The sequence below is a fragment of the Narcine bancroftii genome, chromosome 3, assembly GCF_036971445.1.
Source record: "Narcine bancroftii isolate sNarBan1 chromosome 3, sNarBan1.hap1, whole genome shotgun sequence".
Taxonomy (NCBI): Eukaryota; Metazoa; Chordata; class Chondrichthyes; order Torpediniformes; family Narcinidae; genus Narcine; species Narcine bancroftii.
Window position 1 is genome coordinate 266,935,648 of NC_091471.1, and position 67,599 is coordinate 267,003,246.

Genomic DNA, 67,599 nt, shown 5'->3' on the forward strand with positions numbered 1-67,599 from the left:
TAGCCACACCTACTGGCAGGACTTAAAGGATTTCTCCTAGCCAGACCAGTTCATTCTGGACTGGTCGACCTACTTGTGATATGCTCCAGTCTTTTAGTTAATAAAAGCCTTGGTTTGGATCAACAAGTCTTTGGTTCTTTTGACGCGTATTACAGGGGGTCAGAATGATTATGAAAAAAAAGACCAAAATGTAAGACATCGTATATTCACTGGCCAAAAATAAAATCTAAAGTTAGACTGAGCCATACCACCATCTCTCTTAGATCTCTGTAAAATAACTTTATTAAGGCGAGGATGCTTACCCTTCCATATGTAAGACGATACAGCTGATTCAAGAAAGTCAGAAAACAATTCAGGAACAAAAATTGGAACGGATTGGAAAAGATATAAAAATTTAGATAAAATATTCATTTCAATGGAATTTATACAGTCAACTCGAGTTGACCATTGAGTCAGGGAATACTTGTTTGAGCACAGCAAGATCATTCTCCTTCAAAAGATGTTTATGATACTTTTTAATTGTAATACTCAGGTAGATAAATTGATTTTTAACCATCTTAGAAGGAAAGTCATCATACAGGAGAAATCAAGAAAAGAAGTTCACTTTTACTCATTTGACTAAATTGTGAAAGTAATGATGTTATATAGGAAGGGAGGGACAGGAGTGTTCTGATAAAAAAAGTTCAGTGAGCAAGACCTCAAAGGGTTCTCATTAACACAAGAATGTACATCACATAAACACGTTGCACAACAGTCAGATATTTATCTGGAGAGATTTGGTGAGTTACCTCTCCAGCCCCATCATGGCAGAAATTGCTTCAATCTTAATGATAGTGAGTTTATTGTCATACACATTGTACAATGTAGATATGTTCAAAATTCTTACTTGCTGCAGCCATTCAGGTACTTCTGAAGAAAACTGATAATAGTAAATTAATTGAATTACATTAAAAGAGACAATAAATACAAATAGAAGTGTTCTGATTAAAAAAAACAGGAAGTTCAGTGAGCATGACCTCTAAAAACACCTTGTGTGATTATTTCATAGTGTCCACATAAAACATTTCTTTTTGCTTTAGCATCATAAGGAGTTCACAATGCTCTCAAAAAAGTAATTTGAATGTCATTCTTAATGGTATCAAAACTTCCTTGTGCTCAAAGTAATGTTGTTTGTTACTGACCTTGAAGAAATTACATGGTTGAGTCAGGAGATGAAGGGATGGCTTTCCCTTCCATATCTCTTCATCCAGACACAGTCCATCCTTAGAATCTTTAGAATTCTCCACCCAAGACGTCTGTGAAGCCTCTTATTCCGAGTCTTCAAGACAGAGACCGATCAAATTTTAAATATTAAGGGAATCGATGGGTATTGGACAAGCACAGGAAAGAAATGCTAAGCCCACAATTTTATTGGTAGGGTAGATATGAGCAGCTCTGCTTGTAATTCTTATGTACAAGCAATATTGCAACGCAAAACTGGCTGTACCCCCTCCTGCCTCCGAACCCCACCCTAACTGCCTCTTCCTGTGGTGGGTGGCTGTGGTTTCTCACAGTGACCTTTTAATAGCACACAAAGAATGTAACTTCTATTAGTCCTATTTTGAGAATCATACTCAGACTAACTAAATTAAATAACAAAAACCTCCTCTTCATGGAATAATCAATGGAGCTTGGCATGTTGAAGGCAAAAAGTCACGCGATATATTATTTCCTTATTCTGATTCAGTACCTTGAGTTCAAGAATGATTTGGTCTTTGCAGTGAACTGGAATTCACTGTCTGTGTGTAGAGTAGATGACCGACCCCTCCTCTTGGCTCTGCCTCCCCTGTCGGTCCCAATATAAACCCTGTTTTCCCGCCTTACCCCAGATTCACCTGAAGTCCTCCGTAACTTCTGGCCGTTAGTTGTGTTGATAAAAGTGTGTTTGCGCACCTCACGAGTCTCCGAGTACTATCAATCACATTACAATCTTACTCCGTTACATCATTCCGGAGGGGAGTTCTCAACTGTCAGTACCTTTAATTTCCCCAATATTAATTATTTACTAATCTTGATTACTTTGAGCTCCTCACTCACTCAGGACCTGTATTATTTCTGAAATCTTCTTTTATGTGTCTTTTGTTAAGAAGACAGACGTAAAGTACTTGTTAAATTTCTCTGCCCTAAACTAATTTCTCTTGTATCAGCTGAGAGGTGATGTATATTAACTTTAGTTTATGTCTTTTTACACATCAGGGAAATCTTTTGGAGCTTGTTTTCATCTTCTAAGAAACTAGTATCATTTTTTTTCCTTCGCTTTCCTAGGTTTCTTTTGTTAATTTTCCAACACATTTACTCAGATGGAAATTGAAAATTCTGAAAATAATCAGCAGGTCGGGCAGCATCAGTGGTGAGAGAAACAGTTAATGTTTCGTGTCGGACACCTTTCTCAAAACTGGCACCAGCACTCATCAGACTGACCAATGTATTATGCCTATTATATAAAATCTGTCTTTTAATGATATAATGGAACCATAGAACACTACAGCACAAAAAAAACAGGCCCTTTGGCCCTTCCAGTCTGAGCCAAACTATTTCTCAGGCGAGTCTCACTGACCTGCAGCTGGACTGTAGCCCTCTATACCCCTCCCGTCCATGGACCTGTCCTAATTTTTCATAAATGTCAAAACTGAGCCTGCATTCACCACTTCAGCCGTCAGCATGTTAAAAGCTAACTGAAATGGCTTGCACACATTAAAGATGTAAAGCAAAAAAAATTTAAGAATTAACATCTTTCCCTTTTCACCCTTCCCTTTCCCACCCTCTATCAATGCATAGATATACAAGGTCATGAGAGGAGTAGATTGAACCCTTTGCCCAGAGTAGGGAATCAGTAATGAGAGGGCATAGATTTAAGTTGAAGAGGGGAGAGATTTAACAGGAACTTGAGGTGTAACTTCTTTTATGCGTAGAAGGTGGTGGGTGGACAGGACAGGCTGCCAGAGAAGGTGGTTGGGCAGGTATTTTTACAACATCTAAGAAACATTTGGACAGATACTGGCATAGGATGGGTTTGGATGGATATGGGCCAATATGTAGGGAGGTGGGCCTAGAGTGGGTGGGACATTTTGAGTGGTGTGGGCTAGTTTACATGTTGTCTGAACCTTTGGGTCTAATGTCCCCTTTTCCCCTGTCACCTTTGGCCCTTGTGTAGAGCTCGTCGAAAGAACCAAAGACTTGTTGATCCAAACCAAGGCTTTTATTAGCAAAAGACAGGAGCTCTTCACAGGTGACCGACCAGTCCGGAATGATCCGACCTGGCTAGGGACACAACCCTTTAAGGCCCAGACAGTAGGCGTGGCTAAGCTCTCAGCCAATCGCTGTAAGCACAGTCTAGATACTGTAACTATATACACTATGTACATTGGTGATAGATCTGTACTATCACAACTTGTCCTCTATTTTTATCTTATCTAACCTCAGTGGAACAAATTTTCAACTTCTCTTGATAGTCACAGTTGGACCATTTTTTCTGTTGGGTTTCTTTTTCCTCAAGAGGGTATTATGTTTAAGGGTGGCAATTGCCAGGGGTGCAGTGCTCCCGGAGCTCATCGGAGTGTTGCTCCAGGCACCTCAAGGGGCAGCTCCAGGCACTTCATGGAGCTGTTCTGGCACCTCAGGGGGCCGGACCGGTCACCTCATGGGGCCACTCCATGATTTTGCGGAGGTTTGGTACGTCATCGGAAACCTTGATAAACCTACAGATGTGCAGTAGAAAACGTGCTGACCGGCTGATACAGGGGCTCCAAAACCTCTGAGCAGAAGTCCCTGCAGAAGGTAATGTACTCAGCCCAGTACATCACAGGCAAAACTCTCCCTACCATCGAGAATATCTACCTGAAATGTTGCCATTGGAGAGCACCAGCAACCATCAAGGACCCACAGCACCCAAGACGTGCTCTGTTGCCATCAGGAAGGACCTTCAGATGCCACAGGACTCATACCACCAGATTCAGGAACAGTTGGTACCCCTCAACCATCAGATTCCTTAATGAGAAACTCAGATTTATTGTCAGAGTACATACCTGACATCACCCTGAAATTCTTTTTCTTGCGGGCAAGGCAGAACTACCACTTATTGGTCGTTCAAAAAAGAATCTGTACATGTAAACAAATAAATAAATGTAAACAACTGACTGTCCAATACAGAGAGGGGGAAAAAATCAATAAAGTGCCCAAGTACAAGTCCTTGAATGAGTCCCTGATTGAGTTTGATGTTGAGGAGTCTGATGGTGGAGGGGGAGCAGCTGTTCCTGAACCTGGTGGTGTGAGTCTTGTGGCACCTGTGCCTCTTTCCTGATGGTAGCTGCGAGAACAGAGGGTGTGCTAGGTGGTGTGGATCCTTGATGCTCTCTAGTGTTCTCTGTAGATGTTCTCGATGGTGGCGGTGGGGGTGGGGGGGTGCAGGGTACTTAATGTATTGTTTATTAATTAAATATTTATGTATCAGTTTGTTTGCATTTCCTTCTTTTTGTAGTTAATGGTAATAGAAATTCTGTCTGGCCTGCAGAAAAACGAATCTCGGTTGTATATGATGTCACATAAGTTCTCTGACAATAAAACTGAACTTTGAGGGTGTGTTTCAGGTTGAAAATCCTTCATTAGCAGGCACATGAGATAGTTGATCAGCTACTGATGCTGAATAAGTAAAACTAATGGCGTAACAGCAGTACTGATTGTCTGAATGATCCTGGATTAATTCTACTGCCTAGTTCTCATTTCCGCAACCTGTTGTCCTCTGCTTTGGCCGGCTTATTACCCATGACCTTCATTGTTAGAAAAGAGGAAATACCAGTTTATCACAAAACTGTAATAGAGCTGTACATGAAAAGCTCACTTTCCTTGTTCTTAAAATTTTAATTCGACAGCAGGAAACATTTGACCACATCAAGATTAAGTCCTCGAAACAATTAGTGAAAAGTGGGTGACTCTAAGAAAAGTGAATAAGGCAATTTTGCACATGTTTTGCACCAAAACATCATCTGCTCGACATACCGTCTCGACTTTTCAGTTCTAATCCTCTAAAAATCCCAATTTTGCAAAGTGATCCACAGACTTAGAATCTAAGCTACACAAAGATATCGGGGCAGTACACACCGAGATGCTAAACAACAAAAGAAGAACCTCAGAAGCATACCAATTTAATATTTGGAAATATGGCTCACAATGTGAGACAGCAAGACCCCATAAATAGCTCCTTCATCCGATTTTAAAGTAGTGGTTTAGGGAGAGATCCCAGAGAATGTTGTCCTGGGGGTGTGTCATGTCAGGTTCAATGGGTTTACAGAGAGATGAGCCTGGACACAAGTATTACAATCACACATAATTTTAATTAGTACACAGTAGCACACAGGGAGAACATCAAATGGTACTCAATTACTATATTACTTAAACAACGATATAGACATTCACATTGGACTGATACTAGTGGCCGCCTATACCCTACCCGCTCACACACTTGAATACACACTCTACAGACAAGGACTTCACACACGCACCCGGTTCCCTGTACCATCGAGGGTGCAGTTCTCTTCAAACACTTATCCATCGCAGAGCTACAGCTCAGCTTCAGTGTAGTGCACACCTTACCCATGACATTTCCGGCAATGTCCACGGTAGTGACCTGGCATGGAGTGATGTCTGGGGCTTGGACCACGAGGCAGAGAGAAAGAAATGTGCTACGCATTGATATTTTATACAGTTTTGATCTTTTACCTGTGGTTTCACTGCAAAATAATTAATTGTATGGAATCTTCTACATTCATCTGAGGAGTTGCCTCATCAGAAAGGCAGTATAGTAGGTCACACAGAATTTATTAAGAGAGTGCTTCATTCTCTAGGGATAGGGCTTAAATCCAACTCACATGAGTTGGGAGAAAATGTTACCAATTGGGAACAAAGCATTTAAAAATCCACTCAAAAATTCTGTGGAACTCTGCAACCCAGGTACATAGGCTTGAGGTGAGGAGCGGATGGTAAACAGGGACTAGCAGAGTTCTGTCAGTGACCAGTGGAGTTCTGCAGGGATCTGTTCTGGGATCTCTGCTCTTTGTGATTTTTATAAATGACCTAAATGAAGAAACAGAAGAATGGGTCATAAGTTGCAGATGATATGAAGGTTGGTGGTGTTCTGGATAGTGTTGAAGACTGTCATAGGTTACAACAGAGTATGGACAGGATGCAGAGTTGGGCAGAAAAGAGGCAGATAAAGTTCGATCTGGAAAAGTGGGGGGTGATGCATTTTGCTAGGTCAGTCGAAGGTAGAGTACAAGGTTAATGATAGGATACTTAACAGGGTTTAAAAAACAGAAGTCCATGCATCTCTTACTGCACAGATTGATAGGACAGTTAAGAAGGCCAATGGTCTGCTGGGCTTCATAAATTGGGGGATTGATTTCAATATTTTAGCTCTATAAAACTCTGGTGACACCACACTTAGAATATTGTTTAAGTTCTGGTCACCTCATTACAGGAAGGATGTGGAAACAGATAACAAATGTAAACAAACTGACTGTGCAATACAGAGAGAAATTTAAAAAAATGAATGAAGTGCATAAGTAAGTCTTTAAGTGAGTCCCTGATTGACTTTGATGTTGAGGAGTCTGATGGTGGAGGGGGAGCAGCTGTTCCTGAACCGGGTGGTGAGAGTCTTGTGGCACCTAGACCTCTTTCCTGAACAGAGCGTGTGCTGGGTGGTGTGGATCCTTGATGATTGCCGCTGCTCATTATAGGAAGGATGTGGAAGCTACGGAGAAGGTGCAGATGAGATTTACCAGGATGTTGCTTGGATTTGAAAATATGTCTTATGATGCAAGGTTAGCAAAGCTGTAGCTTGGAGTGAAGGATGAGAGGTGACTTAATAGAGGTCTACAAGATTGTGCTGGATAGCCAGCACCTTTTTCAAGTCAAGTTTATTGACATCTGATTGCACAAGTACAACCCAACAAAACAGAGATCTCCAGTCCTTGGTGCAAAACACGTAGACACACAACCAGACATAACACACATATAGAAAAGCAATACATATGCAAGACAAGTATTTAATATATATCAATAAATATATAAATATTGTTTCATCAATGTGACAGTCTCGGATGGTTCGCGTGAGCCGTTTCTTTGGTCTATTTACATTCTCACACCTGTGGGAAGAAGCTTTTCCTCAGCCTGGTGGTGCTGGCCCTGATCCTTCTGTATCTCCCCCCTGATGGGAGCAGCTGAAAGATGCTGTGTGCTGGGTGGAAGAGGTCCTCAAAGATTTTGGATGCCTTCTTCAGACAATGATCCCAGTTGATCTCGTCGATGGTAAACTCTAGTGATCCTCTCTGCCACACTTATGGTGCTGTGGATTGGCCTCTGATCCATTTCTCTGCAGCAACCGTACTTCACTGTGATGCAGACGGCCAAGATAGAGCTCCTATAGAAGGTTGACATGATGATGGCCGGTAGCCTTGCCCACTTCTGTCTTCTTAGGAAGTGCAGTCTCTGTTGTGCCTTCCGGACAAGTGAGGAGATGTTGAGTGTCCACGATAGGTCACTAGTTAAGTGAACTCCAAGGAATTTGGTGCTCTCCACTCTCACTACTATCGAGTTGTTGCTATGTAGTGGAGGGTGGTCATTCCCAGTCCTCCTGAAGTCCACAATGATCTCCTTCGTCTTGACCACATCGAGATTCAGGTTGTTCCTCTCGCACCGTTTCATGAGATTTTCCACCTCTGCCCTGTACTGCGACTCATCGTTGTCTCTGACGAGGCCAACGACGGTCGTGTCATCTGAAAACTTGATGACACTACTGGAGCTGGATCTGGCGCTGCAGTCATGGGTCAGCAGCGTGAACAGGAGTGGGCTGAACACACAGCCCTGAGGTTCGCCAGTGCTCAGCGTGACGGTGCTCGACGTTCTGCTACTGACCCAGACAGACTGTGATCTTTCTAAGGGTGGGAGTAGCAAACTCCAGAGGCCAACTAAATAAGGTGAAGGGAGGAAAGTTTAGGGGAGCCAGCAGGGTACGTTTATTACACAGCTAGTTGTGGGTGCCTGGAATGCATTGCTAGGGTGGTGGTAGAGGCTAGAACAATAAGGGCATTTAAGAGACTCTTAGGGAAGCACGTGGATGAAAGAAAAGTATGCTATGAGGTAGGGAGGGTTTTTATTTTGGTAAGTATGCATGGGTTGGCACATGTATTCTATGTTTTATTTTCTGTCATCTTTTCCCCCCACCCACTAAATGCAACACATTGCAGTGCAGATAACCAATGGCAACCCTTGGAACCTTGTCCAGAAGAAATCAATTGTTTCATTGACAATCCAGATAAATAAATGCTTGCAGGAAGACGGTACGTTGTTGCACTATTTACTTGGAACACTGGGTGCAATCTGTTAAAGGGAAATTTATGTTGAAATGTTTGACCCAAGTCAGTAATACTGTTTGCTAACGAAAGGTACAATTTCACCGATGCAGCTATTGCGAAAAGTGGAACATGACTTTTTCATTGCATCTCATTAGTATTGTTGTTGCTCTTCCAATGTTAGTTCCTCTCCAATGTGGATGAGCTGTTCACCACAAAGCAACATTTCCTCCACATTATCGGTAATTAACAGAATGAGGACAAGCACGTGAACAATTGTTGTCAATTGGTTCACTGACGGCCCTCTTTTCTATTGAGATTTGTAGAAACTGAATAAGAAAGCGACACTTGGAATGATATACCATCCAAAAGAAAAAAACCCCTAAAATTAAAACTAATCTAACCCCTCCCTCTAATCAAGAATACAAGAAAAATACAAGATGGATCACGTTGCGATCTCTAGAAGACGGACAGATCAGCACCCAAATCTTCTAAAACTGGCAATTATGATAATATTCTATAAATGGGCCCCATACCTTGTCAAACTGAAACTTTTTATCTTTAATATTATACTTAACTTTCTCTAACTTAAAAATGACATTACACTGTGCATGAGTTCATCTTTCCATTTCATTAAAACTGCTCGTCTGGCTATCAACGTGCTAAAAGCGAAAACTTTCTCTTGAAGTGCGGATAAAAGTTTATCTAGTTTCAAGCAGGGCAGTTAAAGGGCAAGAATCTAATTTAATCTTAAAAATCATTGATAAAGAATGAAAAATATTCTGCCAATAACTTCATAATTTACGACATTCCCAAAACATATGAATCAGTGAGGCTTCAGTTGTGTAATTTTCAAAGTTTTGAAGGGAGGGAAAGAAATTATAATCAAGCTGGCATAGTGTTTGTATCTGAGAAGTGAATTACACTAAAAGAAAGTGTAAATACATTAAAAAGAGTTGTTTTTTTTCACATGTGATACTATGTTTTTGGAAAAATTGAAAAATAATTTTCAAAAAGTAAGTGGAAATTTGTTGGTTTAATTATAATTATCCTGTATAATATCCCCCTTTTTTTTTTTAGCTCTTATTAAACTATATTGTGATTTGTTGTAATAGTAATTAATTGACTGCCAAAATGTTTGGCCTGGAAGTCAGCCTGAAGAAAACTGAGGTCCTCCATCAGCCAGCTCCCCACCATGACTACCATCCCTCCCCACATCTCCATCGGGCACACAAAACTCAAAACGGTCAACCAGTTTACCTATCTCGGCTGCAACATTTCATCGGATGCAAGGATCGACAACGAGATAGACAACAGACTCGCCAAGGCAAATAGAGCCTTTGGAAGACTACAGAAAAGAGTCTGGAAAAACAACCAACTGAAAAACCTCACAAAATTGATTGTGTAATTACTTTAACAGATAATCGCAATCAATATTAAGGGATGGAATTTAAAATATGGCACACTGTGCATTTACTTAATTTTTTATTTTACCATGCTTTTTAATATTTTGTATCTGGATGATGGTTATGTTAAACTCAATAAAGATATTTTAAAAAGTAAAAGAAAGGAATGATGTACCACTATGAACCTCAAAGATTGTTCCTAAAATAACTTTTGAAGTGAGCAATTTCTTGCCAGCCCCAGAGTGAGACGATAAGAACTAGGAACATGAATAGAACAGTCAGTGCTCCCCTTCCCCTAAGCCTGCACACTATTTTCATGAGGCCCCTATCCCTTGAATCCCTTATTGATTAAAAATTGGCTTTCACTATGTTCAAAACTTCAATTTCCCAAAGCGTGAAAGGCTTGAGGCAAGGTTAGATCATGGAGTTTGGATGTGCATTTGTCAGCGATCCCAAGAGTTAGATGGCATGGAGAGGTACCTGAGTGATTTGTTGAAAAGTGAATTTTAAAAACACCTCTTCAAATAATTTGTAGATTCTCTTCTGCAAACGGCCACTGATGTTTTGTTTATTGTTGCTCTTTAAATCTAAGGGTTGTAAAGGTTTTGTTAATATACAGTGAAGGGAAGTATCGTGAGTTAGATTGGAGATTACTGAAATGGTGCCATGAGTCTGCTCAGTAATTAACGTGCTATTAATTAATGTTATAGGTGAATTGGCTAATTTACCCAGACAACAGGGGCGGGGAAGAGGGCAGAGTTCATCAGGAGGATGTGCTGATCTCTGTCAACTGGGCCTTCAAGGATTGGCTTCACTAGCCTGGGGTTATAAAGGAGAAGAAAGAGAATTAGCTGTAGGATGGCAGTTAGGTTCAACCATGTTGCCACTTTTTTAACAGTGACTATCAAACCTCACACGTATAAAAAGAGTGGATGACGACCAACACATTCAGGCATTGGAGGCATTCAACCCCTTAAGTCATTCTCCCATTCAAATAACATAGATACAGGAAGAGACCATTTAACCATCCACATCCTTTCTATAATGAGGTAACCAGAATCAGTACTCTAAGTGTGATCTCACCAGAGATTTGTAGAGTTGTAGCATGACCTCTCTTGAATTCAATCCCCATTAATAAAGCCCAGCATCCCATGGGCCTTCTTAACTATCCTATCAACCTGTGTGGCTTTAGTAAAATGTATGTTTGGTAGAGATATTATTTTACCTAAAATGACTAAATTTGAGACTTTTCTTATGAAGGTACCAGAGAAGGGTTATATTTCATCTATGTATCAAATATTACAGGATGGTATAGATAAAAAGGGTTGGGATAGAACTAAAATTAAATGGAAGTCGATATTGGTTTTATTTTTTCTGAAGAAGATTGGTTAGATATCTGTTATGATAGTGTAACTAGATTGATAAATGCACGTTATGCAATGATTAATTACAATTTTTTACATCAATTATATTTGACACCTGAAAAATTAAAAAAATATGGTTTTAATGAATCAGATTTGTGTTTTAGATGTGGTGATACGGTTGGAACTTTTTTTCATGCTGTTTGGTCATGTATACATATACAATCTTTTTGGAAGAAAATCCAATCGTTTTTAGAATATCTGTATAAGATTAAAATAGTTTTCGATCCAACAGTATTTTTATTGGGTAGTTTGCAACCTCTGAAAGGCTTGGGATTAGATAAGTTTCAGCTTGCTTTTGTATATTTAGCTTTATCCGTAGTGAAAAAGTGTATTGCTAATACGTGAAAAGATACAAATATGATTGATATTAATAGATGGCATAATGAGATGAAATATTGTTTAATAATGGAAAATATTACATATGTTTTGTATGATAATTATAATTTTTTTTATTAATAAGTGGTTGTTATATTTCAATTTATATTGATTAGATTTTAATATGTAGATTTAACTTTTTCTTTAATATTCTTTCTTTTTTCTTTTTTATGACTCTTCTTAGGAGAGTTGGCTGAAAGGGGGGGGAATTCTTTTCTTTTCTTTTTTTTTCTATATATATAAAAAAGTGTTCATGTTTATGTTTAATTGCTGCATATGTCATATATTATTTTTCTTTTGAAATAATAAATAAAGTTTAAAAAAAAACCTGTGCGGCGACCTTGAGGGATGTATGGATTTGGATCCCAAGGACCACATTCAGGCATTTTTCCTCTCACTGGAAAACAGCCGGATAGTTCTCTGTTTTTTATCCTCCTTTCTTAAATGGTGGGCTATAATTTATTGACCAGGAGTAATTCTAGAATCTATAAAACTTTGATGATGATAACAGAATTATTTCTAATGCCATCTCTTTCAAAACTCTTGGACATAAATTAGGGTCTGTGGGATTTATCAGCTTTTAAATTCGGTAACTTGTCTCACACTATTTTTTGACTAATACTTGAATGATGTGGAATTATATAATCCATCCCTTCTCTAGCTGGGAATAGGAACATTATTTGCATCCTTAAACTTATTAAACATGCTAACATCCGCTGTTTGTGGCACAGATATACGAATATTTTCTTGCTTCTAATGTTTTCTGAAGAGTTTTGACTGGGGTGGAGATGCAGAGGAAGGGTGAAAACAGCCTGCAAAATCAGACGTAAATATCCTGCCCCTTATCATAGAGAAGTTATGAAGGGAGTAAACAGGAAGGTCTCAGCTCAGTTTTTCATACAATTGTTCTTCTTGCACAAGAGGACTGGCTCTGAGAGTTGGTGCAAGAAGAGTTCTTTGCTAGAAGCAGTCTCAGAAAGACAGCAGATCCTCACATTCATGACTCAATAGTTTTTTTTTGTATATATATTTTAAAAAGTCTCTGTTTTCTTGGTTTCCCCCTCTTAGTTAAATTCTTCTGGATAAGATGAAAGTTGAGCATTTGTCAGATTAAAATTTGTCTCAAACTCTCTGATAAAATAAAAAATCAGCCTGGCTGATAATGCAATGGAGCCTTCTTTCTCTGTAGCCCCTTCCCCAACTTCAGGTCCCAAACAGCTTTATTGACCATGAAGTACTTCAAAACTGTATCATGAGTGTGCATTTAGAACATAGAAATCTGCAGCACAGTGCAGGCCCTTCAGCCCTTGATGTTGTGCCGACCTATATATTCCTTTAAAAAAAGTACTAAACCATCCCTACCCTGTAACACTCTATTTTCCTTCCATCCATGTGCCTGTCTGAGAATCTCTTAAATACCCCTAATGTTTCAGCCTCCACCATCATCCCTGGCAAGGCATTCCTGGCACCCACAACTCTCTACATAAAAAACTTACCCCTGAGGTCTCCCCTAAACTTCCCTCCCTTCACTTTGTTCCTATGACCTCTGGTGTTTGCTATTCCTGCCCTGGGAAACAGGCATTGCCTGTCCACCTTATCTATGCCTCTTATAATCTTGTAGCCCTCTATCAAGTCTCCTCTCATTCTTCTATGGTCCAAATAGAAAAGTCCCAGCTCTGCAAACCTTGCCTCATGTCTTGTTTCCCAATCCAGGCAACATCCTGGTAAATCTCGTCTGCACCTTTTCCGTAGCTTCCACATCCTTCCTATAATGAGCAGCGGCAATCATCAAGGATCCACACCACCCAGCACACGCTCTGTTCAGGAAAGAGGTCTAGGTGGCACAAGACTTGCACCACCCGGTTCAGGAACAGCAGCTCACCCTCCACCATCAGACTCCTCAACATCAAAGTCAATCAGGGACTCACTTAAAGACTTACTTATGCACTTCATTGAATTTTTAAAATTCTCTCTGTATTGCACAGTCAGTTTGTTTACATTTGTTATCTGTTTACAGTTCTTTATTTGTTTACTGTGGTATAGTTTTTTTGTGCCCTACCTATAAATGGTAATTCTGCCTCACCCACAGAAAAAAGAATGTCATGTCATATGACTCTAACGATACATTTGAAATCTGAGGTGTGGTCTCACCAGAGATTTATAGAGTTGGAGCATGACCTCTCTACTCTTGAACTTATCACCCAATTAATGAAGCCCAGCATCCCATAGGCTTTCTTAACTATCCTATCAACCTGTGCAGTGACCTTGAGGAATGTATGGATTTAGACCCCAAGGTCCCACTGTTCATCCACACTTTTAAGTCACCATTAACCTTGTCTTCAGCTTTCTGGTTTGTCCTTCCAAAATGGATCACCTCACACTTATCCAGATTGAACTCCATCTGCCACTTCTCCACCAAACTCTGCATCCTGTCTATATCCACTTGCAACTTTCGACAATCTTCAGCTCCATCCACAACTCCTCCAACCTTCGTATCATTCGCAAATCCAGTTGGTATCCTAGCATAGGAACCACAGATACCAATACCTGCACAGCAAGAACCCACATCCAGCTTTGTGATTATGTCTGGATAAACTACTTCTGTGATTAAGGAATACATTTTGATCAGGTCATCTATAATCATTTTCTAAATAGTTGACTATGATCATTTACAGCCATTGAGAGAACTGATATTGATCTAAAAAACTGCACTGCTGCTCTACTCACTCCACACCTATGAATGTGTGGCCACAATTCAAATGCTCTCTACAAATTTACTGATAACACCATGGTTGTCAGCAGAATTACAAATGGTAATGAGGAAGCCTACAGAAGAGGGATAGATCAGGTTGTTGAATGGTGTCACAACAACAACCTTGCACTCTATGTTAGCAAAACCAATGAGATGATTGTGGACTTCAGGAGAACTTGAACCAGTCCTCATCGAGGGGTCGGTCAGCAATGGAGAGGGTCAAGAACTCCAAAATCCTGAGGGCTAACATCTCCAAAGATCTGTCCTGGATCCTCAAAGTCGATGCCATCATGAAAAAGGTTAACCAGCAGCTATACTTTGTGAGGAGTTTGAGGAGATCAGTGTGTTACCGACGAGTCTTTAAAACTTCTACAGGTCTACACGGTCTGGTACGGAGGTGTTAAAAACTCGGCCTGTGACATCACGGGCACCTGACTTCTCTCTATCAAGGACATCTACAAGAGGTGGTGTCCTAAGAAAGCAGCAAGGACCCCCCCCCCCAACCACCCAGCCCATTTCCTCTTCACTCTACTACCATCGAGGAAAAGGTACAAGGAGCCTGAAGACGAGCACTCAGGGGCACAAGGACAGCTTCTTCCCCACTGCCATCAGATTCCTGAATGAACAATGAACCACAGACATGGCCTCACTTTGACTTTTTATTTTTCTTGGTCTATTTTAATTTATTTTGTAAGGTGGTTTGCTCTGTGACGCTGCCGCAAATCAATGAATTTTGTGACATGTTCATGACAATAAATTCTGATTCTGACTCTAATCTAGCACCTGCCAGCTTTTGAGCTCATCTTTGGAGTGGGACTTGAATTAATTCTGACATAGAGTGGAGAGTGCTGTCATTGAGACCCATAGTTCACATGGTATATCTCCAATGCATTGATTCACCACATTTTGTTTCACCATCACACCGGCAAAACCTATGACCAAACTAAGGAATCAGTCTGCAAACAATGGGGTTGAGTGCAATATGCTGGGATTCTGTTCATCCCAAGGCAACTGGATCCTTGACTCTTCATCAGCTGATCACAAACAGTGCAGACTGGCAACATTATTTCCTCCTCACTAACCATCAATACAGGGACACCCCAAGGCTTTGTGCTTAGCCCCTGCTGTACTCCTGATTCACTCATAACTGTGTGGCCAAGTTTAACTCTTATGCCATCTATATATTTGCTACCAACATTTTGCACTGTGGGCCAAATAACTGGAAATGATGAGTCAGGATACAGGACGGAGATAATCTAGTTGGGTGGTGCCAAAGAAACAATCTTGCTCTCAACATCATCAAGACCAAGGATCATATTGTTGATTTTAGGAAGGGAAGAGGTTGAGGGACACTTTGTCCACATTGAGTGTATCTTCAAGATCCACTTATCTGATGACTTCTCTTGGAGTCAGAGTATCAAGGCCACCGTGAAAAATGCACACCAATGCTTCTACTTTCAAAGAAGTCTGAGGAGATCTGGCATGTCATCAGACACTCTTTTAAACTGGATTGGTTGCAGCCTGTAGATTTAGATTTCAGATTTATTGTCAGAGTACATACATGATATCACATACAACCCTGAGATTCTTTTTCCGACGAGCAAGCAAGAATTACCACTTATTGGTTGTGCAAAAAATAAACTGTACTCATGGTAAACATGTAAACAAGTAAAGAAATGCAAACAAACTGACTGTGCAATTCAGAGAGAAAAAAATCAATAAAGTGCACAGGTAAGAGTCCTTAAATGAGTCCCTGATTGAGTTTGTTGCTGAGGAGACTGATGGTGGAGGGGGAGCAGCTGTTCCTGAACCTGGTGGTGTGAGCCTTGTGGCACCTGTACTTCCTTCCTGATGGCAGCAGTCAGAACAGACCGTGTAGTGGGTGGTGTGGGTCCTTGATGATTGCTGCTGCTCTCAAACAGCAACGTTCCCTGCAGATCTTATTGATGGTGCTAAATCAAGTGCCCAAGAATGCAGAAGGCCAGGTCCATCACAGGTCCTAACCCGCGACCCACTGAAGACATCTAGATGGGGTACGGCCTCAAAAAAAACAGCCACCATCATAAAGGACCCCCTTCACCCTGGTCTCAATTTCTTCTCATTGCTACCTTCAGGCCTGAAGACTAACATTTCTAGATTCAAGAACCGTTTCTTTGCAAAACTATCAGGCTTTTCCCTTCTCACACCATAAAAAGTCTGTCTACACTTTTGTGACACTACTTTTTGTTCCTTGCACTATGGTGAATATGTGAATATTTATTATCCACTTCTGCATTTATTGTCTTTTTTTAAACTCTAGTGTATATTATTGTAGTTGTTTTTTAAATGAAACACCTGTTCAGCTACAGCAAGTATGAAGGTTGGTGCATATATACATGGTACAATGTGTGACAATAAACTCATTATCATTTTATTTAACGGCATTTTGGAGAAATCCTTGCTAGAAATATCAAGTGCCGCCAGCTAACACGTTAAGATATTGTGAGCTGGACAGGAGTTGTTTCCAGCTCTGAGATCTACAGCTGCATGGAGTTTACACGCAGGGATCTGAGAATCTTATCAGTCCTTTCAGTCTGTCTTGTCATCATGGGTGGAGCAGAACTGATCACAAGAAGTCTACTCGCAACTTCTGTAATTTGTAGAGACCATGTGTGCAGTCAGGGCAGCTGGAGCAAGCAGTAGCTTCTGAAATATCGGCATGGGGCATAGCAGCAGCCCAACTGATGAAGGGACAAGTGACTAACATTGCCATGGTAAGTTCAACATTCTGTATCACCACATTAAAAATAACAGAGTTGCTGTCGTAACTTTACAGCATTTCATGAGGAAGGAGAATTTTATTGAAGTTGGATCCAGTGTGTTATCACTGGATCCAACAGTTGTCTTTGATGGGATTAGTGACATTGTAATTAAGCCTGTATCCAACACTGAATGAAAAGTAATTTAATGTTTCATAGATGCTATCAATGTGTGTCTCTGAAAAAATTGCACATTACCATCATGATTGCAGAAGTTTTGAATATATTTTAGAAAGACTGTGTGCAAATAAATTAGAAGGGAGAAACCGTGTCAGAAAGGATGGGGCGCAGTTTGAGACCATCTTTTTCAGAAAGACACTTCAAAGCACTTTACAGTCAGTGAGGTACCTCGATGAGTGCACCCACTGTTGGAAGCACACTGAGCATAACCAAGCTCCCGTGAACTGCAAATGATAATGGCCTAAATACTCTGTCTGGGAGATTCGATTGAATCGAATTGTCCAGGGCCCCAGGGATAATTTCCCTGCTCTACTTTCAAAGTACCACCACGGGTCTTTTACATCCATCTGAGAATGCGGGCAGAGTCTTAGTTTAGCTCCATCCAAAAAGCAACTCCTGCAACTAATGCTAGAATTTTTGGTGTTGGATTGAAGCACTCAGGTGGGTTAATGGGTTTAAGATGCTACAGTGGGATTTACACATGCGACAATGTAACTCAAAGCTAAAGACAGCTTCTCAGTGAACCAGCACTGTCAATCATCTACCTCACCCAGCATCTTTGTCCTCTGTCTCCTTTACTTTTCACTCTCTGTATTCATCTTTCCTTGATTCCTACCTCACCTCCTCCTTCCTCTCTTTCTTTCCTACTTTATGTGCCTCTCCTTCCTTTGCTCAGCTATCCCAGCCCTTTCTTTTCTCCTGTCCATCTCCCCGAGCTTTCTTGTTTCTCTGATTTATCTCTTTCCTCTCTTCTATCAATTGCAACACACATGCATTTTCCCATTCCATGTGCGATGGCTGAGTGTTACAGGGCTCTGAGATATTTCATTTTATTGGAGGATTTGAAGAGTTTAGCGCAAGAGAGTAGGAGAGAAGTTGAGGTTTGTCAACAAGGAGAGGTGATAGGTGAAGGGGTTAAGCGAGTGTGTCAGAGAGGAATGTAAAGAAATTCACTCCCCAGGAGTATAAGCAGTCAGAAAAAGATCAATCTAGTCTAATCCCTCTGCTGTCCCTCTTTGGACCTTGTGCCCATCCAACTCTTCTAAAATGTGAGAAATTCTGCTTCCGGCATTGAATTCAAATCCCGCCATCTCCTGGAAGAAAACTATTTTTCCTCAGCTACTCTCTAATTCTCTCAATAGTCCCTTTCCCACTGGCATCCCAGTTAATTGGCCGTGGAGTGTCCTGGGAAAGGAAGCCCTTTATGCTGTTTCCACTTGGCCACCCTTAACTGGGACACTAATTGCTTTTCCACTGAACACAACCCATCCCTATGGATCAGAGTGTTCTGCCTTCAATTGGAAACGGATGACTTTTCCACCGGTTTTATCAGCACGTTACCATCAGAAAATGCCATGGATATGAGTAGGGGTAGAGGCGGTTAATCCCCGGCGAGAAATGATGTCATTTGACTCCGGCATTCAGACAACATTCCCTTTTCACTGGACCCTGTCCCAGTAAATGCCCAATTAATTCCTGGGGCAGAGTGTCAAGGAAGAAGGGGCTACTGATTAATGTCAATGTGTTGTTATTGAAACCAGCCAGATCAATTTCTGCCTCACTAAATGTGGGGAGCTGGCTTATCCGTCCATTCTACTTTGTGGAGTTTGCTATGCCAGTTTTCCCTCTGGTACAACATCTCAAAAAAGCAAGTACTACATCAGCTGTGAGTGCTTGGAAATGTGTCATGGCGATAAAATGTGCTGTGTTAATGCAAGCGCGAGCAGCTGGACAATAGAAACACTTGAAAGAGCGAAAGTATGGGGAGCAGAGAGGGGTCCTCCCTTCCCATGTCTGCTTACCGTAGGATGCATAGATGGGAGAAGCAGCACTTTGAGGTCAAATGTCTCTATCCTGATATCTGTTGCTCTGACACTGGGCCCACAGTATAAACTCTCATGCAAGAAGTGTAACGTGCACAAGTCCAGTAATGCTAGCAAGTTACAAATATTGTCAAAGAGGAAGTCGAATTGTGCAATGAAACCTTGACTGATTGTATTTCCAATCTGACAGTCATGACGGCAATAAATAAAATGTAACACAGTCACTTGTTTTTGAGAGAGCTTATTGGTGAATAAGAGCAGAAGTAATGCTTTTAAAACACCACTAGACCATAATCCAGTCATTGCAACATTCTTTCAAATGGTACAATATCAGATATCAATATTCTACCATGATGTGCAGCTACTGGTGGCAATTGTGCATCAGTGGGCTACTGAATCCTTCTGATCCAGAGGAGGTCATTCAAACTCAGCTCTAGAGGCCCAAGATTAAGAGTGCAGGAGAGAGCTGTAGCTTTCAGTGTTGTTTCTATTCAAGGCTGAGACTGATCACATTTAGCGCACAGAAAGAATTGAGAGATAGAGGGGTCAGGAAGAAGTGTTATCTCGGTCAAAAAGTCAGCCAGAATTAAATGGAATTGAGGGATGGGTGGAGAAAAAGTGTCTCCTATTTCAGTGGAATGGCTGAAAAATGTCTTAGACTCAACCCTGGGGAAGGTTAAGTATAAATTTAAACAAATTCTTATATCCACATCTGTCACGTATTTTATTGTTTTAAACTTTTTCACTTTTTTTTAAAAAAGGCCATGATTATTTCCTCAAGTTCCAGGCATAATTCTAAATTTACTGATGGATCTGTTTCTTCATTTTCTGGTTGTTTTTGTGGCTTCATTCGAGCAGTGGTAATTGCAGATACATTCAGTGTTGTTACAACAAGACTGCGCATAAATATTGTCGATATCTATCAACCAAAAACATAGCAGAAAATGATAGGTGTAGACCCCAAACATAATAAGGTCAACCCAGTCACGGAGAAAAGGCAGCACTGAGGAACAAATGCTGCTTGCTAACATAGGAAGTGTTCTACTTTTCTGCAGCTCCTTTTACAATAGCAAGTTGTCGGCAGCGATGTACAGTTGAATCACTGCTACTGCAACGCAGGAAGCCTGGCAGGCATTTGGTTCATAGCAAGTTCTCACAAACAACATCATGATAATGACCAGATCATTGGTGAGAGACTGATTAGCATTGGCCAGGGCACTGGGAGAAACTCCTTGAGCACTTCTTAGAAAATTATGCCATGGGCCTTTTAATGCTCGTCAAGGAGGTCAGAAAGGCTGTAGATCAGGATTTCATGCAAACAGTAGCAATTCTGGCAATGCAGCAGTCTCACAACACTGTTCTGGAGTATCATCCCAGCTGTTTTGTGCTCAGCAGGTCAGCCAGCTATTTAATGTTCCACTTCAATGAAATTATACTAGGAATGGAATAAGGATTAGCTGTTTTATGACAAGTGCAGAGCCAGGGAAAGGTGGAGTGAAAGTCAGTGAAGTGACTCTGCTTCATTAGTCAGGAAATTGACTTCAGGAGTCACGAAGTAATGTTGCTGCTCTATATACCTCTGGTGAGATGACACCTAGAGTATTGTGTTCAGTTCTGGTCACCTCATTACAGGAAGGATGTGGAGGCTATGGAGAGGGTGCAGAGGAGATATATCAGGATGTTGCCTGGATTGGAAAATAGGTCTTACGAGGCAAGGTTAGCAGAGCTGGGACTTTGGGGCAAGGATGAGGGGTGACTTAATCGAGGTCCACAAGATCATGAGAAACATGGACAGAGGAAATCAGTCAGCACCTTTTTCCCCAGGGCAGGAGTAGCAAGACACCAGAGAACATCTGTACAAAGTGAAGGGAAGAAAGTTTAGGGGAGATATCAGGGGTAAGCATTTTTTTAAAATATACACAGAGTTGTGGGTGTCTGTAATGTATTGCCAGGAGTAGTGGTGGAGGTTAGAACAATAAGCAGAAGGAGGGGGGGGGGGGGTAGTTTAAAAGAGTTTTAGACCAGCATATGGATGAAAGTAAAATAGAGGGTTGAGGTAGGGAGTGATCATTTTTTTTGGTCAGCATAACATTGTAGGCCGAAGGGCCAGTACTGTGCTATAATGTTCTGACAGGGAATGGCAGGACCAATCAAATGTTAGGAGGGAAGACATGAAATATTTTCCTTTAATATCTGAGTTTCATAACTTATTTCTCTTTTTCAATATTTTTATTGGATTTTATAGAAATAATAAATAAGTAAAAGCCAATAATCAAACGTAAAATATATATTTTCCATATATTCTTTTTCATAAGAAAATAAAGCATATACAAACTTAATATCGTAAATCAAACAGAAAAAAGTAGCAAACATTAAACAATTACAACACACGGCTAAATTAAAAAGATTTTAAAAAAGTAACTATTATACTATAAATTCTAACCCCCTTCTCTTCTGAAGTTAACTGGTAAGCACATATAATTTCACAACCATTTAAAAGAAATCACAAACTCACAAAGTAAAATCCAAGTGATCTTATAAATTGCAAAAATAATCAATAAAAGGACCCCATAAACTTAGAAAATTTAAATCCGTTACAGTAGAGGAACATCTGATTTTAAAAAAAATATACACACATTAGGCATGTCATGTAGGAGGGACAGCTTCTTTCCATCTCATCAATATTGAACATCTAACAATAAGGGAGGCAAAATAGATGACATGGGATTGAGACAAAGTCAAATTCAAACCAATTGTCTTAGTTGACCCAAAAAGGGTAATTATAGGATTAGGGATCAGATTCACATTGAGAACTAAAGATAGGATACGAAAAATATCTTCCCAAAAATTGGAAAGAGAAACAATTTATTTATTAACACTCGTGAGGTGAATGGCATCCTGGATAAAGAAGGCTGAATGATTGGAGAAAGCTGTTCTCTCCAACACCTGCACATCACGACTGCCGTACGTGAATGCACACCAGTCACTGGTCATGGCTACTCTCCAAATTTGTGATGCCTGCCACCAAGGACTCAGGGAAGCAGTACAAGGAAACATCCTGGAGTATTGTGTGCAGTTTTGGTCACCTTATCGAAGGAAGGATGTTCTTGCAATGGAGGGAGTGCAGAGGCGATTCACCAGGCTGATACCTGGAATGGCAGGAATGGCTTATGAGGAAAGATTGCGCAAATTGGGATTGTACTCGCTGGAGTTTAGAAGATTGAGAAGGGATCTCATAGAGACATATAAAATTCTGGCAGGACTGGACAGAATGGATGCAGATGGGATGTTTCCAAGGATGGGAAAATCCAGAACCCGGGGCCATGGTTTGAGGATAATAGGCAAACCATTTAGGACCGAGATGAGGAGGAATTTCTTGACCCAGAGGGTGGTAAATCATTGCCACAGAGGGCAGTAGAGGCAGGTTCATTAAATCTATTTAAGAGGGAATTAGATCTATTTCTTCAGTATAAGGGTATTAAAGGTTACGGAGAGAAGGCGGGGACGGGATACTGAACTTTAAGATCAGCCGTGATCTCGTTGAATGGCGGAGCAGGCTCGAAGGGTCGAATGACCTACTCCTGCTCCTATCTTCTATGTTTCTATGTATCATCTGCTGGTATTCCCTTCCAGGTCATAGACTGAAACCTACTGCCAGTGCTTCATCGTCATTGGGTTGGAATCCTGGAACCCCCTACCGACTGATATGTGGGAGGTCATTCACCAGAAGAATTGCGACAGTTCAAGATATTGGCTCACTACCACCTTCTCAAGGGAAATACAAGCTGCTCTTGCCAGCAATGCCCATATCCCCAAAATGTAAAAAAAAGGCAAAACGTGTCTGTTTCAAAATCCACGTAATTGGGAGTCCCTCCATGGACTTCCCAATTGACCCCACTCTATCTCAGAGCCTCCTCCAAACATCTTTCAATCTCTTGACATCCTTACAATTCTGGCCACTGCTGCTCCCCCAAATTGATTTGTTCCACTGCTGGCAGTCGTACCCTCATTCCCACTGCCTCAAGCTCTAACATCCTCACCATAAATCTTCCCTTTACTCTTCCTATGAATTTCTTGTAGCTTTGACAAAACTTTTGGCCAAGTGATACCTTCTTATCAGCCTTGATTTTAAAGTTGGGCCCGTGAAACACTGTAAATTGTTTTACAACTTTCAATTCCATTAAAAAAATATCAGGAGTAATACAATCAACATGCCATTAAGAAATTTCGGTCCTACGGCCGAATCATGTGGAGTTTGAAGTCTAGTAACAGAATTGCTAACAATTGCCTTGACTTTATCTGCACACAACAGAGATAAATATTATCATTGAAGCTCAGTGATAATATCCCTCATTTTGCTTTCAGGTTCTTTAAAGTCTGGTGACCACTGGATCAAAGATCACCTTGCTCTATTGCTATCTACGAGCAATCGTTGTTCCTCAACAAAATGATTAACACCAGTGAATGCCTGGATTTGTTAACCAGACAAGATGCAAGAATTATTCTACTGCACTACAACCTCACTGGGAAGCTGGAGAACAGGCGACTGCCTCATGAGGGTATGGGCATCGTCCGAATAATTTTCGTAGTCATCAGTTGCTTTGTTGTCATAGAGAACCTACTGGTCTTCTTTGCTATCCTGAATAACAAGCGCTTCCGGAGCTGGGTTTACTATTGCATTGCCAACATTACCCTCTGTGACCTGTGGAATGGCACTGCCTACATCCTCAATCTGTGCCTCTCAGGGGAAAATACCTTTCACATCACACCCACAGTCTGGTTCCTTAGGGAAGGGGTCCTGTTCTTTGCCCTGGCTGCCTCAACATTTAGTCTGCTCATCACGGCCATGGAGAGGTACGCGACTATGGTCAGACCTGTACCACACACATCAGCAAACAAAACCTACCGGGTCTACTGCTTGATTGGACTCTGCTGGTTGGTGGCTTCCCTTATAGGTCTCCTGCCACTGTTTGGCTGGAACTGCATGTGCAACTTTGAAGATTGTTCCACCTTGCTGCCTCTCTACTCCAAGAGCTACATCCTCTTCTGCGTTGTGGTGTTCAGCGTCATTATTATTGGGATAGTGGCACTCTACAGTGGCATTTACCACCTGGTCCAGAGCAGTGCTAAGTCTGCGTCCAGCAGCAAGAGCAAGCAGAAGTCCATCAGACTGCTAAAGACGGTCTTCATGATTGTTGCTGCTTTTGTGATCTGTTGGAGCCCCCTGTTTGTGTTGCTGCTTATGGATGTCTTCTGTAATTCAGAGCTTTGCATCAGGTTACATACCATGGAGTGGACTATTACCTTGGCTGTGGTCAATTCAGCCATCAATCCTATCATTTACTCCTTTGGAAGCAACGACGTGAGGCGAGCCATCCTCAGGCTTTTGTGCTTCTGCTTCATCAGAGCCGGCACTCCCTTGTCCTTCCTGAGCCGCAGTGAGTCAGCCCTCGGCGCCTCCACCGACAGCTCCTACAGACTGAGGGAGAGCTTCCGAAATTCAAAGCTGTTGAGTCCCAAGAAGACCTTGTCCAAGTCAGATGGGCCATAGCTCTTCATCATAAGATTCAAGTCACTGGAACTTTCCCAGAAGCTTCAACCCTTCTCCTGCCTCAACTCCACCAATGGAATTGCTGAGATCACAGCAGGAAAACACAGGCGAAATTCGGAGCCTTTCCAAGAGCCGCATTTTCCTGGCTCTGCACTGAACCACAAAGTGTTGGGGTTCAACAGCAGCAAAAACATACTTTAGGGAACAAGTCGAAAACCTGATTCTGCTCCCTTTTGGTACCTCAGAATTCATTATCAAAAACAGACAGGATTATTATTTTAATTTGGTTTATTCTCAGATAGATTGCTGAACAGTATTGCTTCCATAAATGGGCACGTCACGCAACTGCACTGGTAGAGATTACACAAGCATTCAAGATTGGTGGGAGAGAGGGAGCCTACCATCTGTTAATTCTTGTTGCAAAACAAAAGCCATATTTATAAAGCATTGTACTTGGAGATAGAGGTGCACAACTGCAAACATTTGCATAATAACAGAACAACAGGTTGAAGTTCTTAATCATCTCTACTAATCTCCAGCCAACCCTTTCCCTGTCTTTGCACCATAACTCTGGATATCAAACCAAAATTAATTAACTGATGACTCTGAAGCTCTGAGCAGCGCCCCCGGACTTTTCATCACAAATGCTGCGAATGTTGCTGCCCTGCTCATTTTGTAATGTGTCCTGACATAAAATGCATTACCGCACCTGGGGTCGGGGCAGAGAGTCAAGAAGCAGTTGCAGAAGGCAATTCGTTGAATTCCAAAAGCAAAGTTGCCTGGACAAAGAGCAGGGGGAATTATTGGAAAGTTTATTCAAAAAACATTTGATACCATGGACTAAGTGGCTTCCTCTGCTTCCAAGGACTGCCCTTTTACCAGATCACCTTTGAAAGGGAACATTATTCTTGGGTCACGATTACGAAGCTGATGGGAAAAAAAAAATCACACCCCACATTGAATCCATAATTGGACGGAACATGTGGGAGGGGAATACTTAAACATAAATGTTGTACTCACCACAAGCCACATCTTTACCATTTGCTTTCAAGGTGGGTTGCTGAAAGGTTGGAGTTCCGCTTTTTAAAATGGGTGGTCTTCACAATAAAATTGGTCAGACCTTGGCATGGGGAGACACCACGAATTTGTGTGAAATGTAAATAATCCCACATCCTCTCAACACATCGGATTAGAGGCTCGAGTTCAATGTTCCCCAGGGCAGAAATATGGAATGTGCTGATCAACTGAGAGAGGAGGGAGATGTGACAAAGAGGGAAAGCCAAGGTGGGGGCAGGGGGTGGATTTGAATGCACCTCAGTGTAGGTCAATTCAGCTAACAGCAAATTCTATGCAATTGTACCTTACATATTCATTTAAAGATCCGGACTGCCATAAATTGACTTTGCTTTAAGATACTGTAGAGCTCGTCGAAAGAACCAAAGACTTGTTGATCCAAACCAAGGCTTTTATTAGCAAAAGACAGGAGCTCTTCACAGGTGGCCGACCAGTCCGGAATGATCCGACCTGGCTAGGGACACAACCCTTTAAGGCCCAGACAGTAGGCGTGGCTAAGCTCTCAGCCAATCGCTGTAAGCACAGTCTAGATACAGTAACTATATACATTGGTGATAGATCTGTACTATTCACAGATACCCAATAGTCATTTTCCTAATATAGGCAAGTCTGTTTATATACAAGTGGTGTAGATATTAAAATAATTTCCATGGATTTGACACTCATGTGTCACTAGAAATGTTGCCAAGGCATATCACGCATCATTTCAAAGTTCACCACCTTCTTGTCAAAGTTGGCAACTGTGGATGGATTCTCAATGTCAGTTTTCTGCATCTAGAGAGTGAATCGTTTTTAAAAAGTCACTCATGTAAGATTTCACAATTTCTAAATTAACCATTTCTCATTGGATATACCAATATATTTGTGCACATAGAAGCAATAGTCAAGTGCTTTTCAAGGGATTATCATATTTATTGAATCGGAACACAATTTATTACAATTCTATATTGAAGTGCAAACATTTCCCAATTCAAGAGTTTCTTTCAAGTGCTAGATATCAATAGGATGAACAAATTGTTGTGGCTTACATGTGCACACTGAAATAGTGGAGGTGTAGATCAAAGTATGAAAGGATTACAACAAAGCATTTCTGGAATAGGTTTTCTCCAGCACATGAAATAATTACACAAAGTTGTTTTAAAGCATATTGCAACCTCCACCACAATTGATATCTAGCTTGTAAAATGTGAATATTATTAAAAAGAAATCACGATGGAGTATTTGACCTTGCCTTGCGTGAGTCACTGCAGACAGGCTATGTATAATTCTAGGGGTTGATTGACATTTTCAGGTGATCAGATTATGTCGAAGTTCAGTGGGAAAGGACAGATCAACAACGAGAATGGAGTGCTAGGAAGACACCTTCACTATTCTCACGTCTTACCTGAGAAGGATGCATATTCCAAAGACCAAATCCACACTGGCTCTTGCATCGTAATACAAGAGTACTCCACTTTAGGAGAGCGTTCCAATGAAACCTTTCATAAACCGAAATGGCGTAAAGTGAAGATCCATTCACTGCTATTGAAGGCTATTTTTGTAAAAAGCGTAAACCCATTCAAATTTCTTCCGGCTAGCGAACACAGGTTCCTTCGCAAAAGCGAGTTTGTATAAAGCGAGTATTTGTAAAGCAGGGTTTATCTGTACTGAGAGAGGGATCTGCATATTCGGTGCCATCCTTCAAGAGATGTTAAATTGGAGGATCTTGGGCAGGTATAAATGACTCCAGAGCTCTAGTTCAAGGAGATTGGAGGTGGGGGGGGGGGGAGAAAGAATGATCTCCAGTCCACTAAGCAATAGTCATCTCTGAATACAAACAAATTATGACAGCATCACCTTGCTCTCCGCGGGGACCTTGCTGCATGTACATTGATTGCATTATTTCCAGTATTACCACATCTATCATGCGAAGTACTTTGAAACCACTTCAGCTGCAAAAGACATTCTATTACAGCTATTCTCAAGGGAAACCCTACAATCCCCTTGGGGGCCTCAGCACGTTTAAGTAAAAGCCTCATTTTCTTTTCACCTCACGTAACATAAATATTTTTATGTTTTTAACAGTAGAAGACCAGAAGAAACCAAATCTTAACTGATTCACAGGGAAGGGGGCCCATAAACTTCGAGCAGGCTCCTGGTGGGGGGGGAGGGGTTAAGCTGAAAAATGGTTGAGAATGGCTGCTCTATAGACAAGCATCTTTTCCTCTTTTATGCCTGAGAACGCTCCTTAATTGTCTAGGAGTATTCAGAAACTCATCTCTGGAATCCATTTATGAGGAAAATATTGGATGGGGGGGGGGGGTGGTGGAATTGAAAATAAACCCCATTGATTGGCTGTCAATTATTAAGTATCTGATTGCTTTCCACTTGCTGCTGTGGCGCGTGGGTGGATGTGCCAAGGAACCAATGGCAGAAGAGTGTTGGAAATGGGTGTTCTGATGAAACATCCCTTAATGTCCCCAACTATAGATCACAGGCTCCACAAGACAGTCCATTGAACAGATCATCCTAAACCTTTGAAATTTGCATGTAAACTCTTATGACATCTTTTACAGGTATTTCCATTTTACTAAAAAAAATTACTCCAAGATGTTCTCTTTGGTTCTCTGCAAGGATGACCAGCAGAGAACTACAGCCAATTGTAGCCTGGACATTTATTCAATTTGTTATCTCCTTATTGATATTTTTTAAAAAACAAATTTTTTCTGAAGGTTTCCCTCATGTTGGAGTGGAGTTAGCATTTTACATGATGTTCCTCCATGTACAAGGCTCAACAGAAACATCAACAGTACACCTTAGCTAATTCCTGGCATTTACCATGATCTGCTATCATTCCAGTCCTGTGGGTTCCAAGGAAAACGAAGACAAATTCAGAATGTCAATTGACTGGAACAAGTGTTTTATTGATCATAGGTCATAGAAACTTTTGTTCACTGTGAACCCTCCATGGATATTGTTAGGCCCGACTCCAGTTCCTGCTGAACTGAGCCAGTACTTCACAAATTCACTGTTATCAGCTCAGTAGGCACAGGAGATCATGGTCTGTTTCAATGATACATCTCACTGCCATCATGAGAAGAGTTCATAGCATCAGGCAAGTATCTTTGGAGGCTCCGCAAAAACAGGCTATTTGGCCCTTCTAGTCTAGGCTGTCTTACTTGAAAACATGCATCTACCACCCTCCCAACCATCAATATCCAAACACCCTTTCTCACGAAGTCAGGTGCCTTCATCTGGGTGCAGTCAACCAACATTAATCCCATCTGCTTCTAGGTTTTCTAAAGTGGTTCAAAATAAATTTTAGGAACAGGCGTTTCACTCATCTTGTGATAGTTCCTTGCCATAGCTCCCCATTCTACCCAAGTGATGAATTTTCAGTTCCCAAAGATCTCCAGGGCAACTCTGAAGGATTGGAAACCCCCAAAACATGCATTAAAGCAGATATGGCAACAAGTTGAATATAGACTTTAACATTCCATAAATGTCCAAAGGAGTTTCATAGGGTATTGATCGATGCTCTCCCTTTCCTGGAATATTTGGTTACATCTCAGAAGTAAAATGGTGCAGAATAGTCATTTGCTGGGTTTCTATAGCGCAATTCAGTCATCCAATTCCCCTTTGTCTTTTCCTCATTGCCCTGCATGTATCATTTCCTTGAATGCCCATCCATTTCAGTCTTGAAAGTCCAGCCTATTGTCTCTCACTCTCACAGTCAGTTTTTAAAAAAGTCCCTGCAAAGAACTTTGGGATCTTTTTCGACTTTAAATTGTAGTGTAAATGCATGTGGCTATTTCCTAACTTCTTTAAGTGAATTCTGGCATGGAAACAGCCAATGGGAGAAGAAAAAGGTTTCTTCTTCAGTGGAACTGAACTTAGCCACTGTGAACAGGGTTTTAGACAAGGCTCTGCTCTCCAAATAGCTCAGTTCTGTGCCAGTCTGAAGAGTGCAGTCTCTGGAGATCAGAAGATGGAGGAAGAGAAATAAGTAAGCGAGAACACCTACAGATACTGGGTTCGAGTGCAATACATTTAAAGGGTTGGGGAGACTATGCAGCATCCATAGGAAGTACGTGGCAGTCGACTGCTCGAAAGGCTCAGGCTCAAAACGTTAACCACCTTTTACTTCCTATGGATGCTGCGTGACCTGCTGAGTTTCTCCAGCACTTCTGTGTGCTGTGGGAAAGAAAGACAATCTCTACCTCATAAAGCTGTTGAGGATCACTTACAATTCTATCACCAGAAGAACGTGCACAAAGAAGAGACTCAGATGCTCATTAGCACAGAATTTCATGGGCTGTTCCCATAAAAGCACAACAAGGCCAAATTTCATTGCTGCCCTTCAGAGAAATGGTCCTGTGCTCCAACTGATCCTTAGCTGAGGGCGCCTCGACAACTGCATGTTGTCATCCAGCACGTGGCAAGGCCCACTCAAATTGGGTCCACACTATGCAGGTGGAGGGCCCTCTGCACTTCCTGATTCACTGAGCATTCTCTGCATACTAACTGCCAGAGCTTATGTGGTGGTCTCATAAACCCAACTTCCGAATGTAATCTATAAACATGCCAAACGTAAGTTATATAAAAAAAACAATATTGGCGTGACCTGTGAAATAATCACTGCAGAAAAATGCTCATTTTCTTTAAAAGAAATGGGATGTGGGTCACAACCAGGTTCTGATAGCACGACAGAGACTCAAGTGTAGTACTGAGGAAGTGCTAGATTTTTCAGTGTTATTTTTCCCCAAATGAAAACTGATGTCTTTCCGCCCCCTTCAGTGGACATTAGGAACTAATTCAAAGATAAGCAGGGCTGTTCTCCCAGTGTCCTTGCCAATATTAACATTGCATGCAATACATCAGTGAAAAAAACTAAAATCAAAAGCAAATGTTAGTCATTCGAACAAAAATAGAAAATGCTGGAACATTCAGAAGGCCTGAAAGCATTTATAGAAAATTGTTCATGTTAAAAGCTGAATGTGCTCTGTCAGAAAGAAAAAGAGAACAAGTTTTTTCCACCTCCAGGTGTAGAGGTTGAATTTCACAAAGAGAGTATCTCTGGTAAGGCAAAGGCAGGGTTTCTGCAGGGATAACGTATAAATGGGGTTAGTCAGAAAAAGAACATCAAATTATGACAGAGAGCAGGAACACATACAGCAGAATGAAAAAACTGCCAAGTGCTGTGCTAATGTGGAGATAAAATAATAACCATCGATTGTCTGATAATTTCTAATACAGACTCTAGGTGCTTTCATGCCAAGCCTCCACATGGAGGCCGGCTATAAGTGCGGAGAGAAAAATATAAACTTACCTTTCATGGAGCATCCCTAAAAGGCTTCTCCTGCATCGAATTCACATTGAGCAGCACCTTGTAGCACCCTCTGGGGCCAGGATGACTGGTGCAGTAGCACCGCCCGCTGAGTCAACGCTGTCGGCGTTTTAAAAATCCCGCTCCTGTGTCTCAAGCTGACGACGTCATCAGCCCGCCCCTAGCATCGACATTACATTCATGCTTGGCAGCAGAGTGCAGCTCTGAGAGGGACTGCAGTCGCTGGCCATGGTGCATTCATGGAGGTAGGTCGGGCTTTTTCACTGCACGAAAGGGCTGAATGAAGTAGGATGGTACACTGGGTCCGGGAAGGCTGAAGCATACCTAGACATGGGGTACCACTCCAGCATGTGTTGGGCCTCCTTATAATAATGCAGGAGGCCCCAGATACACATGTCAGAGAGTGGGCTGGAAAATTAAGGTGATAAACGTCAGGAAACTCAGTACTGCCCCCAAGGACTAAACCCAGGTGTTCAATAAAAAGGCTGACTGCTCTGAATTCGGTTTTGCCAGTGGACAGTACACAGTAAACTAGATTGGAAGTGCAAACAAATTACTGTTGGACCCCTGGATGGTGGGAAGAGGAGTTGCATCTCATGATTGCATGGAAAAGTGCCAGAAGGGGGAGAAGTAGAGCAAAGGGAACACGCTCTTCAATCCGTTGGAAGGGGGAGAAGGAGGACAGTGGAATCTCACTGAACTCGCGTGGAAATTATAAAGAATGATCTGTTGGTGGGATGGAAGGTGACAGGAGAGTATGTTGCTCTGTCTGGGCAAGTGGGGAGAACAGTGAGGGGAGTAGAAGAAAAGCATAGTCGGCCAAGGGAAGAAAATGGATCAGACACTTATGTAGCAGGTTGCTGTGGGCCTCTGTGAGAGGTTATTTTAACCGATCATAATTTCTTGTTGGTGGTTTGATGATGTTATCGGGGTGTATTTAGTTATCTGGTCATTTTCACAGTTACTTACAGCTTTTTTCGCATGCAATCCACTGTAGTGTTTCCCACAAAATGACAGTCACGGCATTTCAAAAGTTATTTTCTTGTCTGTGAATCTTTTTGGGAAGCAACAAATGAGCAGTAAAAATGTAAACATTTCTTTCCTCTCTATATTGGCTAGAAATTAACTCCAACCTCAAACAGGTACTGTTCTAGCTTTGTCTGGCATGCAAATGTTCTGCTGAGCACAGATCTTAGCCTAGGTGAGAGCTGGCTTAATGACAATAGAATCTGTTTCTGTTCTGAAGTGATGGACACTTCATGCTCTGGGAAGAGCAATAGTTTGACCCCCATGTTTCAGGAACAATTTAAGCTAAATTCTTTCCAGTTTAGAACTTCCTTCTTCATTGAACCACACTGAAGAGCAATGGGGTAGATCTACAGGGCTGAATGTGATTCCAGCCTAGAGACCATGGACCAGAATTTTGCCTCATTTAATTTAACTTGTCTCTTTTAAATCTTTCCCCTCTCAACGCAAATTTATGCCCTCTCATCTTAAAAGTCGTTGAAAGCAGGGCCAAAACAACAAGTCAATGACCTCGCACCATTTGACTCCCTTAGCGGGAAACCAGTACTCTGTAAGCTTCAAGCTTTTGTTGCTGGGTCTGTTGGTTACAGCTGGCCATTCCTGCAACTGTGTGGTAATCCCTGGCAATGTGATTTCTCATATTTCTTTTATTATTAAATCACGACGCCAGGAACCCCCACAATCACAGCACGAAGAGTGGTCAAACATTCTTCAGGCAGCTGGGAGAGTTCTAAGAAATTTCCATCCAGCGATGATCAAGTGGGCAAAATGAAGAGGAATCAAATCTTAAGGAAGTTGAGAGAGAGAAACACATTAATAGGGATCATCACCAACCGCACGATACAGCATTTGAACTTGTCATGCCACTGTGGATGCCTATATTTACACTTTATGAATGGTTCTGTTGCTGTAGATTTGACCCATCAAATCTTATGAAGGCTGCAAAGATCCTAAATAGAGTGCAGAAAAGGTAGGGTAGTGAGGTCTAAGACTAGTGGGCATAGATTTGAGGTGAGAGAGAGAGCAACGATTTAAAAGGGACCCGAAGACTTTAAGAAAAAACGTTTAGGGGGTGTGCATGCATGGAATGAGCAGCTCAAGGAAGTGGTAGAGACTGGTACAATTACAACAGTAATTGATTGGAGGATTAGGAGAGACCACCCTCCACTACACATCAATAACTGTGCAGTGGAGAGCACCAAGCTCCTCACTTGTCAGGAAGGCTCAACAGTGACTGCACTTCCTGAGAAGACTGAAGCGGGCCAGGCTACCGGCCACCATCATGTCAACCTTCTATAGGTGCAGGGTTGGCGCCAAGGGAGGGCATCTGCGGGCATTGCCCCTCCCAAACAAGATGCTGTGCTTCTCCCCATATGGTCATGGTCATCCCTGGCCATCAGACCCATCTTACTCCCTCCCGCATCATTAGCGACTAAGTTGATGCACAGTACCGACTCTCCATTTGCCCCCAATAAAAAGAGCATCCACGTGCCCCATGTCAGAGGGGCGGATGGCGTTAATGACAGGTAGATTTCACCCAGAACCCCACCAGGTCCCTGCCAGCACCCCTCCCCCACTAAATAAGCCCCCCCTCAAAAATTGCTAATACCCCCCCCTCTAACATGTGTTCTGGTGCCGACCCTGTATAGGAGCTCTACTGAGAAAGTCGTGGCCGGCGGCATCACAGTGTGGTACGGTTGCTGCAGAGAAATGGATCAGAGGTCAATTCACAAGGACCAATAAGAGGGACCTATCAGGATCGTTGTCAGATGAGGGCACACAAAATCATTGAGGATTCCTTCCACTCTGCACACAGCATCTTTCAGCTGTTCCCATCGGGGAAGATACAGGAGGATCAGAGCCAGCACCACCAGGCGGAGGAACAGGTTCTTCCTACGGGCAGTGAGAATGCTGAACGACAAAATGAACTGCTCACACTAACTATCTGAGACTCTCATATTTACGAAACAATATTTACTTATTTCTATACATGAACATTTGTGCATATGTACGTGTGTTATGTCTGGTTATGTGGCTGTATGTGTTGCACCAAGGACCAGGGGACGCTGTTTCATCAGGTTGCACTTGTGCAATCAGGTGACAATAAACTTGAGATTTAAAAGACATTCATATGGGATAGGGGTCAAACACAAGCAAATAGGACTTGGGCAACTCGGTCAGTATGGAAGAATTGGACCAAAGGGCCTCTTTCTATACTGAAAGGCTCTATGATTTTACATTCATGTTAATGAATGACGAATTTCTGATGTAGTAAAGGACTGGAAAAGTGGCACCCACACTTGGAGCAAAGGGGGAGAAAAGATTGGACAGTTTAGTGGTTTAGCTGGGGGACATATAGAGAAATTTACCATTAGTGATAACTGAAGCAGCAGAGAGTTGTGAGGCCACTGAAACCTCACACAAACCCCCTCCCCTCTATCTCTCGACCTGCTAGAAAATACGAAGTTTATATGCAAAGTGTACAGGCAGGAAGCAAAATGAACGCATTTGTGGATCAAATTCAATAATTGGGAAGCCAGTCTGAGCCCTTGGTCGACTTGCTGAGCTACAGTCGCATATTTAATTAGATTTTCTGGCTCAGAGACATCAGTTTATAGGAATGTTGTGAAGACTGCACTGATGGATTGATTGGAAACAAGTCTGGATTGAATTTAGTCCATTTCCTTACACAATAGCAAAACATGGGCGGGGGGGGGGGGGGGGGGGGGGAAACAAACAATAAAAACCAGAGAGTCAGAAGGAATTTCAATGAACTTGTGTACGAAAATCTTACAAAAATAATAGAATAGATTCCATTCCATTCCTTTCTGGCAACTGAAAGTAGTTGAGGTTCTTAGAGGGGCCCGCTCATCATCCAGACATGCTCAGTCTGGACATTTCTCACCTTGTGTTTCCAAGGACAAGTGTAGATTCTATTTCAAGATACTGGAATCATTTTTGTTGATTTTCTTCATTCCATTCCAACATTCCCATTCAGTGGCTATTATGAGAACAGGATGCAATCTTTCCGTGCTGATGCTATTTTATTGGACCGAGGCGGTCATCATTTTAAGACCATCTATCCACTTCAATTTAATCTTCTCTACCACCCATGCAATATCTTGAGATCGTTCACAACTTGTGGATGGTTTAGGATCATGCAGATGAATTCTGCCTGGCAATGGAAATAAAGAATTACTATCATGGATGGACACATCGTGGTCCTGTTTTCATAACAATAGACCCATCTCAGTTTTGAAAATTTCCAATCGATTCCCAGCATCAACAGTTCACGGGGATGTGTGCATTCATGATTTCCCTGTGAAAAAGTGTTCCTGATGTCCACCAAAGAGCCTGTTCTCTGCAATGTCCAGTGAATTGTATGGAATGGAGAACGTGTCTTATGAAGCAAGATGGACTGAGCTATGGCTTTTCTCTTTGGAGCAATTAAGGATGATAGGAGACTTATTGTAGCCATACAAGATTATGGGAGGCATAGTTAAGAATGGGCAGCCAGCACCTTTACCCCCCAGGGAGGCAATAGTAAGTACATGAGGACATCGGTTTAATATGATTGGGGAAAGATTAGGGAAGAGGTCAGAGATAAGATTTTTTTTTAAAGTGGCAAGTGCCTGGGAGGCTGGTACAATCGTGACATTTAAAAGATTCTTAGATTGCACATGGATGTAAGAAGAATAGAGAGTCATGGGTGTGCGGCATGGAAAGGTTGGAGTTTTGGGTAGGTTTGCATAGGTCGGCACATTATTGTGCGCCAAAGGGCCTGTTCTATGCTCCATGCCCCCTTGAACAGATACCCACCATACTCTCCCATCATGGGAAACAACATTTTGATATCTACTCTGTTCACACTCTGTACTCTCTCAATAGCAATAATTCTCTTGATATGGACAATCAGTGGAGGAGAACAATTGAAGGGAAACTAAAAGGAAGGAGGGAATTACACCAATGGAAACTCCATTCATGCTGCAAACCACAGTAAATCTCTTCATGGAACTTCACTCTTTTCAGATAAAACAAAGAGATTGGACTGTATATTCACTCAGGGTTGTGGGTACAAAAGAGTCCCACCAGGCAATAAAGTCTGAAATGTATGCAAGTCTGATGTACTCTTGACTCATAGCAAGAAGCTCATTGGGTCGAGCTTCAGGAGTGAGGAAGCAGCTGACATCCCAATGCAGTGTGAGAGTGTGCAGAGCTTTCTGGCTGGCTGCATTACTGCCTGGCACAGAGATGCCAATGCGTCTGCGACATCATGGGCACCAGATTTCATTCCATTGAGAACATCTACATGAAGTGGTCTCTTAAGAAAGCAGCCTCTAATCTCAAAGATGCCCACCACCAATTCCATGCCCTCTTCACGCCATCGGGGAAAAAAGTACATGAGCCTGAAAATGAGCACTCAGTGGAACAGGGACAGCTTCTGCCCCTCTGTCATCAGATTCCTGAATGAACAATGAACCACAGCCTTAACTTTGACTTTTTCTTGCACTATTTCTTAATTATTTTGTAAGGTGGTTTATATAAATGTTCGCACTGTGATGGCGCTGCAAAAACAATGAATTACGTGACATGTTCATAACAACAAATTCTGATTCTGAGAGGGACATTGAATGGAGGCCCTGCCCTCTCAGGTGAATGAATGCAGAAGATTCCATTGAACGAGCTTTGAAACAAACGGTTCTGTATCCCTGATATACTGCCAATTATTACCTCCCAAGCAACGAGAGGAAAAGACAAGATTATTTGTCACTCTGGAGTTGTGACAGCTTGCTATGCACAAATTGATTGCCAAGTTTTCTACAAGTCAACAATGAATACACTTCTACATTACTTCATTGGCTGTAAAAAGCCTTTAGAATTCAAAGCTGTAGAAACCTAAGCCATTCATCCAGTTTTCAAATCACACCATAATCACCCCATTTTCGAGAGGTTCACACAAAAATAATCCTTGCTGGTTTAAATAATATTCGGCACAAAGACAACACAAGGAAGAGGTGGTTCTTTGAGCTATTTGATTTCCTCTGAAACAATGGTGTTCGCCTGCAGGCATTCTCGCTCTGACACCAGACCAAGTTGCCTTTTACAATCTTCACTCTTTGCAGCCTTTTCTCCCTCAGATGCCACTTTGTGCACTTATTTTTGTCGTGTTGCAATAGCCTCAGTCTCAACACAAAGACTCTCACACATTCCACAGTCAGTCATATCCCTCCATAATAATACCCTCACCAACAGCCCTCCCCCCCCCCCCCCCTCCATCTTTATATTACCTTCCATCCTCGCAAATGGTGCATAATCTGTGCTCCTCCTGATCTGGCCAATTCCACATTGCAAACTTCTAAAGAGCTTTCATATTGTTAGCTGTGCTTTCAGGTGTCTGGGCCTGGAGCTCTAGAATTTCTATCCTCTTTTTAAAAAACAAACTTCGAAACCTACCTTTTAGAATACATTTTTGATTTCCCATACATGTGATAGCTACAACACAAGGTTTGTATTGTTATCATGCTTTTATCCCGTACAGAACATGCCAAATATATTACAAAGTAACATTGGTTGTAAAGGAGGCAATATGCAGCCTTCCCCCCCCCCCCCCCCCCCCCCCCACATTGCAAGATCCCATAAATTTCACTGTAAATATTAACCACACAGCTTTAGAATCACTGAAGCTCTCTGATCAGCTGAGTCCTTCCAGCCTTTCCTGCTATATTAGGGATTATAGGTATTGTAAGTGTTTTATTTCAGTAGAAACTTAAAAGGTTCAACAAATGATCCAGGGTCAGGTGCTCAAATCAGAAATAAAAAATGATGTCCACAAACCATTGAATCGAGTCGATTCATATTTTTCAGTGAGGGGAGTCTGCCGTCCTTATCTGGCCGATGGGATACAGGAGACAAGTTTGCTCAGTAGCACGGAAATGTTGATATCTATTATCAAGGCAGTGGAAGGAAAATAATAACATGGATTTATCGAGAGGGAAATTGGGGATAATGTAATGGTTTGACATAACAGTTAAGGGGTTTTTTTTGGAGATGGTAATGAGCAGAAGGTGAATTCACAGAGGCTTTTAATTCATTCCACCAAGAGTTATTAAGCATAGGTGGAGTGCAAAGACTGAATAGAACTGTAGAATGCTACAGCATAGAAAACAGGCCATTGGCCCTTCTAATCTGTGCTGACCATTAGTCCTAGTGACCTGATCCAAATCCATAACCCTCCACCCCTCTCCCATCCAGGTACCTATCCAATTTCTTAAAACTCAAGATTGAGCCCGCATTCACACCAGATGGCAGCCCCATTCCACACTCTCTTAATGAAGAACTTTCTCCTAATGTTCCCCCTAAATCTCTCCCCTTTCATCTTAAAACCATGACCTCTCGTATTAATGGATAGAAAGCAAAAAAAAAAGTGCAATTTCACCACAAACAATATACGCTCAATTAATTTGGCTTGATGTTTTGGGAATAGTTCAATGGGGTGGACACCTGAATGCACCAAACCCTTTCTACCCGAAGACTAATCTAAGAGCTCACCCTCTGCCACAATGCGGTACACCCTTCACTGGCCTAGATTTAGGGTGGTATAGAAGCACAACCTGTAGAGCCTCAGCCACAAAGCATCTCTGGTGCTGTCTGTGCAGAGTTTGCACATTCTCCCTGAAACCACATACTCTGGTTTCCTTTGACATGAGACGATTGCAGGGCATTTATTGATCATTATGCTGTGCCCTTCAGTTGTGGATGAGTATGGCAGCCTGGGAGAGGGGGAGTTGATGGGAATGTGGGGAGACTTAAATAGAATTAATGTAAATAGGTGCTCAATAATCAGTGCAGATTTGATGAGCTGAAGAAGCAGTTTCTGTCCTGTCTGATTATTACAATCTGAAATTCCAGAACTGGATTGATTTCTATGATTCGGTGGCAGCAGGAAAAAGCCCACGTTAGATGACCTGCCAGTTACAGCCACGTGCAAAAAAAAAATTAGATAGATGGTGGAAATGACGAACATTAAGATGATCAATTTGTGGATCGAGGGATATGCAGAATGGACAAGAACGTGCGAAGTACAACTTCAGCCGATGCTGCAAGCTCGAAGAGCTGATTAGCTCAGGCCCAAAACGCCTTACCCACCCCCCCCACCCATGGGTGCTGCGTGATCAGCTGAGATCCTCCAGCATTTCTGTGCATTTTCACTGTATTCTCATTGTCTGCAGACTTTCATGTTTTGCTCTATTCAGTTGCTCCACTACAAAATCTCTTCAAGGGATGCCTGCCCTGAGGAAGTTCTCCTCCTCTCTTCAAAGGTTCCGTGAGTGTCTCTCTCAAAGCTCGCCATCTGCACTCCCTGCAAACTCTATGACCATGTACTCACCTAGACTTGCTTCCACAGCCACGTGTCCTTCCTTAACACCTTTTGGCTGTTGGTCTGGACGCTTCTCGCTCCCATTCTTCCCCTTTTCTTTCTAGTCTTTAAGATGTTTGCCTTTTGCTTGTACCTTGAAGAAGGGTTTAGGCAAAAAAAAACGTTTACCTCCCATGAGTTCCACCAGCATTTCTGCATGTTTTTACTATAATTGCAGCGTCTGCAGACTTTCGTGTTCCACTCTGCTCTCATTTCCTGTCTACTTTGCACCTCATGGCATATAATGGGAGGATATAGAGAGAAAGAAAGTAAATCTATGATGGTTTTCTGCTCATTTAATTATCAAGGAGTCACAGAACAATAAAAATGATATCCTATTAAGAAATTAAAATATCTGCTTATTTTCTATCTGGCAATATAAAAGAAATTTAAAAAGACTCCATTAACAAAATACATTTGTTGGGCCAATTCCACCAAGGCTTTCACTGGTCAGCAAGTTTACTTATTCATATATAATTCATCACTATTAATTGAGAAACTATTTACCAAGCTGTGTGAATAGCACGAGGCCAACAGTCAATGGCTGGCTGCCTAATGCTCATTGCTGAGACACTGATGGAAAAAGCATCTCAATTGCACTTAATGTCTATTGCCTCTTATGGTCAATGTCTGGGCGACTACTGGACTAAAAAAATTAACAAGGATATATGTTACTTCACTAATGCTCTAAAGGTTTTTCAGAAAGAAGTGAGAGACAGTTCCGAGCTGAAAAGACATCTTGAAACAAAAAACTCTGCATGTAAATGGTCGATCATTAAACATCTCATGCACTGGGCCTCAATATCCTGAAGACAGACTCCCTCACGAATATACTTAAAAAGGGTTCAAGTGGAAATGTCCATAGCCTTGCAGATCAAATGTCAGAGAAGGGAAGTTTACTGAAGCGTTCAAACTAATGAGGCAACTCCTTTCATGAGAGTGTGAGCACATATTTCTGCAGATTAGGGAGAGCAGAAGAGTGAAGTTAGAGGCAGACCTTTTAGGAAATAAATTAGAAATTCCTTCCCACACAGACCAAGTCCTAAAAATTTTGGAACTCTGCAACAAAAAGTGTTTGATCAATTGTCAAAATTTGGGATTGATAAACTTTTGTGACCTAAGCTTATAAAGAGGTAAGAGGGGGAGATTTAGACAGGTGCATAAACCATGATATGAAGTGAATAACTCAATGGGGAGAAGCAGAAACAAGCTAGCATGGGCCAGCATGGTACAGAGGGGAGAAAGTGGCTAACACAATCAATACAAATAGGTTATAGTAGAGACATCGATACTGGTAAGAAATTACCATACGAGCAGGATCAAGGAATAAGCAATCTCTTCCTGTTTTTGTATTCCTATGGCTGCTCTGTGTGCTGAGTTGCTTGGATCTGATGATGTTATAGGATAATGAGACTTCTGGATAATGAAACTCCGGTAATTAAATAAAAATCTGTCATTGTCTCTGCACCCAATGTTTCTTCCATCTAACTGATTTGCAACCTCTCATGTTAGAAAATGTGCACACAAATTCTGCATCCACTTCCCTCACAGGCCAACTGCTCCTCCCAGGGAAGTCCTGCATGATTGGTCTCATTGTGCTTGAATACGGGGTTTACAACCCTCGGTTGTTTAGAAGCCCAGTGCTTGACCCTCAACTACTCTTCCTCCTATCTCAGTCTACTCGTTGGCTAATGGACAATCTTTTCAGAATCACTCTTGCTTCAGTACCTATTCTCAGTCTTGGCAAGCACAAGCCCCACTTCAGAGGAAGTTTGCGATCTCAGCCAATATATCTATACCGTATAGGAAGAATTCAGCATTGTGCTTTTAGTGAAACTCTACTGAGGTGGGGAAGTATCAGTAAGATCACACATGATCCTATGCACCAGCCAATTTTCCACCTAACCTCCATTTCTTTGGACTCCCTTACATTCTCATGAAGCTATCATTATTAAAACGTAGTTCTGCTTGGCCATTGTCTATTTTGAGGAAGGTTGCTGTGTGTAAATTAGTTTTGCGTTTCTTACATTTCAAAATGACTTTCAAAAGTGCATTATGAAAGCCCACATAAATTCAGTTCTAATCTATGTAAAGATTGCCTCCACTGCCACTGCCCTCGATGCGTTTTTTTTGTGGAGAACTAATTACAATCAAATCCCATCCAGCAACAAGCAGATTTTGAAAATAATAAAGAGCTACAAAAATTCTGAAGATCTGAGGTATGCCTTTGTTTCTTTAAATATTTTAACAAAAACAAATTCCCTTTTCAACAGCAGATCGAAAGCAGCCAGTGTTTCATAAGAAAACATTCACATTAAGAATCACTATTGTTTTCTGAGCTATGATCCAAGCATGAACGCAAATTCTTGATTCAAAAATCCATTAAGCCTGAACCCCTCCAGGCATTACTCATGAAACATTCCTTCCTGTTCCAGCGAAAACACTTAAATATTGGAAGATATTGTCAAGGATACAAATGGACATCAATTATAATTGGAAAGATAATCAACCTCTCATTGAGTCTTGTTACATCCAGGCTGGGGGGGGGGGGGGGGGGGAACTTCCTCATCAGTGTCCTCCCCCCTCCAGGACTCACTCTGTGAACAATTTTGCAAGCACTGAAAATTGTCAGAGGCGTTGATGAGAAAATCACTGTTTGTATAGCTGGATAGACAGAGCCCTGTGACTTGTGACAACTGCAATAATGTCCAGCTCCAAACAGGTACCCGAGTGAGATATGCAATTATTTTTAAAGGAGAAGGGGAATGTATTGATGGCATCAAATGACGTTCAATGGATGGCAGCTTATTGGGAGCAGACACAACACCTAGATCAGTAGGGCCATATTCTATGAATAAATATTCTTTCTGAACTCTGAAGAAATTAAGCAGGTGGAGAACTGGAAAAGATTTGATGAGTGAAAAGTATTCCTTTCTGTTGTGATAGCAGTGGGGAAGTTGGGGGGGGCGTAGTGGACTGGAGCGTTATAGTTGGGAGGAGAGACTGTTAAGGCTGAGGATGTTTCCTTTGGAACAATGAAGTGGAGATTTAATTGAAGTGTAGAGAATGATGAGAAGTGCAGAGAGGGTAAACAGAGGGGACACATTCCCTTGAGGAGAGGGAGAGGGAGATCAGTTACCAGGGAAAACAGAAGTTTAGAACCGAAGTCGTGGCACCTGAAACTCATAATATTATTGGATGGAGGAGTCAGAAACTTTCACCTCATTTAAAAACAACAAAGAGCAGAAGGATTCACAAATTACCTGACTCAACACCTGAAGAGTCAATCTGGACTGAAGGAAATGGGAAGTGGGGTTAGCCCAAAGCTATTTTAACTGTCTTAGACACTTTTCTGTGGGATAACCTTCCATTATTTCAGCACCGATAATTGTCCAGCATCTTTTCCTAAATGATGAGCTTACACCAAAAAAAAATTTGGTGAATTATTTAACTGTAGAAAGCATCAAAATGTATTCTGTCAACCTGGAAATTAGAATACAGCCTGAGAATACAGCAATGGTACATAGAAATGAATAAATGTATTCAAAAGTCATCCAGGAGTCTACAGACACCGTGATTGAAGTAAAAACAATGTTAGAGAAACTCATCAGGTCAAACCGTGTACTTTATATGGCAAGGATAGATACATAACCAACGTTTCAGGCTTGAGCCCTTCATCAAGGCATGAGCACAATATAGGCATATGCATGAACAGAATGGGGGGGGGGGGGAAGAGAGAGGAGCACAGTCCCACAGTCAAAAAGTAATAGGTGGATAAAGGAGGGAGGGCACCCCAGCAAACAGGGGAAATAGCTCTGTGAATGGAGAGGGAATGGTTGAGAGCTGGAGGAAAGAAGACAGAGGAAGAATGAGGAGTGGTCTAGCAGAAACCAGAGAAGTCACTGTTAATGCCATTGCAGTTGGTGAGCGCCCAGATAGAATATTAGGCGTTGCTCCTCCAATTTAATAGGTGGCCTTGATTTGACAGTGCACGATGTCATGGACAGACAAGTCAGCACAGGAGTGGGGTGCAGAATTGAAATGGTTGGCCACTTTGAGTTTCTTGTCATTGAAGTGGACAGAGTCATCTAATATGGTAATCACTGGATCACGATTGTAAGTAATTTCAGAGATCATCTTTCTCTGTCATGTTTAGATAAAGGAGGATACAGTTTCTGGACATGTGCTCGTCAACGGGGTAATCAATTCACCAAGTGTGATTTTTTTTCCAGAATTATTTTAATTGGTAGAAATTGGAAGATGAGCAAATCTCTCTTAGCATATACAGTATCAATGAAAACCCATTACCTTTCCATCAATAAAACCTCCGAAAATTAAGCTTAATTGTGCAGAATGCAAAACAAGTATCTAATTCTCCTTTTCAACAATTTCATAAGCAAGTAATTACACCAAGAATGCAGAGGACAGGCATGTTGCAGAGGCTGGAAAAAAATGTAATCTTCCTGAAGTTGTGGAGTAATGAATACTCCCTTCGGCACATCTTGTCCATGGTGATCAAGATGCCCATCTCAGGTTGTCATATTTGCCCATGTTTGGCCCATACCCATCTAACCCTTTCCTAGCTTTGTACTTTTTAAAAAAAAATTTAAAATTTTTCACACTATGAACCATACTAACCAAAATACACAAAAACATTTCCCTCTTGAATATACACAGTGTCATTTTCTCCCCTTTTTCCCCCTCCCTTCCCTCCCTCCCCCCCCCTCCCCACCCACTCAACGTTCAACCTATATGACACATTAAACAATGTCATCACACAATGAAAATAAACAAGAAATTTGTGTCTTCTACTTTTACAGTTCATTTCGTCTTCTTCTCCTTCTGTCATTTTAGGGGGTGGAGGTCCGCGGTAGGACTTCTCTGTTGTGTTCCATGTACGTTCCCAAATTTGTTCGAATACTGTGATGTTATTTCTTAAATTATATGTTATTTTTTCCAATGGAATACATTTATTCATTTCTATGTACCATTGCTGTATTCTCAGGCTATATTCTAATTTCCAGGTTGACATAATACATTTTTTTTGCTACAGCTAAGGCTATCATAAAAAATCTTTTTTGTGCTCCATCCAAATCAAGTCCAAGTTCTTTACTTCTTATATTACTTAGAAGAAAGATCTCTGGATTTTTTGGTATGTTGCTTTTTGTGATTTTATTTAATACCTGGTTTAGATCTTCCCAAAACTTTTCCACTTTCTCACATGCCCAAATTGCATGTACTGTTGTCCTGTTTCCTTCTTACAACGAAAACATCTGTCTGATACTGTTGGGTCCCATTTATTTAACTTTTGGGGCGTGGTGTATAGCCTGTGTAACCAATTATATTGTATCATGCGTAACCTCGTGTTTATTGTATTTCTCATAGTTCCGGAGCGTAGCTTTTCCCATGTTTCATTCTTTATCTTTATGTTTAGATCTTGTTCTCATTTTTGTTTGGGTTTACAGCTTGTTTCCTCGTTCTCTTTCTCTTGCAGTTTGATGTACATGTTTGTTATAAATAATTATCATTGTGTCTGTAATCACATATTCAAAATTGCTTCCTTCTGGTAACCTCAGTCTGCTTCCCAATTTGTTCTTCAAGTAGGTTTTCAGTTGGTGGTATGCAAACATTGTACCGTGAGTTATACCATATTTATCCTTCATTTATTCAAAAGATAATAATTTATTTCCCGAAAAACAATTTTCTATTCTTTTGATCCCTTTTCTCTCCCATTCTCTAAAGGAAAGGTTATCTATTGTGAAAGGGATTAGTTGATTTTGCATCAATATTAATTTTGGAAGTTGATAATTTGTTTTTTTCCTTTTTACGTGAATCTTCTTCCAAATGTTCAGCAGATGGTGCAGTACTGGTGAATTCCTATGTTGCACCAGCTTTTCATCCCACTTATATACTATATGTTCAGGTAGCTTCCTAGCTTTGTACTTGAACAAATGTCTTTTAAATGTTATAACTCCCCACCTGCCTCTATTGCATTCCATACACACACCACACTCTGCACAGAAATTGTTACCCTTTTAAATCTTTCCCCTCATGAACCTATGCCCCCTAGTTTTAGATTCCACTCCCCTGGGAAAAATAGGGTGATTATTCACCTTCTTTATGCCTCTCGCGTAAATCTCGACAAGTCACCCCTCAGCCTCTTTTGTACCCGGGAAAACATTTCTAGCTTCTCTCCACCATTCAAGCCCTCCAGTCAGTCCCAGAACATCTTTGCAAATCCTTATTTGCACCCCTTCCCGATTCCTTCACTTTTAAGAATGAAAGGGACTGGACTTCTGAAGTGAAAAAAAAATATTTTCAGTTGCATTTATTCCTCAAACTGCCTCCCCAACGGGTGCTATGACCGACTTCTCCTTCCCTGTGGCCTTGGTATCGCTTTTCCTCCAGACCCTTTAAAGTTCTAAGCTCACTTCCCTTCAGGGGTTCTATTACTGAATGAATTCTTTTTTTTTAAATTAAAACAAACAAACTTCAGATTCGAGAAAAGTGAAAACAGAGCATGCTGGAAACAATCAGCAGGTTAGTCAACGTCTCTGGAAAGAGATAACAGAAGTCTGGGACCTGAAACATTAACATTGTTTCTCATTGCAGGTATGCGCCCTGATCTTCAGAGAGGAAAATAAATCTTCAAAATAGGTTCACCTTGGAGAATTTTATTTTTTATTTTTAAAAGGGATAATTTCTACCCATGGATGCTGTACTATCTGCCGAGTTCCATCAGCAATTCGCTGTTTACTGGCTGACCTGTTTGCAGCATTTTCATTTTCCTGAATTGTGACTTGCTGAATGAAAGCTTAGTGCACTGGACAGAAAATCTTTACTTTGCTAGATCTCCCACCCACAACGTTCAATGCTGGAAAGACATCGCGAGAGCATCGATTCACGATCAATTTGAGGGAATACAGCCTTTATTCATGCTGATGCTCCTAGATCAACAATGACAAAGCCTTCTGAGAATTACTATTTTTGTCAAATGCAGTCAATAACTAGAATCTCACTTCATCTGGCTCGTGGAAAAGGACCCGAAATGCAAATATAGAGACAGTTCTTGTGTAGACACACAGGCAAGATCCCACAAACAACACTGAGATAAATGAGCTGCTAATTTCTGATGCTTATTCACTATTTTCCACCATCTCCTGCCACAACCTGCACTCAATGAATATTTCGTCTCATCAGGTTGTACTTGTCCCACCAGATGATAATATACTTCACAATATCTCCCAGACCAGCCCAAGTTAAGAACATTTAAGTTTTTCAATTTCAGGCAACCCAGTCCCTCTGTTAACCTAAGGTAAGGATGGGCAACCTTTTAATTTAGATCAGTGGTTTTCAAACTGCAACCCCCCCCCCCCACTCCAACTCACATCTTCCAATTTAAGTAATCTCTATGTCATAAGTACTCAGTGAGTAGAAATAAAAAAGCTTTGAAAACCACTGTTTACAGCACCTACTAGCCTGAATACACCTGGGATTGTCGGATCTCGGAAGCTAAGCAGCCTCAGGACTGGTCAGTAGTTGGAGGGAACACCCTGAAGGAACACCAGGTGCTGTAGGTTTCTGTGAGGGGCGCTGGACAAAGTAATGACTCTGTCTGCCTTACGGTTGGCAAAAGTTAAAGAAATTCATGCAGGTTATATTCTAAATGTAGTGTTACGTGACAATAATGGAACCTTCACTATTTTAATCGTACCTCGTTGACTCGTTATGTGCACGGTTCCATCACTCTAAAGGGCCAATGACAATTTTTCTCAAGCAAAATATTTCAGTAACAACTGGGTCTAGAGCAGTGATTCTCCACCTTCCCTTCCCACTCACATCCCACCATAAGCAATCCCTTACTAATCACAGGGCACCGATGGCATAGGGATCATTTAAGGTGGGATGCGAGTTGGGGAGCAGTTTGAAAACCACCGATTTAGACACACAGCATGGAAACAGGCCATTTCAGCCCATGAGTCCGTGCTGCCCAATTGATCCACACCCCCGGTACCAACTCATGAGCTGAAATGGCCTGAGGTCTAAATTGAAAAGTTGCCCACCCCCTGACTCAAGACCTCACTCCCTTTATTCACAATGTCCACCTCTCCATCCCCTGTTTATCACCTTCTCCCATCTAGTTCCATCCCTCACCTGGGTTGGCCTTTACTACACCCCCCCCCCCCCTCCTCCCCAATGGTTCCACTGTACATTGCCCCTCTCTGATCTGTTTCCACCCGGCCTCCCTCTCAATACTCCTGGTCATCTCTCTCTGCTGCGGATCTCCCAGCCACACTCTCGGTCCTCGGCAGGGGATCTTGTTGGAACAAGAGCAGGCAAATTAATCCGAAGTAAAACGACCAGCAGGTTACAGCTGAGACTGTGCAGGGGCGAGGAGAATGGGAGTGGGACGAATACTTTGGCTCCAGTCAACAGCGGATAATTAAAGGGTCAGATGACACAGATTTAACGTCTGGGCCAAGATAATGGAAAGGAGATTGAGGGAAAACATTTTCTCCCCCCCCCTCCTCTCTCCCGCGCCGCGCAGAGTGGTCCGGGACTCCGTGTCTGCGTTGGTGCCGAGGGGCGCTGCGGGGTGTGGGGTGGGGTGCGAGCCTGGGACGCCGTTGCAGGACTCGGGAGCTCGGAGCGAGCCCCCCCCCCCCCCCCCCGCCCCGTGCCCTCTCCCACACAGTTCAAGACCAAGTTCAGACACCGGGCCGGGAAGTTCATTCCCCCCAGAAACTGGGGGACGAGGGAGCGCGGAGAAGGGACGCCAATGTCGGGGGGAAAACGCCCGAGAAAAGTACGCGTGACAACACCATCCCACGCTTCGTAAAGTTGCCTCGCTTTCCTGAAAGGCTGGGTCCGGATTCAGGCTCAACTACTTCAGATCGACTCACAACCTGCAGACCTCCTTTCACATCTCCTGTTCGACCGGGGGTGGGGTGGGGGGTCTGGCCGTGGAGAGAAAAGGCACAGAGAATGTTTGCAATGATCTTTGCCCTATTTCCCCCATGCACTAAAATGCAGACACCACAACTTTACCCAGTACCTCTGCAGGGGTAGATTTAATCCGAAATACATTGACCTGCGAGATGAAGAATGTCGAAAGTCCAGTCTCTCTCCATCCACATCTGCGGGACCACCCTTCGGGCTCCCATCCGTGGCTTTTAATTTAAAAAACCCCCACCCCTGGAAATCTGGACAAGTGTCCGTGTGAACCGAGGCTCCCCCACTTACTACTGACTCCTTCTCCCTTTAATGCAACCGGTTCTCCCGCGGGGAGGAGGTCAAAGGCTCCGGCGCAGCGGTCCCAACGACCCAGCTCCTCTCTCCTCCCATCCCGCGGCTCCTCGGAGATGTGCCCTCTCCTGTTCGCTGCAATCAGATGAGCTGGCAAATTCGAGAGCCAGAAAGCGAGTGGGACGCCGCCGTGTGCTGCGCCCGACGCTCTCGGGAGGGCTGGACGGAGATCTTCTGGAGACGGGTCCCCGGTGAAACAGCCTTTTGACAAAATATCCCAAGGAGCGGCCAGCACGTAGTAAATGAGTCCAATTTCCTTTCGCAGTAAAAACCACTGACCCATCCCTGCTCTGTTCCTGCCCTCACTTGAAGGTTGTTGGTCAATGAGTCACCAAGGATTCATGGGGGGGGGGGGGGGGGGGGGGGGACATTCTCCCTATTTCAATCCCAAACGGTCTGATACGGATTGGTCAGCCAGGGGGAACATTCGCCCAACTTCCTGGGTGTGTCGGGTCCTGCAAGAAGTTTGTAAGATGAAATGAGATGTCCTCTCATTTTTCTAAATTCTCGAGATTATAAGTCTACTCTGATCAATCCTTACTTCAGTGCCAAAACCTGGCATCCACTGCATTCCCTGGAACATCACTGCATACCCTGGAACATCACTGCATCCTTGGAACATCACTGCATTCCCTGGAACATCACTGCATTCCCTTCATGGGAGAATATTTGCTTTGGGTGTGGAGATGTGGAGAGACCAAAACTATGCACCGACTCACTGTACGAATGCATGGAGACACCTTTATCCTTGGAGTCCAGTCCTCTTGCATTTAAGGGGAAATATACTACTAGTTCTAATTGCTTGCAACATATGCATGTTATTTCAATGACCTGTTATTTCAATGAGCTGTGTTCTCGCACCAACCCTCTTTTCAATCTTCTTCAGCATGATGCTGAACCAAGCCATGAAAGACCCCAACAATGAAGACGCTGTTTACATCCGGTACCGCACGGATGGCAGTCTCTTCAATCTGAGGCGCCTGCAAGCTCACACCAAGACACAAGAGAAACTTGTCCGTGAACTACTCTTTGCAGATGATGCCGCTTTAGTTGCCCATTCAGAGCCAGCTCTTCAGCGCTTGACGTCCTGCTTTGCGGAAACTGCCAAAATGTTTGGCCTGGAAGTCAGCCTGAAGAAAACTGAGGTCCTCCATCAGCCAGCTCCCCACCATGACTACCAGCCCCCCCACATCTCCATCGGGCACACAAAACTCAAAACGGTCAACCAGTTTACCTATCTCGGCTGCACCATTTCATCAGATGCAAGGATCGACAATGAGATAGACAACAGACTCGCCAAGGCAAATAGCGCCTTTGGAAGACTACACAAAAGAGTCTGGAAAAACAACCAACTGAAAAACCTCACAAAGATAAGCGTATACAGAGCCGTTGTCATACCCACACTCCTGTTCGGCTCCGAATCATGGGTCCTCTACCGGCACCACCTACGGCTCCTAGAACGCTTCCACCAGCGTTGTCTCCGCTCCATCCTCAACATCCATTGGAGCGCTCACACCCCTAACGTCGAGGTACTCGAGATGGCAGAGGTCGACAGCATCGAGTCCACGCTGCTGAAGATCCAGCTGCGCTGGATGGGTCACGTCTCCAGAATGGAGGACCATCGCCTTCCCAAGATCGTATTATATGGCGAGCTCTCCACTGGCCACCGTGACAGAGGTGCACCAAAGAAAAGGTACAAGGACTGCCTAAAGAAATCTCTTGGTGCCTGCCACATTGACCACCGCCAGTGGGCTGATAACGCCTCAAACCGTGCATCTTGGCGCCTCACAGTTTGGCGGGCAGCAGCCTCCTTTGAAGAAGACCGCAGAGCCCACCTCACTGACAAAAGGCAAAGGAGGAAAAACCCAACACCCAACACCAACCAACCAATTTTCCCTTGCAACCGCTGCAATCGTGTCTGCCTGTCCCGCATCGGACTGGTCAGCCACAAACGAGCCTGCAGCTGACGTGGACTTTTTACCCCCTCCATTAATCTTCGTCCGCGAAGCCAAGCCAAAAAAAGAAGACACATGAACATCAATGTCAGTTTGAATTACATTATCTAATCTCTCACCATTTAGAAAACACAGCTTTTTTTGTGTGTTGTGCCCCAAAGTGGATAACTTACAGAGTGCGGGGGATAGCAGATCAGCCAGTCAGCCCATCATGTCCATGGTAAGCATCTGCCAAGTTCTTGCCCAATTACTCAACTTGTCCATATCCCATTAAAGCCTCTGCACATCCTTCTCCCCACACACAATCCCAATGAGTTTGGTGTCACCAGCAAACCTGGATATAAAATAATATCTGCTTATATTATGTCATTAAAAACCTGCCTCCAATTTGTCATTAAAAAAATCCTACCAGTTGGACTATGCTCCTCCCACTGGCCCACCCCACCCCCCCCCCCCCCCCCTACCATTTTGTTAGGGCACCTGTCTCCATTTTATCATTAAAAAAATTCAATGACAGGGATCTCCCAGTGGCCAACCATTTAAATTCTGCACCCCACTCCCTTGCTCACGTCTGTCCATGGCCTCATGTACTATCCCACCTGCAAATTAGAGGAACAACACTTGATTTTCTGCCTGGGCACTCTCCAATCGGATGTCATTCACACTGACCTCCAGTTTTTTGCTAGCCCACGCTCCATTCTCACTCCCTTCCCATTCTATTTGTCTGCTTTCCTGCAGCTCTCCACCCCCTTCCCTCTCCACTCACAGAGCCATCCTCCCCTCTTCACCCCACTTGCTGATGTACCCTCCTTCCCTTATCCACCTATTACCTCCTACCTTTGGGACTGTGCTCCACCCCATCCACCATTTTGTTTGGGCACCTGCTGATGTTTTGTCATACCTTGATGAAGGCCTCAAGCCTGAAACGTTGGTTATGCACCATTTCATCAGATGCAAGGATCGACAACGAGATAGACAACAGACTCGCCAAGGCAAATAGCGCCTTTGGAAGACTACACAAAAGAGTCTGGAAAAACAACCAACTGAAAAACCTCACAAAGATAAGCGTATACAGAGCCGTTGTCATACCCACACTCCTGTTCGGCTCCGAATCATGGGTCCTCTACCGGCACCACCTACGGCTCCTAGAACGCTTCCACCAGCGTTGTCTCCGCTCCATCCTCAACATCCATTGGAGCGCTCACACCCCTAACGTCGAGGTACTCGAGATGGCAGAGGCCGACAGTATCGAGTCCACGCTGCTGAAGATCCAGCTGCGCTCGGTGGGTCACGTCTCCAGAATGGAGGACCATCGCCTTCCCAAGATCGTGTTATATGGCGAGCTCTCCACTGGCCACCGAGACAGAGGTGCATCAAAGAGGTACAAGGACTGCCTAAAGAAATCTCTTGGTGCCTGCCACATTGACCACCGCTAGTGGGCTGATCTCGCCTCAAACCATGCATCTTGGCGCCTCTCAGTTTGGCGGGCAGCAACCTCCTTTGAAGAAGACCGCAGAGCCCACCTCACTGACAAAGACAAAGTTGGAAAAACCCAACACCCAACCCCAACCCACCAATTTTCCCCTACAACCGCTGCAACCGTGTCTGCCTGTCCCGCATCGGACTTGTTGGCCACAAACGAGCCTGCAGCTGACGTGGACATTTACCCCCTCCATAAATCTTTGTCCGCGAAGCCAAGCCAAAGAAAGAAAGAAAGAAGAATAAAGTACACTGTTTGACCTACTGAGTTTCTCTAGCGTTGTGTTTTTACTTCAACCACAGTGTCTGCAGACTTTCATGTTTTACTTCTGGATACATTACATTTTGTCTTCTCAGAAAATCACTAATATGGATTAGTTGTGCCCATGAGTCACAGTCTATTAACCTGAGAAAAATCATTTGTTTCTTCTGTTTACTTTCTGCCTAAATGACCAATTCCATGTTTCCGAGCACTCTACTCTCCAGGATTAAATTCTAAATGCAGCACATGCACAGATTTCCCCTTTTCCAATACTGCTCGTCACATTCTCAAAGTCCTCCAGCAGATTAGTCAAACAAGATTTTCCTTTCTATAGATCTGTGCTGACTCTGTTTGATCCTACTATCCTTTTTAAAATGTTTTGTAGTAACAATCTTCATCACAGATTGTCAGTTGAAGAAACACTTGCAAACATAGCATGGAGCCAACATGGATGGGAGTTTGCAGGCTGCTGGTGACTTGCGGTCGAAGGACTCACCCCATTCAGCGATCTGCTGGAAACTTATGGCAGCCAGGTACCTGAACTGGGATTCGAGAGGGTTCTGAGGGAAAGAAGGGCCTTGGGCGCTGAAGGCTTCCCGATTATATCGGAGGTTTGGATCTGGAATTTGGGTTGCCAATGGTCTGCGCAGTTGCAGAGGCTGCGGGAGCGCTGGAGGCAAATCCATGGGCACTCAATGTACCTGAGGGGTCTCTTACTGTTGGGGTGCCTGGCAACGCTAATAAAGACTCATTGTTTGCCTTAGGGCAGGCAACATGTATGTTATGTTTGGTATTTTAACGTGATAATAAAAGGAATCTTGTATCTTTTCTTGTCTATTTTCCTATCCACTAATCTCCATGATCTCACTTCCAAATGATTGCAAGATCCAGAAAGTGAGCCATTGCATATGGGATCATCCAAATTTAATGAGAACAAATGACCATGAAACATTAACAAAGGATTAAAACTGTGGAACGGCAGAGTAAATTTCTGGATTAAAAACCAAGGCTACCTTAAGACAGGAAATGCTAGTGTAACCCAACAGCTCAGGCTGATCTATAAACTGATCAGAAAGGTTGTCTATTCTGAAGAACAGAGAAACAAAATCTGGCAAACTTATTCACTGTCTCCAGAGATCATCACAGCATATCCATTACTTCTCCGGTAGTTTATCTGAAGTTTTAGCTCTTCCAAGGGAAGAATAAAAACTTTGTGGAAACTTACCTCAATAGAATGGGGGGGGAAGAGATACAAGATTAGTCTGCTTTCTACAGTTTCTTGTATTCATTTTAAAATGCATTACAGCCCTTGAACTACTTTTGCTGCGTCGTAATTGATGTAAAGTGGCAGTTTTAAATGAATGTGCTAAATCTCATTATCAAAAGCAAGTGCAACTAGTGAATCCATTGGGGCTGAAAGGTGTTTTATTGACCAATTTGTAATCTTGATTCTCACAAAATTGACCCAGTGAGAACCGTTCCTTGGATAAATATCTTATTGTTCCTGGAATCCGCTCGAGAGAAATATGAACCTAAAAAGATTCAGCATTTCACAGCACCAAGCAATTCACAAATGAGCAGCAGAACTGAGACACTATCTCATTGTCACTTCCTTCAGAAGGAGCATTGCCTGTTGACTTGCAGATAGACACAGAGTGATCTGTGCTCACTGGAACCTAATGATTGAAAGTTCCCACTCTTCGTCTGGGCTACTAAATGAATCCATTCATGATGCCTCTCAGATCAAGAGGTCAGCTGCTGTTCGTTATCAGAACCTTGCTTGTCCTATTAAAGCCCACACACAAGCCTCCTGCTCCAGTTAGCTTTTGTCTTCGAATGGGGGACAACATTTAGCAGCCTGCTGTGGTGTCCTGAAGCATCTGGGACCTGTGCAGAATGTTCATCCTCAGCAAGAGGCTCTGATAGCTCAGTGGCTAGAGCACTGGTCTTGTAAACCAAGGGTTGTGAGTTCCTCCCTTGCAGGAGCCTGGACAAAGTAAAGTGGCAGCTCTCTGTCTTCCTCACAACACTAACTGTAGTATTCCATGATAATAATGGAATGTTAAGAGTGGCTCCTCACTAATTGCTGTGTATTTATTTGGTTTCCAGTGGAGATGTTCTGACATATTTAACAAATTCTTTATTGCTTCTTGATTATTTTTTATGGCCCTCTGCAAATGGCTCAGCAAATCATTATATCGAGTGGGGAATTGTAGATCAGCAATAACCTCTGGCCTTGGCAGCAATATTCATATCCTGTAAACATATGATTTAAAAAGCATCAGGAGCACAGTGGTGTAGCTATTAGAGCTGCTCTTGTCTAATGGCTCAGTGATTTAGTTTCAATCTTGACCTCTGGCGCGATATGGGCGAAGGTTGAACATTCTGCCCATGACAACGTGGGCTTCCTCTGGATACTCTTGCTCCCATATCTGAAAACAGTTTTCTGGTCACTCATATTCATGACATAATGTTTATTCATTTGTTGAATACTTGTCCTGTGCATGCACGTGTGTTCTGTGGCTGGTTATGTGTCTACGTGTTTTGCACTGAGGACTGAAGAAAGCTGTTTTGTCAGGTTGTACTTGTGCATCTGGTGGCAATAAACTTGACTAAACTGTGCCCTGTGTGTGGGTGAGGGTAAGAATTGGTGGGAAATTATTGGGAGTGTGGGGATAAATTTAGTGGTGAGCTAGTTTTGACCTGCAGAGACTCTTTTTTTTAAATGTAAAGAAATATTAATATAAGAAAATGTGGAAGCAAAATACTGCAGTTGCTGGAATTCTGAATTAAAAACAGTAAATACTCAGGAGTTATGAGTAGATCTGAACTATTCACTCTATTTCTCTCTGCCCAGATGCTATCTGAATTATTGTGTATTTCTAGCACTTTCATCCAGAAAGCCATGAAGCTTTTGGAATTGACTTGCCCACAGAAGGCAGAGGGTGGTAGTAGATGGAATGTATCCTGCCTGGATGTCAGTGATGAGTAATGTTCCACAGAGATCTGTTCTGGGAGCCTTGCTCTTGTGTGATTTTTATAAATGACTAGGATGAAGAAGGCAAGTAAATTTGCAGTTAACACAAAGATAGGAGGTGTTGTGGATAGCGTCGAATGTAGTTGTAGGTTACGACAGGATGTAGACAGGATGCAGAGTTGGGCAGATGGCATTCAATTGGGAAAGTGTGAAATGATGTACTTTGGAAGACCGATCTTGAAGGTTGAGTATGTGGTTACTGGCAGTGGAACAGAGGCATCTTGGGGTCCAAGTCCATAGATCCCTCAAGGTTGCTGTGCAAGTTGATGGGGTGGTTAGAAAGTGTATGGTGTGCTGGCCTCTATTTGGCAGGGGTTTGAGTTCAAGAGCTGTGAGGTAATGTTGCAGCTCTGTAAAACTCTGATTAGAACAACTAAGTGTCTTCAGTTCTAGTTGCCTCATTATAAGAAGGATGTGGCAATTTTAGAGAGGGTGCAAAGAAGATTTCCAGGATGTTGCCTGGATTGGAGAAAGGTTGAAGAGCAAGAATTTTTTTCTTCAGACCATTGGAGGCTGAGTGGCAGCTTAAGAGAGGTGTATAAGAATAAGAAAGGCAGAGATAGGGTGGACAGCCAAGACTACTTCTCTAGGGCTGCAATGACCAATACCAGAGGTCATCTTTTTAATGCGAGGGGAGGAAAATTTCGGGGCGATGCCAGGGGTAGGTTTATTGTACACCGAGAGTACTGGGTGTCTGAAATGCATTGCTGGGTGTGGCAATAGGGACATACAAAAAAACTTTTATATAGGCACGTGAATGTAAGAGAAATAGATAGTTATTATCGGGGGTGAGATTGAGAGGATTGATTGATGTTGGAATAGGTTTATAGAGGTCAGCACAACACAGTGGACTGAAGGTCTGGTACTGTGCTGTACCTTTCAGTGTTCTTTGTTTTTCTTCTGCTATCATCAAATAAAGACTGAGCTTACTGTAGAGAACATAGATTGGAACTGTTCAGCACAGAACATGCCTTTTGACCCAAGATGTCTGTACCCCAACATGATGCCTAAGTTAAGCTAAAACTCTGCTGCTTGCACCCGGCTCATATCCCTGTGTTCCCTGTTTTGTCATGTGTCTGAATTAAAACACGAGAAGTCTGTAGGCACCGTGGTTGAAGTAAAGACACAAGGCTGGAGAACCTCAGCAGGTCAAACAGTGTCCTTTATGTAGCAAAGATAGTTACATAACCGACATTTCAGGCTTGAGCCCGCTCTAATTTATAAGGGCTAATGTTAAGTCACTCACCCAGAAAGGTAACCATCAGGAATAGAAACATCAATCGGTGATCTGATTAAAATGTTCAGTAAAACGTATACCTTGAAGAAGGGCTCAGGCCCAAAAGGTTGGTTATATATCTTTACCTCCAATGGACGCTGAAAGACCCGTTGAGTAGCTCCAGCATTTCTGTGTTTTCAATTCGATTCCAAGCTCAGTCTTTCCATCTGATTTTTTTCCTCGCTTTTCCTGTTTCTATTAAATGATCAAAACCTTGGTCAAAGAGAGAAATTCTTGGAAGCATCTGTTGGAAGGAGAGGGAGATAGAGAGGTTCAAAAGGAAGGGCTTTTTCAGCTGGACGCACAGTTGCAATGGTTGAAGCAATTAAAAATGAGGGCGCACAAGAGGACAGAATTGGAGGAGGGTAAACACCTTTGTGGGCTGTGGGTTTGCTGGAGATTTTTTAAAATTGGGTCAAGGAGGAGCGACAGAGAATCGAATATTTCAAAGTCACTGTTTCTCCAGACTGGGAGAGGAGGTAATGGGTGAACGAAACTTGGCATAGGAAGCCCAATCACAGCAGACCCAAAGATTCCACCTCCCTCCCCTGCTGTAGGTGAACTTACTTCTCCCTCTTTTTCCCAACCAATAACCACTTGTGCAAAACCACCCCAGAGCCTGTTCTCCACCAATAGCCAGGAGGTCAGAGAACGTCATGAGGTCAAAGGCAGAAACAAAGATACCATTTCAGATCAGTGGACTGGACAGTTGCAATTGTCCATCCAGCTGAAGGGGTCCTTTTTAAAGGACATTGAGCCTCATCCCATTGCAAACTAGCCACTCAAACCTAATGTTTTTGGCATTCATGTTCAGATCACATGAGTTCATAATATCCAACAAGAAACCATTTCTTCAGAGACCAGAGGAAGCAGATTATAAAAGATCAGCTACAGCCATTCAGAGGTTAAAATCCATTCAGTGCAGTTTCTTCCTGTGGATTTTTTTTCAACTTTCAGTAAAAAACAGTGGATTTCTCCCCATCGCTGTGCCAGTGCACAGACAGCTGCTCAATTCAAAGATCAATTTCCTTCTTCTGCTCACACGTCCTGTACAAATGCCAAGTCAAATTGGATGAAGGAGAGCTTATTTTCCAACAGCTCGAGCTCTCCACCAGTCACGCAATACACCTACAGGGAATTAATATGCTTAAAAGGGCTTTCTGGCTGTAAAAACACAATAAGAGCCTTCTTTGACGGGCTCTCTAGAATGAAAAGACTGTGATACTGAAAGAAAACTAATGAACTGTTTATCATGATTAAATAATGGAGGGGTAATGTTGGATATTCTGACTTAATGGAACTTGGCTTTAATTGTTTCCATGCTTTGTGTTGTCTTGTGTATAAAAAGGAAGTCACTCGATGGAAAACATTCAAACATTCACTGAGCACAAGATTTTTGCCGTTCATAGCCTCTCTCCAGGTTTGTGAAAAGTGCCCCTCAGCCCCTATTTTTTTTAATCTCACTTCAGAAGTGGCTAACTTTTGATCAAGCTTGGAACTCTTCCTTCTCAGAACATTATGATATGCTCATAAGACATGGAGCGGAAGTAGGCTGCTCAGCCCATCGAGTCTGCCCCACCATTTAATCATGAGCTGATCCATTACCTCACTCAGCCCCACTGCTCAGCCTCCCCATAACCTTTCATGCCCTGGGCTAATCAAGAACTTATCAACCTCTGCCTTAAGTATACCCAATGACTGGCCTGCACAGCCGCCTGTGGCAACAAATTCCACAGATTTACCACCCTGTGGCTGAAGAAATTTCTCTTGCATCTGTGTTCTAAGCCAAGACGATTCAATCCTGAAGTTATGCTCTCTTGTCCTAGGCTCTCCCAAAGCAAGAAGCCATCCTTCATCCTTGCACCTCGACAGTAATGAAGATCGTGTCATAGATCCTGCTATGTCTAATGTCTGCTCCCTGGAATAAGAACTCAGAAATAGGAGCAGGAGTTGACCATTAGGCGCATCGAGCCTGCTCCACCATTCAATAAAATCATGGCTGATCTGATCGACTCAACTCCACATTCCTTCTTTTTTCCCCCATATCCCTTAATTCCTTTTTTATGTAAAAATCTATATAACTGAACCTTAAATATGTTTAATGAGGTCACCTCAACTGCTTCCCTGGGCAGAGAATTCCACAGATTCACTTTGCTCTGGGAAAAAGTTTTTCCTCATCTCCGTCCTAAATCTACTCCCCTGAATCTTGAGGCTGTGTCCCCAAGTTCAGTGAAAACAATTTCCCCTACCTCTATATTCCTTTCATAATTTTATATGTTTCTGTAAGAATAGGGGTGTGTAACTGTGGCTAGGTTTCACCCATCCCTGTTGTTCACAAGGATGGGTGAAACGAAGGAACAACAGTCAGAGAACCTTCTGATAGTAAAGCCACCAGAACTGACGGAAAGCCCACCAATCCTTGTGTCATTTGGGGCTGAGATCCCGGCCAACCTTTAAACCACAAGAAATAAGATCCACGCCTCTATTTATATCTATTCTAACTTGACGTGTGCATTCCAGCAAAGAAAGACTTGCATTCCTTACCCATCCTTTACAACCTCAAAACTTCACAACCAATTGTTGAAGTTGTAATGCAGGAAATACGACGATGATTTTTGTAAGTAGACACCCATGAATATCACTATAATAATCACCAGATAATCTGTTTATTGTCTTATGTTCAGTACAACAGTTAGTACCATCAGATCTCTTTTACATCCACCTGCAAGAGCAGTTGGGTCTTCAGTTTAATTTTAATTTTTGTTGATTAATTTAGAAATCAGTACAGGCCCTTTCGGCCCACGAGCCCATGCTGCCAAATTACACCCAATTCAACCACAATCCCAGTACATTTTGAACAATTGGAGGAAACTGGAGCACCCAGAGGAATCCCACACATACACGGGATCCCACTGTGGACCCCTCTACACCGGAGAGACCGGAAGCAGACTGGGAGATTGCTTTGTTGAGCACCTCAGCTCTGTCCGCTGCAATAGCGTGGATCTCCCATTTCAATTCCCTATACTATTCCCTTGCTGACATGTCTGCCCCTGGTCTCATGTACTGCCAGACCGAAACCACCCGTAAATTGGAGGAACAACATCTCAGCTGAACAATGTATAAACCAACATAAAATTCAGAAGTGATTCTCCATTGAAACTAAAGACAATGAGGGTTTACTCAGAGAAACATCTGTGTACACAAGGAATCCATCTGTTTGTTAGCTGGGTAGACAGCCCAGAAGCACTTGCTTGTAAACTTTTGGAAAAGTTGGAACTTCAAACACTCAGAGTCACTTGTATAATCTGTATAAACAAGCAGGAGGCCATCTACCATGATTCATGCTTTTGGAGAAATTAAACAAAATCAGCAGTGATGTCATGTCATGTGATTATGATGGCAGAGAGGCATCTTTAATATTGCACCAGTTTCATCTAAAGTCAGAGAGGCAGTAACCTTCAATAAGAGAGGAGCTGTTACGTGTTCTCGCTTTGACAGGGAATTGACACAGAATCAATGTGGCTTTAGGAAAAGATGGTCACTCGACTGTTTCTCTTGGTCAAGAGAGAGCAGTGCCGCCGTAATCATCTTTAATATTTTTTCTTAATTTAATCTTTCCCTGGGTTTATGAAATCATCGTGTGAAGCACAAGTTCCAAAACCTCCATGCAAGAGAGGGGGATTTGTGTAAAAAGTCATTCGTATGAAAAAATATTTATTTGAAAACAAATCTCCAAGAATTTGTGAGTTTGAGAATTTTCGAACAGCAGTTTTAAAGACTCTGAGTTTCAACACAAAAGATTTATGAGACTGAAGTTTAAAATCATCTTTTCAGAATTAGGCCTGAACTGTAATGGTTTGGGATTTGCCCCATTGTGAATAGTGGGATTAAGTTTAGATTTAAAGAAAATTTTATATTATTAATAAAAACTATTGTTTTGAAGATACCATTGTCTTGGTGAATTTCTATTGATGGTGGTATAGCACCCTCGACATTTCTGGCTGCTCAACCCCACCCCCTGCATTCCCTATTTCCTTTTGGTCAGAAATGATAAATTCTACTTAGTCCCTTATCACATCCAATTGACACTTTTGTTGGTCTGATGCTGTAATCTTCCATGGTTCTGTGTTCCAAGGCAAACGTACTATCCATTGAGCGTTGGATGACAGTAAATGGGGAAGCGAGGATCACCACAGGTAGAGTTTAGAAATTTAGAATACAGGATGATATCAAGAAAGTAGTGGTGGAAGATCATTTATTGTTTTATTAAACACTGAAGCAGTCCAGAGGGCCCCACAGTCTCTTCCAGTTCCCATTCTTTATATTTTCTCAGGTGTCCTGCATTCCAAAGAATAATTGCAACATCTCTCTGCCTCTTGCCTTATCATTAACTCAGTAGGGATAGTTCTTGAATCAAATATGTTCTTTTCTGGCTGAGAGGAATTTTTCATTCACTGAACCACCCAGGTTGCCCAAGAATCGTTTCACCATAATTACACTTCCTATTGTTCTATTAAGATCCCATTCATATTGCAGAACATTTAATAAGAAATGAAAGTTGTGCCGCTTTCATAATGTTCCAAAGCAAATTACAGTCAATGATGTACTTTTGACATGTGGTAATGTTGAAAATGTATTTAGCAATTTAACATAGCACAGTGAAAATAATCACCTATTTATTTGATGTTTATTGAGTGAAACATGTTACTACACTGTCTTTATCTTGGGATAGGTTTTTTTTATTTTCACTGCAGAGGGCAAATGACAACTACTCATCCAAACGATATTGTATTTATTACAATAAATAAACATGGGTTCTTTTTTAAACAACTAGATTTATTAACTAAGCAACCAGCACTAAAAACAGAACACACACGTGCAGACCTCAAGGGAAGGCATCTATCTTGGATCTACTAAAGATGCCACAGCATTCGCAAGATGCAACATTCCCCAGGTGCTACACACTTCGTCTCCGACTCCTCCTGGTGGTAGCACTCTATCACTACAAAGACAAACTTTTCCAGTTCTGTATTACAATGAAATTGTCACACATCCATTTTTTTGCAGATGCTTCTCTGTGCTTTTGGTTTGGTTTGGTACCTGGCGCTATGATGTGGCTGAAAAGTTTGGAATTTATTCTCAATCTTTTGATCATGTTGAATCAGGACCAAACGCACTGTAAAAATCACAGATGACTGTAGAATCGTACAACGGAGGAGGATGCCATTTGGCCCATCAGGCCTGCACCAACGGTTTAAAAGAGCTGACTGTTGACTCACTTTCCTGCTTTTTCTGTCAAGGCCTGAGAAAGAAAACTTCCTTTAAGTATTTGTCCAATTCTCTTTTGAAAGTTACTGTTGAGTCCACTTTAATGCCATTCAACACCAGGCAAGATATACTGCCTGGTGTTCAATATTTTCTTGCTGTACTACTTCAAATTAAAAAGAAAAAGTTTGAAAACCACTGTGTAAAGAGTAAAAGAGTGCCCAAAGTAGACATAAGACCAATAGAAAATGATGCTGGAGAAATTGCAATGGGAGACAAGGAGATGGCAGAGGAACTGAATGAATATTTTGGATCATACTTCACTGTCGAAGACAGCCTTCCGGGCAGTCAAGAACATGATAGAGAAAGTACTTGGGAAGTTAAATGGTCTCAGGATCGATAAGTCTCCTGGACCATTTGGAATTTACCCTTGGGTTCTGAAGGAGGTAACTGGAGAGATTGTGGAGGCATTGGTAATGATCTTCCAGGAATCAATGGAGTCTGTCCATGGTTCTAGTGGACTGGAGGATCATAAATGTCACTCTGCTGTTTAAGAAGGGAGTCAGGCAGCAGAAAGGAAATTAAGGACCTATTAGCCTGACGTTGGTGGTTGGGAAACTGATGGAGTCGATTATCAAGGATGAGGTTATGGAAAACACGGTGGTGCATGAAAGGATAGGCCCAAATCAGCATGGTTTCCAAAAAGGAAAATCATGCCAAACAAACCTATTGCCATTTTTTGAAGAGATCACAAGGAGGATAGGCAGGGGAGATGCAGTAGGTGTTGTGCATTTGTACCTTCGATAAGCCTTTGACAAGGTGCCACACATTAGGCTGCAAAACAAGATGAGAGCCCATGAAATTACAGGAAGGACATTAGCGTGGTTAGAGCATTGGCTGGATGGCAGGAAACAGAGAGTGGGAATAAAGGAATCCTATTCTGGTTGGCCACCAGTTACCAGTGGTTTTCAACAGGGGTTGTTGTTGGGGCCTGCTTCTTTTTACATTGTATATGAATGATTTGGATAATGGAATTGATGGGTGAAATAGGTGGTAGGAGAGGTGCTGCTGAGGATACAGCAAGGATGCAGAGAAACCTGGATGGATTAGGAGAACGGGAAAGGGGGTGACAAATGAACTACAATGTTGGAAAGTGTACGGTCATGCACTTTGGTGGAAGAAATAGATGGGCAAACTATGATTTAGATGGGGAGAAAATTCAAAATTCTGTGGTGCAAAGGGACTTGGGAGTCCTTGTGCAGGATACCCTAAAGATTGATCTCCAGGTTGAGTCGGTGGTGAAGAAGACTAATGCAATGTTGGCATTCATTTCTCGAGAGATAGCATACAAGAGCAGGGATGTATTGTTGAGTATCAAACACTGGTGAAACCTCACTATGTACAGTTTTTGGTACCGTATTTGTGAAAAGACATGCTGGCATTGGAGAGGGTTCAGAGAAGATTTACTAGAATGATACCAGGAATGAAAAAGTTAGCATATGAAGAACAATTTGTCAGCACTTGGAGTGTACTCAGAGTACAGAAGGATGAGGGGAGACCTCATAGAAGGCCTGGAGAGAGTAGTTTTAGCAAGGATTTTCCCCATGATAGGGGATTCTAGAACAAGAGTGCATAACTTCAGGATAAAAGGGTGTCAATTTAAAACAGAGATGCATAAAAAATTTTTTAGTCAGAGGGTTGTGGTTTTGTGGAACTTGTTGCCACAGGCGGCTGTGGAAGCGAGGTCGTTGGGTGTATTTATGCCAGAGATTAACAGGTATTTGATTAGTCAGGGTATCAAGGGTTACGGGAGAAAGCCGGGGAGTGGGGCTGAGTGGGTGGATGGATTACCTCATGATTAGAATGGCGGAGCAAACTAGATGGGCCAATGGCCTATTTCTGCTCCTACATCTTGTGATCTTGATCTTTCAGCTGCTCGTGTCGGGAAAGAGATAGAGGAGTATCAGAGCCAGCACAACCAGGCTGAGGAATAGCTTCTTCACAGGCAGCAAGAATGGAGAATAACTAAAAAGGAACTGGTCACACTAACCATCCAAGACACTCATATTCACTAAACAATATTTATTTGTATAAATGAATACTTGTCCTGCATAGGCATTTTTTGTCTGGTTGTGTCTGCGTGTTTTTCACCCAGGACCCGGAGGACATTGTTTCCTTGGGTTGTACTTGTACAATCAGATGACAATAAACTTGACTTGTCTCGACTTTCTAGTTTAACTTAGCAGAGTTTATGTGGTAATATGAAAGTGAAATCCTATTTTTACAAATTTCACCAAACAAGGTGGGTAAAGGGGAATCAGTGGATATACTGTATATTTGGATTTCCAGAAGGTGTAAGGTAAGGTGTCACATTAAAGTATATGGCTCAACGTAAGAGCATACAGAAATGGTGTAATGTATTTGCACAGATAGCTAATTGGCTAATGTAAGGTAAAACATCATGAGATGGGAATGTGTAAGGAGTTACCCTGTACAGGGCTGTAACAAGATGTGAATGCATCCTTGTACTTACAAGATAAGAGAGACATTGATGGATTGAGAGGCAGGAAGCTAGCAGGGAAAGGATAGCAACAGTTTTAGTCATTGGACAAGTAATGATATGATGATGTTCTAAGCATGTATCCAAGGGTATAAAAAATCACCATTTTGCTGATAACGGCAGAATGCATTCTCCGACTAACATGGTTAGTTGCAAGTGTTACAATCCGGTAATAAAGAACAAAGAACCCTGATTTCGACTCAGTCTGGTGTTTGTCTCACTCATTCATGAACAAAGCAGACCTAACACTAACCAACAGAAAATAGGAATATATATGTCACTTTCACATAGAAGCAATTGCTACTATTCATTATGTAGATTAATAACTGGGAATGAAGTGACCAATATTGACAGATATGCCGATGATCCGAGGATAGGTGAGTTAGTGAATTGTGAGATAGGCGGAGTCTGATGTCTTTCAGAGTTGATACACCGTGGTGCCTTTTCATGATCTTTTCCTGGCAAATCACAAACCATGACAGTTCGAATTCCATATCTTTCTTCCCTTTCAGACCCCATTTCTCCCCTTGTGTTTTCACTAGCCCTTTTGATTTTACCTTTTCTAATCATGAAAAATAATTCTTTAGATACATACCCATCTCAACAAATTCTTGAAAGAACTGAAGCCCTTCTCAGTCGTAAAAGATCCATTTCAATTCCTTGTCCACTTTCAGGTGAAGGATCTTCAATCCGAAGCATTAACCCAGCTTATTTCTCCACAGGCGCTGCCTGACTCTGCTATTTCCAGCCATTTCTGTTTTTGTTTCAGATTTCTGGCATTTTCATACTTATTGTTCAGTGAACTTCAGAGATTTTGCTGCTGCACAGATTAGCTGCTGGGCTTCCTACATTACAATATTATTTCCAAGATGTTTCCTTGTTTTTAAAATGCTTCAGGATATCTTGAGGCTGTGGAAAGTGAAATGGTAATCGGTGTTCCCTCTAAGGGGTGTGCATGCACCCACACGTCTTGCAACCAGCACACAAAAGGAAATTGAGGTGCGCACAAAAGGTTAGTGACCACAAATTTAAAAAAAACCATCTTAACTAAACACGTTCCTTCGTCGAATGCAATCTTACTTGTATTACACTAAAACATGCCAATACAGTTTTATTAGCCATGAGAGAGAGGCTGTGCCAAAATGATCTTGAAACAATTTCAAGTTTCCATCTTCACAAGCCACAGGTGAAAACATTTGCACAATGTAAGATTTTTGCGCACGCTGGCTAATAAAAATGGGAACGTCATTGGTAGCTTCTGGGAGCCATACGGGAAAAGCCCTTCAACCCATTGAGTGCACACCAATCATGCCACACTAATGCTATTTTTTCCCCTCCCTACATTTCTACCAGTAGCCTACATACTAGGGGCAATGTACAGGGGCCATTTACTTACCAACCCTCATCCATACAAAGCTCCATCTTCAGGTTTTTCACTTCCCTTCAAGTACCTTAATGCTGTTCTAGTGAAGAATTGGCTTCCATCAGCAATACAGAAGCCAATCGGTCTCCAACAATTCCTGGTGCTCCAGTCTTCATCGAGTAAGTCAGTTTTGGCTTGAAATTATGATGAGCAGAAAGATTCCTACAATTTTCTGATGATATGAACAGTCTTCATTTTGAAATGTCACTTTCCAGCACTTTGTGTTGAAGATACATCTTAAGAATTATTTTAGTGTTGTATTTTGATTTTCAGCTCCTCTGGATATTCACAGTTGTTCCACAGGGCCTCGTCTGCTCAAGTCTGTGAAGAATGTGATTATTTCTGCATGAGTGCGACTGTAACCCTCCATCTTTATCGGCAATGGCGAGACATCAAAACATCAAAATAGTTGTTATACTCTTTAGTCTCTTTTCCTGGTTGAATTTATTGAAAAGATGTTTTTGCTCAAATGTGGTGTTGGCTACATGATTGAAGAGTGAGATCATCTGCAAAGTTCAAGTTTTTAAAAGGCTATTTCCGTTTGATCTTCTGGTCATGTCTGGTGTTGTACATAGCAGTGTCTAATTGATGTCAACAGTGAGGAGAATTGCAAGCATTCCACATACCTGAAGGACTGCTGTTTTGAGGTCAGAAGTGTGCTCACAGTGATTGAGATTACCGATAAAATTGAAGGAGGTTTTTTTTTAAATTTTTTTTATTTTTCACACCATAAACCACACTGACCAAGATACATATATTTTCCTTTTCAAATATATAGTGTCATTTTTTTCCTCCCTCCCTCCCTCCTCCCATCCCACCCTCCCTACCTCCCCCCCAATTCATTTAAAGTACAAAATCTAAGACACATTAAACCAGTCAAACAATGTTGTCATTCAATAAAAATAAACAAGAAATTCCACTGAGTCAATTCTTTTCATTTCCTTCTCCTTTCGTTAATTTAGGTGGTAGATGTCCCCGGTAGGTTTTCTCTATTGTGTTTCATGTATGGCTCCCATATTTGTTCAAATATTTCAATATTATTTCTTAAATTATATGTTATTTTTTCTAATGGAATACATTTATTCATTTCTACATACCATTGTTGTATTCTCAAATTATCTTCCAATTTCCAGGTTGTCATAATACATTTTTTGCTACGGCTAGAGCTATCTTAACAAATCTTTTTTGTGCACCATCCAAATCAAGTCCAAATTCTTTATTTTTTATGTTACTTAGGAGGAAGATCTCTGGGTTTTTTGGTATATTGTTTTCTGTAATTTTATTTAATATCTGGTTTAGATCTTCCCAAAATTTTTCTACTTTCTCACATGTCCAGATTGCATGAATTGTTGTTCCCATTTATTTTTAAAACGAAAACATCTGTCAGATACTGGTGTGTCCCATTTATTTAACTTTTGAGGTGTAATGTATAGCCTGTGAATCCAGTTATATTGCATCATACGTAACCTCGTATTTATTGTATTTCTCATCATTCCAGAG

The 67,599-nt window shown here is 42.1% G+C and overlaps 1 protein-coding gene and 1 long non-coding RNA gene across 5 annotated transcripts; one reads left to right on the forward strand and one right to left on the reverse strand.

The window, feature by feature from the left end:
- The first annotated feature begins 16,964 nt into the window (after positions 1 to 16,964).
- s1pr4 (sphingosine-1-phosphate receptor 4) lies at positions 16,965 to 26,987 on the forward strand. The gene is made up of 2 exons (XM_069928059.1): positions 16,965 to 17,094; positions 23,508 to 26,987. The coding sequence occupies exon 2, from the start codon at positions 23,590 to 23,592 to the stop codon at positions 24,691 to 24,693; it is 1,104 nt and encodes a 367-aa protein (XP_069784160.1). The 5' UTR covers positions 16,965 to 17,094; positions 23,508 to 23,589; the 3' UTR covers positions 24,694 to 26,987.
- LOC138758722 (uncharacterized) lies at positions 26,138 to 60,214 on the reverse strand. 4 transcript variants are annotated; one of them, XR_011354399.1, is made up of 5 exons: positions 60,185 to 60,214; positions 56,938 to 57,046; positions 39,507 to 39,630; positions 35,025 to 35,294; positions 26,138 to 32,904 (listed from the first exon to the last, which is right to left on the reverse strand). It is a non-coding gene; the product is annotated as an uncharacterized lncRNA (long non-coding RNA). The 4 variants fall into 4 exon arrangements; XR_011354398.1 differs by lacking the exon at positions 60,185 to 60,214 and adding an exon at positions 37,955 to 38,062 and having other exon boundaries at positions 56,938 to 57,093; XR_011354397.1 differs by lacking the exon at positions 60,185 to 60,214 and having other exon boundaries at positions 56,938 to 57,093.
- Between the last annotated feature and the right edge of the window lie 7,385 nt (positions 60,215 to 67,599).

What these genes read in the sequence shown, in the direction of transcription:
- s1pr4 (XM_069928059.1), top strand. Translation starts at nt 23,590, where the DNA reads ATGATTAACACCAGTGAATGCCTGGATTTGTTAACCAGACAAGATGCA.